General features: G+C 46.3%; 2 protein-coding genes and 1 pseudogene across 5 annotated transcripts; 1 reads left to right on the top strand and 2 right to left on the bottom strand.

Moving 5' to 3' along the window:
- Positions 1-9,467: 9,467 nt before the first annotated feature.
- Positions 9,468-41,825, bottom strand: RBM28 (RNA binding motif protein 28). 2 transcript variants are annotated; one of them, XM_079931883.1, is made up of 20 exons: positions 41,650-41,825; positions 37,953-38,111; positions 37,558-37,652; positions 37,049-37,124; positions 36,526-36,618; positions 35,375-35,446; positions 34,561-34,741; positions 34,246-34,388; positions 30,634-30,703; positions 28,273-28,382; positions 25,569-25,642; positions 24,644-24,779; positions 23,597-23,661; positions 21,629-21,787; positions 19,607-19,756; positions 19,221-19,295; positions 15,790-16,049; positions 15,117-15,216; positions 12,441-12,592; positions 9,468-11,767 (listed from the first exon to the last, which is right to left on the bottom strand). In XM_079931883.1, the coding sequence occupies exons 1-19, from the start codon at positions 41,765-41,767 to the stop codon at positions 12,458-12,460; spliced, it is 2,271 nt and encodes a 756-aa protein (XP_079788009.1). In that variant the 5' UTR covers positions 41,768-41,825; the 3' UTR covers positions 9,468-11,767; positions 12,441-12,457. The 2 variants fall into 2 exon arrangements, with proteins under 2 accessions (XP_079788009.1, XP_079788010.1); XM_079931884.1 differs by having other exon boundaries at positions 41,690-41,814.
- Positions 41,826-42,628: 803 nt separating this feature from the next.
- Positions 42,629-43,393, top strand: LOC307191698 (chromobox protein homolog 1-like; annotated as a pseudogene). Its single transcript has one exon. The product of its transcript is annotated as a chromobox protein homolog 1-like (transcript).
- A 6,250-nt stretch (positions 43,394-49,643) lies between these two features.
- Positions 49,644-57,768, bottom strand: PRRT4 (proline rich transmembrane protein 4; the record flags this gene model as incomplete). 2 transcript variants are annotated; one of them, XM_079931781.1, is made up of 5 exons in its annotated part: positions 49,715-50,217; positions 51,252-51,478; positions 56,482-56,601; positions 56,927-57,031; positions 57,117-57,768. In XM_079931781.1, 5 exons carry the CDS (start codon positions 57,766-57,768, stop codon positions 49,819-49,821), a joined length of 1,503 nt encoding a protein of 500 aa, XP_079787907.1. In that variant the 3' UTR covers positions 49,715-49,818. The 2 variants fall into 2 exon arrangements, with proteins under 2 accessions (XP_079787906.1, XP_079787907.1); XM_079931780.1 differs by having other exon boundaries at positions 49,644-51,478.
- Between the last annotated feature and the right edge of the window lie 9,101 nt (positions 57,769-66,869).

Here is a 66,869-nt window from a genome sequence, read left to right on the forward strand (position 1 = left end):
CTAGACATTTTCAGTGTCTTGCTTTATAAAAATTTAAGCTACATTAACCCGTGGAGTAGAAAATTATTTGTATAATTTCATTATGGGGCTTGTGTCAGATTTAGTATTGATTTATTTAAAAAAGTGCGCGTAGATCTAGGGACGAAGCAGTGTAGGGGGGTGGTGAATATTAAAGCACACGATCAGTTTTGTGAGGGGTAAGGGGGGGGTTAAACCCCTATGAGATAGAGTTTTTTGAGCCCGGGGGGAATAATAGAGTACTATGTCCTGTAACCATTAATTAAATAACACCTGTTGGTTGTGCTAGTCCAATCAAAAATACACACAGGTCCAGCTACAATTTATCTGACTGTGACAGGGCCTTTCTAAGGCCATACCTGAGTCGATGCAGGCCCCCCCCCCAAAAATAAAAGATACCAAATGTATGAAACCTCAGTTATGTGTGAGCGTGAGCTGATTAGTCATTAGTCCATCGAGATGTCTTATTTAAGGGGAACGAGTGGGCGATTTTAAGTTAAGATGGTCCTGAAGTAAGAACCAGATGTCTTATAAAGATCACCGTTAGCTACCCCCACGAAGTATGGGCCCGGTGCGAGAAGAGGGATCGCTGCTGAGCGGGTTGCTGGTTTCACACGGCATGGTGATTAAGCTCGTGATCTAATGGAGCGGCCATAGGATATAATGGAAATAAAATTGTTAGGGCACATATAATATGTACAAGTATGCATATTATGTAATATGTAAAATTAATGAAATTTAATACGAGCTTTAACTTACCGTATGGAAAATAAATGAATGCACAATAATACATAGCATGTACATATGAATATTTACAAGGAGAGACTAAAATATTAATATGCATGTGTATATGTGTATGTGATATGTACAATAAAATGTTTTTAAAACAAATTACTTTTAATACTGACATAGTACTATAATGTTATGGTAACTCTACAATAAGCTTTTTCAAGGAATAGTTTATGTAGAATTCCAGCTTTGGGTGTTGGTGGTGAGGTTTAATGTCTCTTCCTTGAGTCTTAGGGAGGAATGGGGTTCTCCTTTTCCGGTTTACAAGACCGGGGTATTTTGTTATACTACAAAGACTCTTCATTTTAAGAGTTTATTTTCAATAAGGCTGATTGTTGGTATTAGCACTAAGATTAGGAGAAAGTATAGGATAGATGCTAATTGGCCTACGATGATGTATGGGTGTTCTACAGGTTGGCCTCCGATTCATGTTAAGGTTAGGAGGTCTGCGATTAGAGTTCAAAATAAGAGTTGGCTAAAGGGTCGGAATATTATGCTTCGTTGTTTGGATGTTTGAAGTATTGGAATAAAGATTAGGATGAGGATGGAAAGTAGTAGTGCTAGTCCTCCTCCTAGTTTATTGGGAATTGATCATAAGATTGCATATGCAAATAGGAAATATCATTCTGGTTTGATGTGTGCAGGGGTGCTTAGTGGATTTGCTGGAGTATAGTTATCGGGGTCTCCTAGTAGGTCAGGTGTGAATAGAGTTAGTGCTAGCAGGGTTAGGATCAATAGTAAAGCACCTAGGATATCTTTGATTGTGTAGTAGGGGTGGAATGGGATTATATCTATGTTGGATGGGATTCCTGTGGGGTTATTGGATCCTGTTTCGTGTAGGAATAGCAGGTGAACAGCTACTAATGCTGTGATGATGAATGGGAGGATAAAGTGGAAAGCGAAGAAACGTGTTAGTGTTGCTTTATCTACGGAAAACCCACCTCAGATTCATTCTACCAAGGTAGTGCCAATATAAGGGATTGCTGATAGGAGATTAGTGATAACGGTTGCGCCTCAGAATGATATTTGTCCTCAGGGTAGGACATAGCCTACGAATGCAGTGGCTATAACTATTAATAGTAGGAGTACGCCAATGTTTCATGTTTCTTGGAATATATGAGAGCCATCGTATAGGCCGCGTCCGATGTGGGCGTAAAGGCAGATGAAGAATATAGAGGCTCCATTTGCATGTAAATAGCGAATGAGTCAACCGTAGTTAACGTCTCGACAGATGTGTGCGACTGATGAAAAGGCAATTGAGGTGTCTGGCGTGTAGTGTATTGCTAGGAATAAACCTGTTAGGATTTGTATGATTAGGCAGAGGCCTAGTAGGGAGCCAAAGTTTCATCATGAGGAGATGTTAGATGGAGTGGGAAGATCAATGAATGCGTCATTGAGAATTTTTATTAGTGGGTGTGTTTTTCGGATGTTGGTCGTTAAGGTTCTTGTAGTTGAATTACAACAATGATTTTTCATGTCATTGGTCGTGGTTGGAGTCCATGTGAGAATAATGGCAATATATATTGTTTTTATTATGAGCACTATTTTTGTAATCAGTCTTATGGGGGTTTCTTCAAAGCCTTCACCAATTTATGGTGGTTTAGGGTTGATTGTGGGTGGCGCTATGGGATGTGGAATTGTTTTTAGTTTTGGGGGTTCGTTTTTAGGTCTAATAGTATTTTTGATTTATTTAGGAGGAATGTTAGTTGTGTTTGGTTATACAACGGCTATAGCTACTGAGCAGTATCCTGAGGTTTGGGTTTCTAATAAAGTTGTACTAGGGGGATTTCTTTTAGGTTTGGTGGTAGAACTTTTAGTGGTGGTGTATGTTTTAGAGGGTGGAAAAGTGAATGTTGTGTTTGAGTTTAATGGGCTAGGGGATTGAGTCATTTATGATACAGGGGATTCTGGATTTTTTAGTGAGGAAGCTATAGGGATTGCTGCGTTGTATAGTTACGGCACTTGGTTGGTTGTTGTTACTGGATGGTCTTTGTTTATTGGTGTAGTGGTTATTATGGAGATTACTCGGGGTAATTAAATAGTAGCATACAAAGGGTTATAGTGATGAGGAAAGATAGGAAGTAGAGTTTGATAAGCCCTTTTTGGTTTGAAGTTAGTGTGGAGGCCTTTAGTTGAATGAGAGCTATAGTTTTTGGTAGAATGGTTTCTGTTCAGGCCAGGTCTAGCAAGGAGGTTGCGAATTTCTGGCTTATTGTTAGGACTAGGTGAGGGGGTAAGCGGTGTATAATTGTAGGGAAGTAACCTAGCAGGGTAGAGAATTTAGTAGAGTCTGATGAATAGGGATATTTTAGGTTTTTTGAGTAGGTGTTAATTTCGAATGCGAGAATAAAGCCTAGAGTTGTTACTATAAGGGATGTTAGTTTTAGGTATAAAGGTATAGTTATTAGAGGGGTAGTTATTGGGGGTATGCTGTTGGAGAGGATGAATCCGGCGAAGATGCTTCCGATTAATAGGCGTGTCACTCTTCCAGTGGCCCGTTAGCCCGCAGCTGGGCCAGGGCTTAGAAGGAGGTCGGGGATTGGGACATTGGCGAGCCCAGTGGCCTTCTTTTCCGCATTTGAAGCAGGCCCCCGGCGGGGTTGCCTTTTGCGGACCCCGTGGATGCTGTGATCCATGGGAGATGGCCGGCCTTAGGGCGGCTACAAGAGCTTGGGTTTGGAGGGCCACCGTCTGGTGCATCCGAGCCTGTCGGCTGGATTCTGCCAAATCCTCACGACCATTATAGACTTTAAAGGCCATTTTTACCAGATCTCGAATAGGGGTTTGAGGGCCGTCTTCTGCCCGTTTTAATTTCTTTCGGATGTCCGGGGCTGATGGGTGATAAAATGGGTGGCTAGGACCGCTGCCCCTGCCGGGGTGTCGGGATCCAGCCGGGTGTAGAGAGTTAAGGCCTCTGTAAGGCGATTGAGAAAGATAGCTGGATTTTCGTTAGGCTCTTGGGTTATCTCTTTTAGTTTTTCAAAATTGACCACCTTATGAGCGGCAGCCTGCATGCCAGCCAGGAGGCATTGGATCGTGAGGTCGCGTTTACGACGGCCATCTTGATAAGTCCAGCCTGGATCGGTGCCAGGTACGGCAGTCGCTCCGACAGGCATGGAGTTGTCGGTAAGGTGAACCTGATCTGCATGGTTTCGGGCAGCAGTTTGAATTCTTTCCCTTTCGTCAGGGGTTAAGGTAGAGGACAGAACCACAAAGATATCGTGCCTGGTTAGATCGTAAGCTTGAGATAGGTAGCGAAATTCTTTGATGTAGTGGGAGGAGTCGGCAGAGAAGGAGCCTAATCGTTTTTTCAATTTGAGAGAGGTCCTGGAGAGAGAGAAAGGGACATGGACTCTGACCAGTCCTTCCGCTCCTGCTACCTCCCTCAGAGGGCAGAGGAGATTTGAATCTTGGGAGTCGTGAGAGCGTGTATGTGCACTAATTGGCGAAGCAAGGGGCGTGGGAGGAGAAACCGTCGAGGGAGGAGGTGGGGGAACGGTTGGAGGGGCCGGAGCGGGTTCGGGAGGAGGAGGGACCGCTTCAGGGTAGCGGGGAGAGGCGAGAGATTTGGGAGGGTCGGTTAGTGGGGAGGAATCCAAGGGGATTGAGGTTTTGGATGGAGGATTTGAGAGGTAAAACAATTGACGCAAACGGAGGGGCGGGAGCGCAAATACCAGAAGGCCTGAACATAGGGGACCTCAGACCATTTGCCCGTCCTGCAGCAGTAATTATCTAGATCACGGAGGATGTTAAAATCGAAAGTCCCTTCAGGATTGATTCTCTAGAGGATATTGTGGCCAGGCCACAGTGGAATAGAAAATAAGCCGTCGGCAATGGAGATCTTGGGAGAAACCAAGGGCTGTAAATTTGGCTAGGAGGCACCCCAGGGGCGTCTTGGGATCTGGTTTCGATTGTGAAATCGAAACCAGATCCCAAGTCTGGTTGGGACATGACCCCCAGTCTGTCCCTGAGTGAATGGAGAGGGAGAGAGGCGTCCCTGGTCTCAGTCTCCAATTCACGACAGGTCGGAGGGCGGTCAGGCTATTGGGACGTCTCCACAGTTGCCCGAGGCCCGGAGAGAGGACGGAGGAGTCCCTGACTCGGCCGCGATTAGGGACAGGGAGTCCGGTGGGCAGGGACTCTGGGGGTCGGAGGGAACAAGGGAGGGGGACTTACCCCGTTTTCTGCCGGATCGGGTGGATGAGTAGAGGTTCCCTGGTTGTCTCCTGGGGGAGGGGAGGAGCGGCCCGCGCCGTAACCCGAGGGGCTTGGTACCCCTCCCGGGTTTCGGCACCAAATGTAAGGTCGGATCTTAATAAACGGCACCGCGAAACAGAGGAAAGCTTCAAGTGAGCTTTATTAGGTTCCCTGGTCCGAGAGAAAGGGGCCAGAGAAGTCGCACCCGGGCGAGGGTTGGGCAAGATTTTATAGGGGAAGAAGGGAAAGGGGTGTGGTGAATCTGGGAGGGCGCAGGGTATTCCTTATTTGGTGGTCTTTTCGGGTATCCTGGGGGACCGATAGTCCCGCCCCTCGAAAGGCGGGAAGGCTGGGCCGGGTGCAAAGTCCCCAGGTCAGTTCCTGGAACTGGGTGGTCCGGAATGTCTCCAGGGTAGTTTCTGGAACTGGGTGGTCCGGAGAATTTCAGTCTGATGCAACCTGTGAATCTGATTGTGTTTCCCTGCCTCGGGCCAGTTGGCCTTACAATAAGGTGGGTCTGGGGTCTGATCTGACGAGGGAGGTTGCTTTCGGACTGCCAGCAGACCCCGCTGGCTTGGAAGGAGCCGGAACACTCTGCCTCTAAGTTGCTGTTCCTTTCATTTGTGGCGTTACCCACCTCTGAAGTAACACAGGCCTACTTTGCTCCCTAGGGCCCTGAGGCGGAGCTGGTGGCAGCGCCATGAGGGCTGGACAAACTCACATAGTCTGGCAACTGATGACCACCACACTACTGGAGGAAGGATGTTTGTTGGGGCGCTTTTAAAAGAATATTATCTATAATTCTGACACCAATTACAATTTTGCATCCAACCCCAATGTGTGTGTTTTTCCCCACGCTACACAATTCTCCAACTGGGTGTCCTATGTTCCAACTCAATGCTGACACTATCTACCTGGATATAGTGTCAGATTCCACAGGTTAAGGGCTGGGTCCCCCATGACTGACCCCCACCCCCCAAATTCAGAAGCCAACCACAAGTTCAGGTTGTTACCTGTGCTCCTGACCAATCAGAGGTTCCAGTGACCCCCTTCTAATTTGCTAGAGCAGCTCACAGAACCCAGAGGAACATTTTACTTACTAGATTACCCGTTAACTATAACTCAGGACCAGCCAGATGGAAGAGGTGCACAGGGAAAAGTATGGAGAAAGGGCAGGAAGCTTCCATGTTCTCTCCAAGTGAGCTACTCCCCCGGGTCTCCTTCCACATGCTCACCAACCCAGAAGCTCTTGGAACCCTGTTCTTTCTGGGGTTTGTGGAGGTTTCCTCAAATAGGTGATTGATTAAATCATTGCCCACTGATGACTGAACTCAATCTCTAGCCCCTTTCCCTGCATGGGAGATGGGGTGGGGGGCTGGGAGGGCCATAAATTCCAACCGTCTAATCGCTGGGTTGGCTCCAATGGCATCCTTAGGGGCTCTCCAAAAGTCACCTTATTTAACATAACAAAAGAGACCCCTATTACTCTGCACAGGAAATTCCAAGCGCTTTAGGAGCTCTGTTCTAGGAACAGGGACAAAGGCCATATATATATTTCTTATTGTAAATCACGATATTACATTATCTTATAAGAAGGATGCATCTAAATCCCGTCCTTTCATTGCAAGTGGTATAGGAACAATGTTCTGGACTTCTTCCTCCATCTGAGGTGCCAACTGCCATGATAGGGTCTTTCCCAGTGTGGGCTAGAATACAAAGCATCTTTCCTGCAGTAGCTTCCAAAGGGAAAACCCCATCAAAAGCCCAGTATTTGAGTATCTTTTTGTTGAAAAGTGCATGCAGACAATGGAGTGTCAGACCCAGGAGAGAGGAGAGGGAAAAATGGAGAGAAGTTGAGAGTGAGAAGGCAACACTTGAGAAGGAGCTGCTTTTACTAGGGTTTTTGCACATACAGCCTTTAACGTCCAGCCCTGTGCATAAGGGCTGGGAGTCCCTCGGGCAGAGGGGGACAGGAATGCGATGGGTTCTGGCCACAAGGCAGATTAAGCAATATATGAGGGGAGCTGCTGGTAGCCTGAGGCCCAGACAGTAGTGATGGGAAGATGAAAAGAAAAGGAGTGACAGGAACTGACATTAACTGAGCACCTACTATGAGGAACGAGGCTGAACTAGACAGAAAAAAGAAAATACATTAAATGATAGGCTGTGTAAGGTCGGATCTTAACAAACGGCACCGCGAAACAGAGAAAAGCTTCAAGTGAGCTTTATTAGGGAGCGCTCCCAGGCGAGGTTCACTGGTCCGAGAGAAAGGGGCCAGAGAAGTCGCACCCGGGCGAGGGTTGGGCAAGATTTTATAGGGGAAGAAGGGAAAGGGGTGTGGTGAATCTGGGAGGGCGCAGGGTATTCCTTATTTGGTGGTCTTTTCGGGTATCCTGGGGGACCGTTTGTCCCGCCCCTCGAAAGGCAGGAAGGCTGGGCCGGGTGCAAAGTCCCCAGGTCAGTTCCTGGAACTGGGTGGTCCGGAATGTCTCCAGGGTAGTTTCTGGAACTGGGTGGTCCGGAGAATTTCAGTCTGATGCAACCTGTGAATCTGATTGTGTTCCCCTGCCTCGGGCCAGTTGGCCTTACAGGCTGGGGAGAATTCACTGCAGCAGGTGACTGTCTGCTACACCCCTCATCTTCATCATCCTCAACAGCCAATCACTAAGGACACCATCGGCCACACCCTGGGGCTGGGATTGCCATCACGGGGCTCCATCTACTTGCGGAAGTAAGATCTAAAGAAATGACAAGTAAGCCACAGTCGCATATGCTGTCAAGTGAGTAGACGTCAACCAGAAAGGGTCAGGGACCAAGGGAGGGACCACAATGCCCTGGGTTGGATGAGGTTCCCAGGGAGAAATGCTGGATAGCACGTGAGTGGAGAAGGACAAATTGGTGTGGACAAGGCACAGCAAAAAGAACACAGGTGGTGTGCTCAAGGGATTGTGACCAGCAGTTTATTATTCTTTTTCTATCACTTTGTATTTTGGGACCCTTTCACATACATCACCTCAGGAAATGACTCTGTTGTCCTTCACAAACGCAGCTCCCTGGACCAGATGGCCTTCTGTTCCAGTGAGTTCAGTGGAATTAAACGAACTCCTACTATGTGTAAATCATTGTTCAGTATTGCAGGGTACATAGAAAAGTGTAAAATATAGTCCCTGCCCTCAAGGACAGAAAGGATTTTCCTTCCATCAAACGGCCAGGGAAGGAGATTCCGGGGTGACTCTGCAGCAGTGAAGTATTCGTCTGACAAAAGGCAGCAGGCTCTGGACAGCATGGACGAGCCTAAGGAAAACTGGATTTGCCATCTATCAAGATGCTCCATTTGGGGGTTGTCCAAAAGGTATTCTGGTGACTCTGCAGTTTCCTTCTCAGAATTGGTTACCAGGCTCAATCAGTCTGTGCCCTTCACATTCTTCCCACTATATTACTTCATAAGCACAGAAGCCTGTCTGCAGCCAAACACCAGCTCAGAATCAAAAGCTAAAGTAACTGCAGATGTACCTATAACTCACCCATGTCTAGACCACTGAGTAACACCCCAATCAATGAGCAGTCTCAGACTCCGCAATTAATCCTGGAAAGGACGAGACATCGGGACAAGAAAGAAAGAACCGAAATAAGACAATGCATGCATGCAACTTCTAAATCAGTCAACCTTGGGCAAAGGGAGGTCTGGAAATTTTCACTCTGCCTGAGAGAAACAAAGCAACCTCATCCTGGCCCTTTAAGCGCCAGTTAGGACTGAGTGAGAGAAAGCACAGTTGAGCACCATCTGAGACAAACTGAACTACAAACTTATCTTGGGCATCCTCAGTCTGATGATGTGGCTACTACCATGATGGAGCAGTCCATGGAGAAGTTTCAGGAACTTTCCAAGTTGAGTGGGCAGAGTTGCCACTTATATGACAGAATTGGCAGATGCCTGTCAGTCACTTCTCAAAAAGTGAGTGGGAGGAATATTAAGCAAAGAACTAGCTACGTGGATCAGCCAGAGGGCCTATGACTGATGATTCTGGGTGACCAGCACTCACAGAGGCATATTTGACCTCCTGCTTCCTCAGATGACTGAAGATTAAATACATGGTGAGAAGGGGATCTCTGGAACCTTGAGGTTCTGCACTCTGAATTTTTAGCTGGAAAACCTCTTTTCAAGGCAAAAACATAGCAAAGGACATTTGGAAGTATTTCGAAGAACGAATTCACATGCACTAACTTTGTAACAGGAAGCTGCAGATGTCACTTCAAGACAGCTGAAGCAGAATCCTCGCTGCAGGCGAAGTCTAGAGCAAGGGACTGTACACCCTGGATCAAAGCAGTCTTCAAAACCACCAAGTCTCCCATCTACCCCCCTCCACACACCTCCCCCACCCCCGCACCTAAAAAGCAAAGAAACAGCCAGCACACAATCTTAAGACTCTTTATTTAAAATAAGTATCTCTGGGCTTCCCTGGTGGCGCAGTGGTTGAGAGTCCGCCTGCCGATGCAGGGGAGGTTCGTGCCCCGGTCCGGGAAGATCCCTCATGCTGCGTGAGCGGCTGGGCCCATGAGCCATGCCTGCTGAGCCTGCGCGTCTGGAGCCTGTGCTCCGCAACGGCAGAGGCCACAACAGTGAGAGGTCCGCGTACCGCAAAAAAAAAAAAAAAAAGTATCTCTGAGTCAGGCTGCTGTATAACCAAGCAGGAAAATCTACTGAAACTTGACAGTTTTGATCAATGGCCTTCAGTCTTGGATGTTAATGAAATGTTTGTTATTGTTGTTGCTTTTTAACCAAGCAGTCTGTAACTCCACTTTCATGTCTAATTCAGAAAACTCCATTTCATGAAACATCAGGCTCTGAAGTGAAGAAATGAGCATGATTCTCCTTGCATGAATACTCGCGAGGCAAGCGTTAAGAAGCTGCCCAGATAACCCATGGTGAGGTGTCCCAGCAGAGGACACCGTACAAGCAATCTGGTTGTTGAGTAAGTGGATGATTCATCTTATTACTTTTTTAAAGAACTGTGCAGTGTGTGTACTTTTAAACTGTATTGTAAATCATACATTAATTTGTTCCACATAGGAACGCCTACACTGAGAATCATTACACTTTTTCAGGTCAACATTCTTTAAACATTATTTTAGCTTGTTTTATGTTATTAACTAGTTAATTATTATTATTGCAAATGACCTTATATTCTCTTTCTTAAAGGTATGAAGTGAGTGGATACTGGCCAAATAATTTATACACATAGGTATTTGGCTATGTTTGTATCAATTAATATAAAAACCATAAAATATACCCATTTTAAAATCGTATCTTGTAAACCTTTAGAAATAAATGTTACATAAAAAATAATTTACTCCTGTGCCTACCTTCTTTATAGGTAAGCAGACCAAATTTACATTTTCTTTGCCCTTTTTCTTTAAAAGTATATATTTATTTATTACATTGCCTGCAGAATTACATTTTCTCTTGTCTCTTTTCACTGACAAAACTGATAGGGGTTCTGGCACACTATCCAGCTCAGAAATATTCTTGAGTAATAAAGTGAAGACAATATTGAATACGAATTCACCAAAACTGCCTCTGTGATTTAGTTCAATGCAAATCCTTTATGTATGCAGATTATATAATCCAATTTGCTGTTTTTCTTTTGCATCTTTAAGCTTTCTAAATAGTTTCAAAAGTAAACTATCAGACATAATTTTTTGCAAAATTATATTCACGAATAACCATATGCTGAAAGTTATATATTAAGGAGCGACTTTTTAAATGAAAATGATACTAGTATGTGGATTTTTAAATATGCATAAAAAACGGAGTTTTAATGGGCAGAAATTAGCAGCTTAAATAGTAATGGGATGAACAATAATTTTGAGGTTTAAGTTTTGTTTTCCTTGGGATTCTTATCATATAGTTGTATCTTAAATACAGATTTAAGAAATTTAGAAAACATGACATCATTATATGATAAAGTATACGGAGAAATGCAAAATTGTCATTGTAAACGTTCAGCAATATTTTTTTTTAATTTAGTGATTCAAACATCATTTAATAAAATAAAGGTTAAAAAAAAGAACAGAACTGTGCAGTAACGTTTCAAGCAGCTGAATGATGTTTTAAACACACTGGGCTGCTACACCTGCCAGAAGAAAAAGCTGGAGCTAAGAAAATCTGGCAAAGCTATCTATCTGAAATGAACCCAATTTTTATCTATCCTAAATGTTCAGATTATTTTTAAATGTTAATTTATAGATATTTGTACACTACAGGAAAAAGTGTCTGGTGAGCAGACAGCTGGCCAAGGGAAAGCAGATCAGAGGCCAGGCAGGCTGTGGATCTTCTATTTACACCTTTAATAAAGTGTCTGACTCCCCCACAGAATACAGGCCATCCTAGGGCTGATGGGTTGCCGAGCTGCTGCCGGAACACTTCGAACTCCCCAAGTCGCACTGTCTCAAGGTAACTCTGGAGATACAGCCTCTGTCCTTTAGTTCTCTCCAAAAGGTTTCAGTATTTTCATGGTCTCTCTTTTACCCATCTTTAAACCAATTAAGGGCATTTCTGAGCATTCATTGGTTTCCCAAGATACTGCAATGAAATAGCCATATCCCTAGGTCAGCAATGGTTCTGAAGAAAGCATCACTTATTATGGCACCAGACTGGACTGGGGAATTAAGAGCTTTGTGCTGTATTTCCAACTCTTTCTCTGGCCATGCTCACTGCTCTCTCCACCACCGACCACCTCTCTTGAGTCCTCAGGAGGAGGTGCTGGAAGACAGGAAATGCAGGTTAGCACCACCCAGGCTAGTGTCTGTGGGCCACTGCCAACTGATTTCTAGTTAACTACCAACAGTTACCCACTCATTTGGCAAACAATTATCAGGTGTTGCTCCTGGCCAGGCCCCACGCCCTCAATTACTTTCCAAGTTTCTCCCACCCTCAAAGACTAGGTTGGAAATCATGTTTCTCTGCTCTTTCTTAATCGATTCCTGCAGTATGTAGGACTACATACCTGAATTAGAGTTAGGAATATCAAAAATGTTTATAAATAATAAAGGATTCCCATATATTAGAAAGGAGAGTCTGTTATTCAAAAAGCCACAAAATATCTCATTTAGAGAAGACACTTAACAAAATATACATCTTAAAAATTCAGCAGTCAAGAATGCTTTTTATAATTGTTTCCATTTGAGCAACAGAGAATTAACATGGATAAGAATTATAAACACAACTTCACACAAAATATGCAAGAAGCATCACGTTTTTCTGAGATTCCTCTTTGTGGTTATCTAACCACACACGAGGGAGGGACCAAAGTTCAGATGTGCCCCAGTCGCAGTGCCCCAAAGTGGCAGTGCACTCAAGGAGTTTCCTTCCCTCAGTAAATGACATGGGGGAGGCGGGGAGGCTTTACCAAGAAGCACACAATCCAGCTTCTTACCCAGTCTGCTACCATCATCAACTGTCAAACCATTTGCTCCTCTTTGCAAGAGGAGCTCCTTTAGAAGGTCCCAATAACTTCTGCTTATATTGTTCGACCAGCTGGTTGAAGCGAATTTCTGTCTTATTTCCCTTAGCTTTCTTCCTAGGTACCTACAAATGAAAGGCAAGGAAACGTAAGATAATCAGTTTCAAGCATTAAGTATTACCTTACCCTTAGGCCAGCCAAGGGAGAAAGTAGGTTCAGAGATCTTGTCCACCACAAGAGGGACTTCCAGGCAATGACCTCACAAGAATCATCCATTGGTAAGAAATCAGATCAGGAGTGCCTAAGAGAAGGGCCCCACTAAAGTACCATGTTTCAAAGGCCTCTCCCCCTTCAATTCCCAAATGTTCACACGAATCTCCTCCAAGATGAGTCACAGCCCCAAGTCTGGATGGTCTTGCTTGTTGCCCTTTCCCTCACCAAGAATTACAGGGTTTCAAAGAGAGCTCTATAAGCTCTATAGTCTGATGGGTCAGAGGCTTTCCAGAGACACAGATTTCTTGAGTAGGATGAGAAGCTAATGCTCTTGTACCCTTTAAAGAAAGGAACTAGGCAAGGAAAAAAAGAAAATTTGACTTCAAATGATCAAGAATGTAGGACCACCACTTTCTATTAAGAACTAGGGCTCCAGGCTTCCCTGGTGGCGCAGTGGTTGAGAGTCCGCCTGCCGATGCAGGGGACACGGGTTCGTGCCCCGGTCCGGGAGGATCCCACATGCCGTGGAGCGGCTGGGCCCGTGGGCCATGGCCACTAAGCCTGCGTGTCCGGAGCCTGTGCTCCGCAGCGGGAGAGGCCACAACAGTGAGAGGCCCGCATAGCGCAAAAAAAAAAAAAAAAAAAAAAGAACTAGGGCTCCTTGGAAGCTAATGCCAGGGTTGACGAAGAAATAGATAAGTTGGGACATCCAGTTGTACTAGGAAGTAAGGACACTATCAAAGACAGGATCATGTCAGAAGGACTCAGGCAGGAGTCAACCTGAAGGGGCTTCTGCTGGCCTCAGATGGGACAAGAATAATGACTGCATCTGACTGAAACACATCAAGTACATAAAAACTCAGGAATTCACAATACTAAAAAAAATTGTACTTGTCATCTGAGGAGGTTGGTAGGGCAACAACTCATTACTCTGGAATCTGATAAAAGGAAAAGAACAAAATCAAGCATTTACCCTGCCTTTCCTACACAAATGATATTTCATGGGAACCAAACAGTTGACGAGGGAAGATTCTTTTTTTCTAGAATTCTTCTTAAAAAACACAAAAGCGTTGACAAAATTAGAAAATTACCATTCTGCAACTCGTATTGAAATACGGATCTAGATAGCAATCATCAGTGGGTGCTAAGACCCTTAGGTGGGAAGCTGATGGGGGACTTTACAAATGGAGGGATAAGGTAGACAATTCCTAAACTTACTGATGAATCACAGCATCACTAAAAAATGGGGCAACCAGACACTATGCACCTTACAGTGCAATGCAACAGAAAGCACACAGCACCACCTATGAAATACTCTCGCCAAGAAAACTGAACTTGAATCTAATCTAGCCTCTAGATCTAACAACCAGTTTGTAGGCAACATGGGGTGTTAGAGGAACAAGTTAAATGACAGCACAAGGAAGAAAGCAACTAAATTCAAAATGTTATACATTCTAAGGCTAAGGACCTGGCTTATCCAACAAATTAACTGCATGGAAAAAAGCAGGGTGGATGTAAGGAAGACTGCATATTATAGGGGGAAAAAAAAGATTTAAGAGATTTAAAAATGAAGTATAAGGAATTCCCTGGCGGTCCAGTGGTTAGGACTCTGCGCTTTCACTGCCGTGGCCCAGGTTCAATACCTGGTCAGGGAACTAAGATCCCACAAGCTGCAGGGCATGGCCAAAAAAAATTACGAGTATAACATGGAACCTGATTCATACTAACCAACTTAAAAAATGTATTTTTGAGGTAACTGGGAACGTTTTAATATGGATTACATATTAGCTATTAAGAGCTTCTTATTAATATCATTAGATGTGATGATGGCATAATATGTGTTTGGGTATATGTGTGTTTAAGGCCTGATCAGCTCGAGATGAATTCTGAGATATTTTTCTGAGCAATATACCTCATTTCCACATGAGGCACATTTACAAGTGAAGTAGAATTCACTTTAGTATATTCACAGGGTGGGGTGGGGTGGGGGGGTAGGTAAAACAAGATAATTGTTGAAGCAGAGTAACCAATACATGGGGTTCGTTTTATTATTCTCCCCACTTTTAGGACCGTGTACCTCCACATCCTCTAAAAAGCTGCAATCTTGTACCTAAGTGCAATCTAGAAGCCCTTTCCTTTTTTTTTTGCAGTACATGGGCCCCTCACTGTTGTGGCCTCTCCCGTTGCGGAGCACAGGCTCCGGATGCGCAGGCTCAGCGGCCATGGATCACGGGCCCAGCCGCTCCGCGGCACGTGGGATCTTCCCGGACCAGGGCACGAACCCGTGTCCCCTGCATTGGCAGGTGGACTCTCAACCACTGCGCCACCAGGGAAGTCCTGAAGCCCCTTCCCTTTGCACAACTAATCACGGCACAAGCGGCTGCCGACCCCAGCAGAGCTGTGCCATGCCAAAGCCTCGTGGCCTCCAGAACTTACCTGCTTGGAAGATAATTTCTGCTTCTCTTGCTTCCAGTGGTTTATCTGGGGGGTTGGCTTCTTGGGAGGGAGAGGCTTCATTTTGCCTTTGTCCCGTAACCTGAAACAATACGGTCAAGTGTCACCCTGAGTTCCTCCTCTAATTGGGACCCCTGAGATTTTTCTCAGCCCAAAAGATAAAATGGCTTTTCTTACTCTGGCTCTTTCTAAGCCCATGAGAAATCATGCTAAAAAGGGATACTGCAACAGAATGTCCTATGGCTCAACATCTGTATACTTCTCTTTTTGTTTTAGCTTAAAACCTCAAGGAAATCTCAAAAACCTTCATATACTTAACAAAAATTGTGTCAAGATCGACTTCTGTTGACAGCACTAATCTGTTGTCCCAAACAGAAACCTCAGGTAGACGGGCCTCAGCTGACAGAGAAGAGACCGCCCTCAGGACAGGAGGAAGCTCTTCAGAAGAGAAAAATCATGAAAGCCCGCACTGGAAGGCTCCTCCGAGGTCCCCTCTGCCAGTCCTGTTCCGGCCTCCATTTGGTCCAAGAGTGACTCTGCTGGTGTAGAGATACTTCACGCAGGACTGGAGCACACTAAGCATCCCTTTCATCCAAACAAAGAGGAAAAAGGGCGAAGCGAGACAAACCCCCTGAGCCGCCATCCTACCTCTCACCTAATTTTGGGGCCTCGGTGTGAGGGGAGCACCAGGACCTTTCTTCGCTTCTTCCCATCAGACAGCTCCACGTGCTCCACTTCGGCCTTGGTCTGGAACCCTGTCCACGAGACAGATCCTGCCTTCTCCTTCTGCTCCACGGGTGCCTTGCTTTGTTGAGGCATGTGGCTCTGAGCTGTTTTCTGTTGCTGTTTTTTCCCAAGCTCTGGTGGTTCTTGCTGGGGCTGCTCACCAGTTGCCGACATGGATTTCACTTTTTGCTGTATAAGACAAGGGAATGGCATTTAGTTACTGGGTGAGGTTTATTTGCTGGAAATATTCAGAAGAGGAATGAGCTGGTGAGAGAAGGGGAATTCTTCCCCCAAATAGTTCGAGACTATAGGAAAGTGAATGCAAGTAGTTCACAGGCCCTGAAATAGTAACAGATGGTTACTGGGTGGGGGACACAAAACAACCATTTCCCTTTCCACATGCAGAAATAGGGGAAAAGTACAGGTATGTCCAAAACGCAAAAGCCAGTAGAAAATAGGCCAGTAGCATGGGACAATTACCAAAGGTGTAACAAATGTATAATGGGAATGAGAAGAAAGAAGAGAAATATTTGAAGTAATAAGAGCTAAGGATTTCCAAACTTAAGGACAGACACTAAACCACAGATCCAGGCCAAAAACCAAACAGGATATTAAAAAAAAAAGAAAAAAGTACACCTAGGCATATCATATCAAACAGCAGAAAATCAAAGAGAAAACCTTGAAAGAAGCTAGAGGTAGGGAAAATACATTACCTACAGAGGAACAAAGTTAAGATTACAATGGATTAAAAAAAAAAAAGATTACATTGGATTTCCCTTCAGAAATCATATAAGCAAGAAGAGAATAGAAGGAAATATTTAAAGTTTGGGGGAAAAAAATCACCAACTTAGAATGCTTTACCCGTGTAATTATCCTTCAAAAGTGAAGGAAAAACAGAAACTTTCTCAGACAAACAAAAATTAAAGAAATCTGGGAATTCCCTGGCAGTCCACGGTTAGGACTCAGTGCTCTCACTGCCGGGGGGCCCGGGTTCGAGCCCTCACTGGGGAACTAGGATCCCACAATACGCACAGTGAGGCCAAAAAAAAAAAAACTTTAAAGAAATTTATCACTGGTAGACATGCCTTGCAAGAAATACTACATGAATGTATTAAGGGAAAAGAAATGACACGTCAGAAACTTGAATCCATATAGAGAAAGGAAAAACATTAGAGAAAAGATAACTGAAATGAAGATAAGGAAAAGATGCCATGAGAAGGAAGACAAAGTATGTTACAGATTGATTTTGCACTGAAGTGGGGGAAGAAAAAGAAGATTCATGTGAAATTAATGTAGTAATAACAATGTTATTTTGTCCTTTTCACCTCAGAAATCTAGACAGGCACACTGACACAACAAAGATCTATTATATGCCTCTTATGTGCCAGTCTCTAAGTGGTAAGGGTACAGATGGACAGAATGAAGTGTCTACCTTTTAGCACTCACAGTCCAGTGGAGAAAAGAGACATTCACAAAGTAAAAAACTAAAAAAAAGTTTAAGGAACTTCATGAAGTACAAGTAATAAAGTCTTATCTCTTGAGAGAGGTGGGGAAATGCTACTTGTGGAATATGAGTATGGAAACTGAGTAGAAGCATCCTTGAGTCAGGGGAGAGGAACACTTTTACACAGAGAGATCAGTATGTACATTAAGTGTAGGCAACAAATAAGGCCACCTGAATTTTTTTTAAGCCAGTAGCTACAGAATCACCTCTGACTTAGGCAGTAAATAATTCTATAACTACAATAATAAAGCTGCCTTGAATAATAACCAGAACTCAGGTTTTTCCAACCCAGGGCCATTGAATTAACCACTGATACTGCTCCTCTAAAAGTCATGCTCAGGGCTTCCCTGGCAGAGCAGTGGTTAAGAATCCACCTGCCAATGCAGGGGACACGGGTTCGAGCCCTGGTCTGGGAAGATCCCACATGCTGCGGACGAACTAAGCCCGTGCGCCACAATTACTGAGCCTGCACTCTAGAGCCCGCGAGCCACAACCACTGAGACCACATGCCACAACTACTGAAGCCCGCGCACCTAGAGCCTGTGCTCCACAACATAAGAAGCCACCACGATGAGAAGACCGCGCACTGCAAGAAAGAGTAGCCCCTGCCCGGCGCAACTAGAGAAAGCCCGTGTGCAGCAACGAAGACCCAACGCAGCAAAAATAAATAAATAAAAGTCATGCTCGTGATATACACCATAAAGACATCAAAGCTTGCAAATGTTTGGTATATACGCAAGTTAAGGTATAATATCAATGAGATCTGTAAGAGTTATGGTGTCAAGAATAACCTGGCCTTCTATGTCCTGCGGCAGGATGGGTAAGAGAGTAAGCAATGACTGTGTGCTGACTGTGTAGTATGCGAGACAACTTACACGCACTACCTCATTTAATCCTCATCAACCATGTAACATAGATGATGTTAATCCTATTTTTACAAACTAGAAACTGAAGCTGAGAGAGGTAATAACTTGCCAAGGAACTCAGAAAGGGGCAGAGCCTGAGTTTGAACATGAATATTCTTGTTCCCAAAGTCCCTGTTCTTTCCTCTATACTACACTAGATTAAAAACAGTACTAAAACTATCAGGCATCACACTTCTGGAGCCATCTAAGAAGAAAACAGAATTATGGAAGAAAGAGCTGAAATCTACAGGTAATGTAAAACTTAACCTTGGCTATTAATTTTGACACGTACCATCACCAAACACTGCAGTACAAGCACTGCTGATTGGTAATAACATCAGTCTGATTCTCCTCTCTCCTTCCTCCCCGTTCTGTGGAGCTAACACAAGCCAGGCCAGCAGAGGAGAGATGACCTGCAGAGTTCTAGGAAACTAAGAGTAAAGGGTAACAAAGAACCTAATGAGGAAGAGACCTACTTTAAGGGAGCAGAACCACAAACTGCACAAAACAGTTTAAATATGGCCCTAAAAAAAATATTGTTTTAACTGAACTGTATACTTAAAAATAGTAAAGTTTATGTGTATACTACTACAATTTAAAAAACAAAGACAGGGGCTTCCCTGGTGGCGCAGTTGGTTGAGAATCTGCCTGCCAATGAAGGGGACACGGGTTCGAGCCCTGGTCTGGGAAGATCCCACATGCCGCAGAGCAACTAGGCCTGTGAGCCACAACTACTGAGCCTGCGCGTCTGGAGCTTGTGCTCCGCAACAAGAGAGGCCGCAACAGTGAGAGGCCCGCGCACCGCGATGAAGAGTGGCCCCCACTCGCCACAACTAGAGAAAGCCCCAGCACAGAAACGAAGACCCAACACAGCCAAAAATAAATAAATAAAAATTAAAAACAAACAAACAAAAAAAAAACAAAGACAGAAAAAACATTTCAGTTCTGTACCAGGCTGCGCTGGATCCTCAGTTCCTTTATTTTAAGTTTCCTTCGATCTTCCAAAGAGAACTCCACTATTGGTCTCTGTGGCAGAAGGGGACAGAAAGTCATTCATTAGATTTCTTAATCTCTGCTGCAATGAGCTGAGATATCGTCCCACCACTACCCTCTTTCTTGCAAGTCAGAGGATGCTACTCACTTCACTCTACTTAAATGCAAGGGGCCAGTTCTGCAAGCAGTCTATCCAGTTTAGTGTTCCTTCTAATCATCTTATCACCTGAATCACTGATCACTCCTCCAAGGCCTTGCCACTCTTACCCACCATACAAACGTCAGAGGGTTTTCCGCAAATGGCCCTCAGAGGAACATGTTCCCCCCCAAAGGATGAGGCTCACCTTCTGAGGCCCAAAGATTTCTGGATTGTTGTTGATGTGGCGTAGGGCTGCCAGGGCATGCTCGTGCTCCTGGAACTCTGCAAAGGCATAGCCCAAGGACTGACCGTTAATTTTCCCATGAGCTCCTTTAAGGCCTCGCATTACCCGACACTACGAGTAGAACAAGAAAAAGAATCAGTAATTAGAGGATAAAGATCCTTAACAGCTTCAACAAGAAACCAGGTTATTGGAACAGTTTTCATATATATCACCATCACAAGAGTTTTACTGGAATAGCACTTACGAATGTCTGTTTTATTAGAATACACCTACAGAGAGCACAAAATGAGTTAAACAGATATTCGCTTGCTTTCTAAGAGCTTACAGACATCAACACAGACCTACAAATAAGCATGTAAATAAAATAAACTTCCCAAGGAAAAATTATAATAGCTAACTGTTGACACGACAATACACACAAGCTGAGAGGTACGTGGTACTTGAGGTTGTATAAGTTAGCACTGAGGCTAAAAAGCCATCTGTGGATCTCCTCACTGAAGAAACCACTCAGAAAGGAAATTACTGAAGAAGGGAAGGATAAGGGCCTGATGGCTTTAGATAAGAAAGACAATTCAGGTATGGGGAAGATCCTGCCCAACATATAGCCTCAGAAATACAGGAAGGAGCTTCAGCTGTCTTGGCTCAGAGCTCAGATCCTCTCTGGCACGATTTTTCCCTAAATCCTTAAGCTGTAATAGGCATCCTGGGGCACCGAGGAACAGTAGGATATTTGGGGAAAACTGACAGTTTACGTGCTTTTACTGCTGGAAGCTGTAGTTATCATGTAACAGAGAAGTCTAGGCATTGGGTACACATGGATGCTGCATTTGGTGTATGTCCGGTATCTACTCTGTGCCTAGAACTGTGCCATGTACTGTAGGATAATCAAGAAAAGCATAAAATGAGGCTCCTATCCTCAAGAGGCTTACTATCTTACTGAGACACGATGTTTACACATACGAAAGAATTAAAAATTCAATATAATGCAAATATTGTAAAACACACATACATTTCTCTGAATGATGGCAGGTGTTAAATGTGCAGACTCTTACTAAGCATTGTGGATGTTAATGAGAAATTACACAACTCACCCTTATGCCAGTAACAGTTGAACAGTTACCAAGTTTTACCAAGAGTGGTGTCGGCTACGTGCTGACATGTTCACATCCTCTCCTGGAATTCCCTGAATACCAATACCTTACATTTTGAAGAGGATTTCCAGGAGTAGGAAAATAGTTTACGGTGATGAATCAGAGCAAAGCAGATTCATAATATTGGCTAGGTTACTTATTCAATAAACACTAATCAAGAGATGGCTATGTGCCAGGTATTATGCCAAGAACTGGGAACAATGAGATAACGCCCGCTCTCTAAGGGCTCAGCCTGGTGGGGAGGAATGACTGGCAGACCATCACAGGACATGTAGTAGTCAGTACTATGACACAGGTACACAGGGGTGTTGTGGGAGCAGAGGAGAGGTCTCTATGCACACAGAGCCTAACCAAGTCTTGGTGTGAATCCAGAGTCTGTCTAACACAACTGCTGAAGACCCGGGTGGCTCTCTATGCTCACCACAGGGCACTGAGGACTCTTACTACAGGGTAAGAGCCTACATGGTAGTGAAATGCCCTTCTAAAGAGCAAAGCACACAGATTATTTTCTCAGCAAGAAAATTAACCTTACAGCACCTGGTATAATGCAGAGAACACAGCAGGTATTCAATAAATGCTTGCTAAATTAATTCATCAGGGCAGAGACTTCCTCACATTCTGCTGCAATTTGGTCAGATGTGAAAGGTAGTTCTTAGAAGAGGTAAAAAAAAAAAATTTCAACCCCATAAAACCACAAAAATCACCAAACCCAGCCTTGTCTGCTGTGTCCAAAAGAAAATCTGTCAATCTGCCAGCACCACAGCCTGAACGAAATACTCGATCTGACCCAGGATGAGTACCTGAGTTCTGAGTGGGCAGGGCCAACTCTCACCTCCTTGATGCGCACCCCCTTCTCCCCTCTAGTGGCATTCAGCAGCAGCTTTCTGAGCTGTTTGTCATCCACGGCCTTTGGGAGATTGTGCAGGCACAGCCTGGTCCGGGAGACAAAGATATTCTGGTCCTTGAGTTTCTGATGCTTCAGCAGCTCAAACTGAAAGAACAATAAATTGTTAACAATACAATCCACCCTTTAAAAATACAGGCTCATAATTCTCCAACAGGAAAGAATCATGATGCCTATCCAATAACCACACATCTAGAAAAAAGGAGGGAAACCACCCACCCTGCAGCCTTATGATACTCAGCACAGGGAAAGAAAGGGTCAGGGAAGCAAGATGATGGTGGAGAGGTGATAAGATCATGGGCTCTGGAGTCAGACTGAATTAGAAATCCATCTCTAACTGGAGAAGCTACATAAAATTGTTTAAGCCTCAATAATTTCACCTACAGAGTAGAACTGTAGATCAAAATATAAGACCAATCTTTCAGTACTGATGTGAGGCTGCAATGAGGTAATACACATAAAATCCCAAGCTCAAACCCGGCCCAGAGCAAATAAAAAATAATACTGTAGTTAACATCTATGCCAAGCCCTTATCTATCTACCCATCAACTCAAACTAATTACTTAGTCCTTCCAAAAGGAAATGGAATTTATTTAAGAATTCTTGATAGAATATTGTCTCATCTCAACTCTGCCACCTTGAGGCAAAGAAACGTCTCAACTCTGCCACCTTGAGGCAAAGAAACGTCAATGGCCATAGAAACAAACTGCCTCTAGAGCCCCAACTATGCTACACAAAGCACTGGTCCCAGGGCAACCTGTCTCTAAAGTGAAAGGATGACATTCTTCCCCTGATTTGTTTGTTAAAATTAGCTCAGTAGAAGAAAGTTTGAAATTAAATTTTTTCTTTTATCAAGTCTCATTCCTGCTGCTTCTTGTTTGGTAAAGGTACTAACAAATCACAAAATAAACAAATACCCTGGAAATGAATATTAAAAGGGCTATTTGAAGGGGTTATCATGCTTAAATTGAACAGTCTAATTTTTCTCCTAGGAAAAACTGTGCCTGCTGTGACTTACAATGTGTATAATCTAGTGAGCTTTTTGCTAGAAAAATTCACTCTAAGGGAGAATTAAATGTGTCACTATCACATTGTGATCAGAAAAGGGCATACAATGCCCCCCAAATAACCATGATTTCCAGATGTTCACTACCAAAAAAAGTTGAGAACACTAGTCTAGAAACTGTACAGAGAAAAGACATGCTGCCTCTTGCTGTCACTATATTCTCATCTCTGTCCGTCATCTTCTGCACTTTCAGGTTCCATAGTTAATTCTGTTAATGATCATGCGTCTTTATCATTCTAGGCTGGCTTAGCTTTTTGAAAGTAAGCTATACGGGCAAAAGTAAAAATTACCGAACAAATATTACTGAGCAGCAAAGGAACTCAATAGCATCAGTTATCAGTGGAAATCCCATAACATAGAGTCTTCCTACTGGAGACACCACCCTCCCCCCATCAAAACAGACATCTTAACTCTCCCTTCCAAGACCCATATCTACACCTCCTTCCCTACTAACTCTAGCCACCCTGACCTTCCTTTCTTATGTTATTCTGCATTTATACTGACACCTAATTATATACAGCCCGAGCCTCTAGGGATCTACTCCATGATCCAGAAGCAAACTATGTGGCAAACGTTTACTGCTGAGCATTAGGAAAATAAAGAATAAGACCCAGTTCTTATAATGGCATATAATGCTGACATGATATTATGTATAATGCTGGCTTAGTTGCTGTTTCACCTGTGTGCTTGTTTTCTAACAACAGTGTAAGCAGCACCTGTGACCGATACTTGCTTGGCTCTTTGATGAGCATCTCTAGCATTCAATTATTATTATTTATGGATTTTATTAAGTCATGCAGAACATGAAGACTGGTGCCTAATCTACTCACTCGTTCTCTTTTGGCCATATCAGCAGCACTCACACCCTCTGCAGCCTTCGTCCCAGCACGAATCACTGCAGAAAGAGGGAAAAAGGCCAAGACATCAGCAAGGGAATTTTCACTGAGCAATAAGAGGAATGTGATTTGAATGATGCAAGCTCTCTGTACAGGGCCCAGAGGACTATGCTGGCCAGGACATAGTGGCATCTGGGTAGGTCCAGAAATAGGCTACAGGGCTAAGTTCTTGTCTATGAGCTGCTCTCAAGGACTAAAACTCTGAACATTTTGTGATTTTGTTCCTCTCCTTCCTTTCCCTCAAAGAGTTTCATGTACATGCCCAAAGTCAGATGGAAAGGCCTAGAGGAAATTCTGGAAATAAGTACATTTTAGGCATCTAGAATGCAAAAATGCTCTACCTATAACCTGTCCTTGGAACTTCAATGCGCATGTATTTGGGAGCCATTACTAAGCAGTGAGATAAGCCAACCTAGAAAACAGCTACATCGTAACACAGGGCCTAGTCTCAAAGGCTAATGGTCTCCCATTTGCTAGTCCAGGCTGTGCAGCTGTGCAGCAGGTGGCAATATTGTGTGACCTAGAGGAAAGGATTCTCTTTTGTCTTAATTAAAGCTAATTCCTGATTATCTTTCTCACATTAAGGGAAAGGTACTCAGTGCATATTGAAAACCCATGAGTAATCCAAAAGAGTAATTTTCGTCATAATTTTCAACTTCTTCAGAAAACCTATCAGGAATGATGACAAAAGGCAAAGGTAATTTGAGTTTTTCCTCCCTCTTTGCCCTGCTAATCCTCTGACGAAAAGGTCTAAAGGCAAGCAGGCAGAAAGGAGAACGGGACTCCTTAATCCATGAACTGGGTGAAGCCTTCCTAACAGAAAGCCACATCTACTAAAGTGGATTAACAATATATCACTGTTAAAGAGGACATAGGGTTTTTAATTTGAAACATGCCCCAAACATACTATTGCCAGGTCACTGTCACAGCAGGGGGCCAGCTACTCAGAAGCCTGGTTCCCATCTCCCTGCCACCACTCACAGCCTTCTCGGGCCAGATAGAGGTTCCGGGTCCCAGTCGGCTTCTTCACCTTCTTTGTCCGGAGCTTTGCAGCCTCATCACGGGTCACTGCCAAGTCAACCTTAAGCTGCCGGCCATCCAGTTTAAGCCCACCACTCTGTAACAGATTGCAACCTCTCTTAAAATTCATGACGAGTAGAAACTAAGCACCTGACAAGGAACACCAAGGAAAGGGAAACAGCAAACTCCAGTTATACTGTGGAACCCAACCCCCAGGATGTTTTAGCCCAGCTGGTTGCAAGTAGATCACTGAGCCTAACAGTATCTAGCACAGCTGTGCAAAGGCCACATGTTCGTTTGTTTTAAGGGAGCTGATTAGTCCCAAAGTAGGCCCAAATTGAGGAAAATGATCTGTAAACTGGCAAATTTTTAGTATTCTAAAGAAAGCTAATGAAATGGTAGTATTAACTCTACTCAGGAGAATTTAAGAGACAATGGCAATACAGAGTAACTTATCTCAAAACAATTTATACTTGGTTATAGAAATCACAGAAAAATTCTCAATCACCCACACTTTCTCTCTCAAACATTTACTCCACTTCACAGATGGCCTTAATCCCTTCTTGTCCCAGTGTTTCATGTCATCAGCCTAGGATAGAGACTGACATACAGAGAGTGAACCGTAAATAGATTATTATACCTGTTTCCTCACCTGTAAAGTAAGAATGATTGTACTTACCTTATACACACCTACAGGGCTGATGTGACGATTAAGTGATGCATGTAAAGCTCAGTGCCTAACACACACTACGTGCTCAACAAGTGTTCGCTTTATTATTATTATACCACTGACAATAATAATAATAAGGCTTTGTGCCAACAACAGGTGTTGCCCCTGGGAGCCACTACTGCCTAAGTTACAGAGTAAAGGAAATGTCTTCCTTACCTCGGTCTCTGGAGAAGCAGCTTCAAGGCATTTCTGAGCCGCTTCTTGAGTCATGAACTGGGCAAATGCACAACCTGCACAGAGAGAAAAAACTAAGTAGATCCCAAACACCCATGGCCCACCAGGAATCCAAAGACAACAATACAAATGGTGGCAGCCTGACACAAAGTGGGGGGGTAGCAGCATCCTTTTGTTTCGTACTATGAGACTTAACTAAGAAGCACTGTGTCAGGCACTGGAGGTTCAAAGACAGGTAAGATAGCACACTTGCTCACAATGAACTTTTATTATTACTCCCTTCATCTTTTCTAAGGCTTCTTAGAAACTTTAGTCTCACCATTCCACTCCTTAATAAGAAATATCCACAAGAAATCTAGAGAAATTCCAGCCTAACATTTAATTCAGTATCACTCTCTGTGTGCCTATCAGAGGACTAAAAAAATGAGGCAGCAACCACTTAACCCTGAAATTAAATTACAGATCTCACTGTCATCACAGTCACTGGGAGGCATTATATAAGGACAGATCTAGCTCTTAGAGTAAAAGTCCCTGGCCTCTACCCCATGAATACAGTTGTGAACCAGAAAGCCGTGAGCTCAACTCTTTTTTGTTTTGTTTTGTTTTCATGGATTCAACTCGACTCATGCTGTAGAATTTCCACACCTTTCACTGGTTAGAGGCAGGGCCAATCAACCCATCCTAATTTTCTGCTCTTGATAAAAAGCAGCTTATGTAAGAAAAAAATGTTCACCTTACAGTGAACACACACAAAAAAATTAAGTTCCATAATATTTTGTTAGTATTCCTTTAAACTTTAATTATTCCCTCATATATGAAAATAATGCCATATTTCCTGGAGCTACTGGAGCACTGATCTTTTGCCCCTCTAAGAATGAATGGCAGCAGACTAACTGAAAGGACACCTGTGGCAGGCCAACCCAAGGGTCACCATCTAGTGAGGTCTTCCCTGCTTCCTCCAGGCAGAGCCAAGTGCCCCCCACCAACCCCCGCCGGTCCTCCACTCTCATCTCTATTACAGCACTGGTCAGGTGGCATCTTCCCCAAAAGACCTGAAGGTCTCTGGAAGAGGGGCCATGTTTCTTGGCTATTTCTACATTTGTAGCACCTACCATAATGTTCAGCATTAGTAGATACTCAATAGGAAGAAACAAGTAATAAAGAAAGAAATATGGGGGGGAAAATGTTTCTAACAGGCTGATTAGCCTGTTTGTCCAATATGAAGAAAATAGGATGATTTTTCTCTCTGAATGGGTAAGAATTTTACCATTGGAATTTCCAGGGTAACTACTGGGTTAAATCCTACCACCTTCCTAAAAGTCTTCAGACAATACTTAGCCCTTCCAGGCAGTGAAACAGCATGCTGACAGGAATGAGGTATAGGAGGAGGTTGTGTGAGGAGGCAGAAAAAGTGCCAGAAAATTTTAATATGAGCTCAGGAAAGACAATGCATTATGAAAAAAAAATAATGGAAACTATGCTTATTAAGACCATTAACTCTCAGCTAACATTAACAGACCAAGAAAGAGACTGAGCAAGTCAACTACAGACTCCGTTCTGAAAATGTCAACCCAATACACTACTGCACCCAGAAAGAGACAAAAGAGATCATCAAAGTCAAGCAATATCCTACAGTACTCGTAACATTTTATGCAATCCTAGTTGCCCATTTTCAGAAAAATATACTAGAAATGGAGAAGGTCCAAGAAGCACAATTGAATATCAGAGCTGAACGCACGTTAACTGATTAGTTGAACCCACTCGTGTTACAGATAAGAAACTGAAGCCCACAGTGGTTAAATGATTGCCAAAAATCACCCAGCCAGTCTATGGTTTAGCTAGGATTAGATCCCTCATCTCCAGGAAGCAGTTCAGTTTTCTTTCCATTATACTACCTCATTTACATCTTTCATAGCTGAGTAAAAACCAAAAATGATCAAGTTTCATCAAACTGGAAAATAAGAAGGTTCAGAATGGAGGCAATTAATCCATAGGTAGGCTCCAGAGAGCCCCAAAACACTCAGAAATGGCATTTTTCTGAGGACAGGGTTCAGAGATTTTGCTAGATCTCAAAGGAATCAAGAACCAGAATGAATTAAGAATTCACTGCTTTAGTAGAACGACTGCAGTTGATAAAATCAAAGATTATGAACGGGTTGAAAAGGTGCTTACCTAACAACAGTATATTAGAATGAGGAGCGGTCAACCTTTAAGCTCAAAAGAAATAGCTTTAGGGGGGGAAAAAAAAAAAACTAAGGCAGCACTCCTGCTACATAGTTTTCCTTCTGACTGTTGCCACTGCAACAAAGTTTCTGTCAGCTTCCATCTCTAACAAAAGCAACTGAAAAATATCCCAGCAATTTCAAGCAATGTGGAATGATTAATACCCATGAGATGCTATCACATCTGAAATTCAAAGAACAACAAATGAAATTCATTACCCTAAAGTAAATAAGCAAGAGCTTAAAAAGCTGAGACAAAATTATGGCCGGCAGCACCATTACAGATGCTGAGCTTGACAACATGGAAGACAACCTCAGAATGTCCTTGGTGCTTCTATGGATCACAGAAACCTGGATAATGGTGGACCCCTCAGGGTGGCACAGGCTATGCTCTCATGTAACCTAGTCAGTGCCCATGGCAGTGGTCTCAACCCTTTTGGGCCTGACCAGCTGACAGCAAATACCTTTAGAATGCTCTGTGTCTGGATGCAAGACAATGCGGACGTATTTAAGATCTCCAAACTGCTGGAGGAGCTCTCCAAGGTCTTCTTCCTCTGAGTCGAAGGACAGGTTTCTATGGAGGACAATCAGGTCACAAGAAAGGTCAATTACAAAAGTGAGATCCTACGTTCCAGTACAAGGTGAGTAAGTTAGACATCAACTGGAGTGGTTCTCTTGCTCATAACCACCCTTCCCAGGGACAGCACCAGGGGGTGGCTCCCACTAGCCAGGCCTCCAGTGTATGACTCTGCCTATAGGCTGTAACCGACTGACCTTCCTGTTAATCAAATTCTCCTTCCCAGGAATATAAAACATGAACAGACATATACAAAGACCAGAAGTTTTGGATACAGATTCACTTCAAAACAGCAGTGTCCCACTTGAGGGAAGCTTATGGGGAGCTGAAAATGTTCTGTATCTTGATCAGAGTGATGGTTACACGGATATACATATATCCATGTATAAAGGTATATGTATATAGATGGTTATATACATGAAAAATGTCACTGATTGTACACTTACATTAAACACACTTTACAGAATACATGTTATACCTTAACGAGGGATAGAAAAAAGGATGGGCGTCTTCAGAAAAAAGACCACATAGCCTTCTGCAGCCAGGGTCCCAGAACCACCCAGATTTTCATCCCCTTCTTGAGGTCTGCTCTTTGACAACTTTTATTCCGTGAGCCACCCTAATGTTCATCCAACATAGCAGCCTTTTCACTTAAACTGGCCAAACTTAGTTTCCCTTACTACAACCAAAAGACTCGCAGACAGCTAATGAAAAGTCAAATGTCTCTCAATGTCTCCTCTGTACTCCTATGAAATCCAGGTTTCAGTTAAAATTTTACAGAAGTCAGAAAATCCTTCAAAATAATAACTCAAAACCAAACATGGTAAAGTTTACTAGCTAAGCGCAAAAAAAAAAAAACCTACTATTTCTCTCGATGGGATTAGAAAATGTTGGAAGGAGATTTTGTTCTACTAAATTTCAACACAGTGTAAAGATTCCTCTTTTCCCAGCTATGCACAGCCTTTCAGGGGTAAGAAAAACAGTCCCAAATAAATATCTACAATTTTACTTCTCTTATGCTAGTTAACAACCCCATAAACAGCTCTATCTTATGGAATAACCAAGATAAAAGAGATGTTCTGGAATAAGACATATCCTAGCTACATTATTTCTTCTAATTTGCCTCATCATGGACATAGTTTTCTCTCTTCTATCCTTTACTTTCCTAAGTTCTTTTTTAATTAAAAGATGTATAAGGAATGGTATCCTTGGTATTGAGGTCACAGGCTTCTAAGTGTGACATTCCTTCTTTCCTGTTACACAGAATCCTCTACAAATACAAAATTATATGGAAATTACAAATAACACATTAAAAAAAAACATGGAAAGACATGCTATAAAGAAAGAAAATGGGACATATATACACTAATATGTATAAAATGGATAACTAATAAGAACCTGCTATATAAAAAAAAATTAAAAAATTAAAAAAAAAGAAAGAAAGAAAGAAAATGGGCTACAGCACAGCATGTATAGGCTAAAATCATCTTTGTAAATATTTATGATGTTATGAACATGTGTGTGGGTGTTCCCCAAGCAGTGATAAGGTTAACTTTTTGCTTATTCATTTCCTATATTTCCCACAATAAACATAAATTACTTGTATAATGAAAACAATCTTAAAAGACTATACAAGAGAATAAAATAGACATCTTTAAAATAAGACCCAAATGGCCCTAGCACAATGGTACTTAAGAAAGGATGAGAAGGCATGCTTGAGGTATGCCGAAGATATCCCAACCTCCTGAAAACACCAACCTACTGCAGTCAGTAGGACTAAAGCAGGAAACAGATGGGATGCCTCACTATACTCTGGACATGACTGTAGAAGATTAAGTTAAGCATGAAGAGAGAATTCGTTTGGGATAAGTGGTATCACCCCTCCCCAGCACTCACCCTAAAACAAAGGCCAGAAGCGAGATGGTTCTAATAGTTGAAAAACTGATTTGTTCCAAATGATCCCACCCCAATTACAAAGAATGAAATCTAAATGAGGACAAGATATAAAGACCCCTGCTATTTATCTTCTGTGTATAGTTCTGATTCTCCTACACATTTCTCATTGTGTGCTATGTTCCTAGGCAGATGTGCTAATGGTCTTCGATACATCTAACTTTTTGGCCTAGCTAACAGAATTAGTGCAAAAAGAAGACGAACGAAGAAAGGAAAGAAGGGAAGGAGGAAGAAGGGAAGAAAAGAAACCTATGAAGGCAACACAAACAGCAGTTCTCAAGATAGAAAGTCATACCTGATAAAGACAGTTTTCCCTTCATTCACATCAGAGGGTAATTTCCTCTTCTTCTTCTTCTTTTTCGAGACTTGTATATCCAAAGTAAAAAGAAAAACAACAAACTGAAAAAGACTAGTATAAGCCTTACAACAAAGGCTTTTAAATACATAAAGATCTTACATAAATTAAGAACTCCAATTAAAAATGAACAAAGGATATGCAACTAAAATATATGAAGATGCTCAAATGCACTCATAATTAAAGAAAAACACGGCACAAGAAATGAGATACTATTTATCACCAACAGATTGGCAAACAACAAAAACGACAGATGAAATCCATTGTGGTAAGGGTGTGGGGAAAAAGAGAGGTTCCCATATACTGTTGTGACAGTGTAAGCTTTCTGGAAATACAAAATGTAAACATTTGAGGAGAAAAAATATATATCTACATTCGCATACACAAATATACATTATATTCTACGTAAGTGCATATACATTCATGTTTTTGCTTATAAAAGCATTAACTATCCTTAGATACACAAGAAACACTGGTTGTCTCTGGGGAGGGGCCCTAAGTGGCTGCGGATTTGGGTTTAAGGGAGACTCATTGATTTTAAGAATAGACATAGGGGCTTCCCTGGTGGCGCAGTGGTTGCGAGTCCGCCTGCCGATGCAGGGGACATGGGTTCGTGCCCCCGTCCGGGAAGATCCCACATGCCGCGGAGCGGCTGGGCCCGTGAGCCATGGCCGCTGAGCCTGCGCGTCCGGAGCCTGTGCTCCGCAACAAGAGAGGCCACAACAGCGAGAGGCCCGCGTACCACAAAAAAAAAAAAAGAATAGACATATATGCTTATATATACACGGAAAATTTCTGGAAGGATACAAAAGAAATAACAGAGATTACTTTGGGGGACTATTGGGAGGACTGGTGAGGAACTTTTGAAGATCTTACATAAATTAAGATCTTACATAAATTTCTATATTATACCCTTCTGCACTATTTATATTTTTTGTACTGTATTCTTAATTAATTTTCTCTCATTATTATCCATCAGTCTTATAATTTTTTCAAGTGAAAGAATGGTAAGAGATAGCTGAATCTGGTTGTAGAATGCAAGGTCTCTCAGTTCCTTCAGAATAAAAGCTTCTTTGCTTCTAAGGTGTCTACTATTCTCTCCTCACAGAAAAGGCTTATTTCCTCAGATTTCTCATATGGTCAAATCAACATGCCAGACTTACAGAAAAGGGAGAAGGGAGACCTGATAAGTGAATAAAAACCTCCACCCAGACAAACTAAAGGACCACTTACTGACTGCTCCTCATTCTGTAATGACCTGCCTCCCTCAATAAACTAGTTGAGTTTAAACCCAACCTTCTTGATAAAAGTAGCAATATGGTTTGGTTACAGTTTTACAAAATGCCCCAGGAGGTCCTTTATCCCCATTTCAGTTCAAAATTGTTGTTTATACTCCACCACTGCCACAGAACAGTAACAATGATAATACTAGTAGTACAAGGCATTAGTCACACAAATAATTTAATCTTCACAAAAACCCTATGTGGTTATTATCTCCATTTTATAGATGAAGAAACTGAGGTATAAAGAGGTTAAGTAACTTGCCCCAAAGTCATACCTTAAGAAAGGAGCAGAGACAGGATTTGAAACCCTCTGCCAAACAAGCTATTATTGTGATCTCTAGGAAATGTGGCGTTTTATTTTCTTTTAACTCCTGTTCACCCAGTGTCTAGCACTGCAGGCACTCTGAATATTTGTTGTCTGAATAAACAAAGGTGTAGTAATAGTAAAAAAAAAAAAAGTACATTTTTCTCTCATGACAGGTTTAAATATCACTGTCACACGAAGCATCTATTCCAACCTTTCCAAAGAGCAAACACATGGGCATTTACATACACCATGGGAAGGGTGTGCACAGAAGTGTTCATCCATCAGGTCCAAATTGGTTCATCTACATTTTTAAAAAACTCTGATGAAAGTGCAGAAGTGTTTTTGTTGGTCTTTGCTTGTTTTCTTGCCAATCCTTTGTGACTGAAAGTAGTGGAACCAGATCAAAAGCTCCTAGAGAACAAGGATTTATTTTTTCTGTTCAGCCCAAAGTTTAACATTAGTAGGTGTTCAATAAATGTTTCTTTTTAAGTGAATGATGAGGAAAGGAGACTTGATTTCCTCAACTGAATGGAGTAGTGGAATGCTCAGACTGCCTCCGCCTCCCTCCCAGTGACCACTAAAGGCAGAAGATTTTATCAGCAGCCAAGTTACATCTAACTTAATGAGACTCACACATTTTTTAGAAGATTGTTGGTGGAGGGGGTGGGGGGAGGGGGGCACATAAAAATAAGATTAGTAGCAACAAAGGCAACTAATACTGTTGGGAAGGTACTCTCCGCAATGTCAGGAGATGGGGACCTCTAACATCCAATCACAGATGAAGTAATATGGAAACTAGAGGCAAGGACTTCACCAGAACCAGACAATTAAAAATGAAAAAGCCAGGACCCACATGATTTGACTCCTAAGCCCATGATAAAAGGCAGAAAAGACTGCTTAAAAGAACTGAGCTTTTCCAGATAAGAAATTCTGAGTTCAGTAGTTTGTTACTATCATAATGGATTATTTTATTGTTATTGTCAGTCTTCATCCTGGAAGGTGCCAGTGATTCAAGTACCTCTGATTCTGAGTAGAATATACTAAGCTGATGTTCTAGGGTTTGCTAACACTGCAGACACGCTTAAAATAATACCTCTAATCAATGAGGGGAAAAAAACACCATCTTTGGGCTTTCAAATCTACTCCGTATTATCTGTTGTTTACAGACAACAGCATGGATGGAAAAATACAAGTGTTTCCCTTCCTGAGTTTGTTACATTTAATAAAATGTAATTTTAGTACAAAAGTAAATAAATTAAATTAAATTAATTAAATAGAACCCATTTTGGTGGTAGGATGCAATATCCTGTTTATCCAGTTATTCATTCAATTTGGGTAATTGAGAGAGACAGAGGCAGTGCCTCAGCATTAAGCTAGGTTTTAAATTCCCAAAGAATCTTAATCCTCAAACACTATTCCAAACTCATTAAAAAAAAAACAAAAAACCTTTATAAGAAAGGAATATAGGGGCTTCCCTGGTGGAGTAGTGGTTAAGAATTCGCCTGCCAATGCAGGGGTCCCGGGTTCGAGCCCTGACCCGGGAAGATCCCACCTGCCGCGAAGCAACTAAGCCCGTGCGCCACAACTACTGAGCCTGAGCTCTAGAGCCCGCGAGCCACAACTCCTGAGCCCACGTGCCACAACTACTGAAGCCTGTGCGCCTAGAGCCCGTGCTCCACAACAAGAGAAGCCACCGCAATGAGAAGCTTGCGCACCGCAACGAAGAGTAGCCCCCGCTCACGGTAACTAGAGAAAACCCACCTGCAGCAACGAAGACCCAACGCAGCCAAAAATAAATAAATAAATAAATAAATTTATTAAAGAAAAAAAAAGGAATATAAAGGTTTCATTTTCAGCATTTAAACATAAATTTGACAGGACACCTTAGGGTCCTATTTAAAAAGAGGACTGAGCTGAACTGATGCACATTTCTCGGTGACTTATTTTAAATTTAAGGCAAACCTTCCTCCTCTTGCTCTTCAGTGTTGGTATCACTCTGACCCAGGTCCTCTCCACCATCGATCCTGTCTCTTTCCTCCAGGTCGCTGTTGTCATCAGAATGCTCCTCTTCACTGCTTTCTGCAGGTGCTGCCCTCTTGACTGCTCTGCAATGGCACAGATCAGAACTAAGGTTCTGGGATGAGAGAGGGGCCTGCCTCTCCAACTTCACTGCACATGTCAATTCTGCAATGACGGGGGCAGGGAAAGATATCATTTTCCTCTCACGGACAACCCTGAATCTTCCTCTGTTGTCTCAGAACACACTGAGTCACTTACCTCTTCTGAATTTGCACAGGCTTGGTCAGCTTCGACTCTCTATTCTCCTCGTCCTCCTCCTCTTCATCATCTTCCTCATCATCATAACCACCATCATTCTCCTCCTCCTCCATATCCTCTTCTTCCCTGCCATTCTCTTGACCTAATTCCTGACATTTAGGTTCAGGCCTCTTCTTCTCACCTACATACATAGTTGGTAAAGAAAGTTAGGAATTCATTTAGTATCCAAAACAAGGTTATTTAAACAAGAGTAACTAATACCCCAAATTCCCGGTTCCTTTGGTTTTACAGAAGCTCATATATTTTTCTTACTGTACATAATAGGAAAAAGTATGGGAAAAAAAAAAGCAAAAAAACAAACAACAAAAACCCCTCATCACTGAGATTCCCTCGGAGGCTGTCCCATTCATCAGAAGCCTTAAGGTTAACTTGGCTCAGCAACTGAGCCTCTGCAAACAGCCTATCATTGTGCACCATGGCCAGCACAATGCATGCTCTGGAGCCCAGCCATGAAATTTAATCTCTGTGAGTTCTGTTCTCTGAGCTCCTGGTGGCTTAAAAGCCAATTGTTTTCTAAATAAAAATCAAGTTTTAAGTTTCCCTATTTTTAATGTTCCATCACTCCCTATTATGAAAGCTGGGAAAGTACAGCAAGTAGTAGGGACAATGAACTTGGGCCCCACTCTTCACATCCACATCAAGGAGTGGGCTTATATTCAAAAGATCCTGTTTTGGGACCAGATCACCAGATGGTACAATACAGACTGACAAACAGGACATAAAACCCCTCCTACCCAACACCACTGCATCTTACCTGCGACAGAGGCAGACTGTGTATTTTTATATTTATCCTTTGCCACAGCCCAATCCACAGCCACTGTCCGCCCTGTCAGACAGAAAAGTAGCATCAGAAAGGCCTTCTCTTTAACATTCCTATTTCCTATAAATGACTTCCTATTCGTCAAAGACAGTAATGGAATCAAAGGAGACGAAGAAACTGCGGATTCAGAGACTGTTGGTCCTAAAATAAAACTCCTGGTAGGTGTCTATTCTTTTAACCCTTAACCTTTTTATCAATGAACAGAAGTGTTGCCTTTCTACACAGCCACTACACCTAGAACAAGACAGAGTAAGAATCAGAACAGTGTTTCCAGTTAAACCAAGTTTCCAGTTATACTAACAAGAGGGAAAATAGACATTCTGGAATAACTGCGCGTCACTCAGAAGTTAGGAAGTCTCCAAGCCAGTCCCTCCTTTAGGCACTGTACCTGGTAAATCAATACCTAGAGTAACGTCAAGGTCAGTTTAAAAGCCCACAGGTGGACTTCCCTGGTGGCGCAGTGGTTAAGAATCCACCTGCTAATGCAGGGGACACAGGTTCGATCCCTGGTCCGGGAATATCCCACATGCCATGGAGCAACTAAGCCCGTGCACCACAAGCACTGAGCCTATGCTCTAGAGCCCGTGAGCCACAACTACTGAGCCTGTGTGCCACAACTACTGAAGCTTGTGCACCTAGAGCCCATGCACCACAACAAAGAGTAGCCCCCGCTCGCCGCAAGGAAAACCCAATGCAGCCAAATAAATAAATAATAAATAAATTTATAATTAAAAAAAAAAAAGCCCACAGATGCTGAATAAGTGATCATAACCAAGAGGGAGGAACCTGCTAATCCCACATCCTCTAGACAGCAACCTGCCTCTATCAGTCAGGGACAGTTTTTCATTAGGGATTTAAAAGGACACTCATCACCAAAAAAAGAAAAGAGAAGGACAGCATGGGTCCTTTCAAGTTTAACCCTAAGATCAGGTACTAGGAATATTTCACCAAAACAAGCTTCAATATTAGCAATGAGACTCTCAACGAGGCAAACGCCTTTTGAAAATGTAGAAAGTGGGTTACTGTGCTAATTTGCCTAAACACCAGAAATATCTGAGTCAATGGTATGGGCATAGAAAACTCACCTTTTATCTCTTTCATGTTCACGCTTTTGAGAGCCTTTCCTGCTTCTAGGAGGTTTTTGAACTGAACAAAAGCAAAACCACGCATCTTTCCATCTGTGTGCAAACACAACAAAGAAGTTAGAGGTAGCAGGTAGGGAACCAACAGACACTAAGAAGGATGTTACAGCAACCTGGACTGGCAAGAAGACCCAAATCCTATCAACCGGTCAGCCCCTTGCCCAAAGCACAAGCCTATATCCTGCTGAGGTTACCCTGACACAGGCTTGGGGAGAGCAATGCATTTTCTCAAACTGTAACTTGTCTTCTAAAAGTAGTTCTGATCTAACTAGCAATACCATAAGGGGACTAAACACTGTTATTTGTCAAGCACTGTGCCTGATACTTTACACATATCATATCATCTGGGGCTCACAGAGTGTGACCCGAACCTTGTGTTTCTGCTTAGTTCAAAGGTGATACAGAAAAAGACCATTATGTAAAATAACCTTAATCTAATCCACACAAAATAAAGGTTTGCCAGTACCTGGTTTCCTAGGGATGTTTACTTCCAGGACAGCTCCAAACTGAGCAAATACTGTCTTCAAGTCATCTTCTGAACACTGAAGCCAAAAGTGAAGAAAGAAAAAGAGATATTATCACGGCAAATGAACACAAAACATCAACTATTCAATTAGTTCACTAGAAAGAGCTTGAATATTTGCACTCCTTTTTAAATTTTGAGACTAGGACACCAAACATTTCAAAATAGACGACATCTTGCTTTGTACCTATACAGGCAAAAAGGACAGATATCAGAGAGCTTTTCCTTCCCTCCCTTTCTCAGCAGTAGTTTCCCCAAGGCATCTTCACAGTCTCTGTCCTTAATAAGTTTTTGTTTATACAGGCCCATTTTCTGAATTCAACAAGGCTAAAGTTCGTTCCCAGAAGGAATTAAGCCCAATTATACCATCCTGGTGAGAAGTTTGACCAATGAGCATGCCTTGGCTCCAACAGCTTTCAGAACACTCACTGTTAGTTTTCTCTGTCTCTTACCTTAAAGCTCAGGTTCCGAATAATTAATCTGGCTTTCTTATCTGCCACTTTGGCTTTTTTAGGCTGCAGCTCCTTCTTTGGGGACTTTGAATTTTCTAAAAAATAAATGGCAATGAAGTAAATCTGTGATCTCCTCGGCCCAGAACATCACAGGAAAGAAGCTACTAGCAACAGATGGCATTTAACACAGGGTTAAGTATGGCAATGCCCAGGGACACCAGGTTTTCCAGACTCAGAAGTAAACAAAAGACTAAAACTAGTAACAAAATACACTGGATGATTTTGGACATCAAGAGGAAATTCAGGAAGCTTTTAGGCCTAGACACTACTCCCAGAGCCAATCCACTGCCCCCTCAATCCTGGGGGAAAACTCCCTTCAGCTACTAGAAACTCACCAGTTTTCCCCTTTTCCTTGGACTTATTTCTCAGTTTTTTCTTGGCAACAGTCATGGTGATCTTGCAGCCTTCGAAGGTGGTAATCTCCTTGAGGGCCCTCTGAACATCTTCCAGCATAGAAAAAGTGACATAGCCGAAGCCTCGACATGCCTTACTCCCTGGAACAGTATGGGGATGGGGGGAGGGGGGATTAACAGTAAGCCAAGATCCCTAAACCGGTAAATTCTCACAGCCCTAAACTAGCAAATATACAGCCAGGCCAGCCAGTCTGCCAAAATTCTCAAAAGAGAAAGAGACAAGGTTAGCATGAGTGGCCCCTGTCCCCTCTTTGTTCAGAAATTGTTAGGCTTCCTCTTCTAATGTGGTGTCTTTGCTGTTAGCTCCCTCTCTTCCTTCTTTCCTGATAATTTCAAGAATATGGAGGACCCATGATATGCATTACACCCCCGAAGAAGAACTCAACGTCAAACAGAGCAAAACATCACCAGAGAAGGTAGGAAAGGTAAGTATGGTAGCTTCAAAAATTACAAAGAAATAATTCAGCCACCGCTCCACAGAACAGATCAGCAGTGAACGCCAGGGGCCCTGAAAAAAGAACCTCAAACAATAAACATTGCTTCAGAAGCCTGCAGACACTATTACAATTATTACCAAGCCCTAGAAATCAATATCAAATTAAACCTTTCTAAAGCAGCTGTAAACCTCTTATCTCATTTTGTCAGAACACACCAAGAAGGGAAAAGCCAATATCATCATCGCTTTTTTCCAAACGAATCATTTAAGACAAACAGTTGCAATTATCAACTGTAACCCACCTTTGCCCTTTTTGGTATTTTTTTTTCAGTTTAATATTTTTGTGTAGTAAAATTTTAAGTAATTTACTGCATCAAAAAAGAAAAGGACAGACCAAGTAGTCTGCTTACTACCCAAAGAAGAAACAGAGCTCACACGCTCTCCTTTTACAACTACACCCCAATCTGCTTCTGGGTACAAGCCCTCTAACACAGGACGCTGATCCACGTAAACTGGTTAAAGCTGACACTTGGCACTAGGAAAGCATACTATGATCTGGTGATCTCTTTTTCTCTTGAAACTCCTTCTCACAAAAGCCTGCCCACTCACCTTTCAGAAAACAAGAACAAGAAAAATCAGGGCCCTTCCTGATCAGTACAACCAAAAACGAAGCAGCTGAAAGGTGAAGGAGTTCCGTGACAAAACAGAAGCGTGTTGCTCACAAACACACCATGCGTTGTTTATGTCTGCACAAAGCACTCTCACACATTTACTTGAATCTTTACGACAATCCTGTGAAATTATTCCCATCTTAAAGAGGTTAAGTGGCATGTCCAGGTCACCACTACTGGTAAGACCTCACCCCACACCCCCTCCCTCCTATCCCACTAAGTACAGCATTCAGTACATCTGGCTGCCTGGACAGAAAAGCACGTTTTTTCTTAAAAAGGGAATAGCAGCTTCTGTTAAAGATGTAGACTACATACACAAGCTACAGGTAAGGTTACATATAGCCTATATTTTGAGGACCCAAAAGGAGAATTCCCATTCAAAGGCCTGTTCCTCCCCGGAACACAACCAACCACCGTTGAGCAGCGTTTCTCAATTGTTTTGATAACCCACAGTAACAAACGTAACTTATAGTGGATCCAGGATGCAGTTTTTTACAAAACTGAAAAAAAAAGTTTTATGAAAACTTCTCCTTTACCATGTATAGATATACTCCTATTTCATTAAAAAAATATCTCTAATCATGACCCACTCAAGACCCACTAATGGACGATGATCTGCAGTTTAAGAAACACTGCTATACAGCACTCATTCTCATTCTCTCATTCGCCCATATCTATACTTAAAATGACAAAGAACCAGGCAGCTGCTATGGTTTGTATAGCAATCAGAGCCATGTCGACAATCCTAATTCTAATTTGTTACTAACAGAATAGAAGATAAGGACAGAGCGATTATTAGCACACTATTAGCCTGCCTACTCATCACATACTTGGACACCATGGGGGGAAAGAGAGGTACACAGGATGTTACTTCCCTCCAGTTGCTCTCCTGAAAGACAAGGAGGTAGCCACCTACAGAGACACACTGATGACTTGGAAGGAAGCTAAATTTATGTTCTGGGCAACAGCAGGTGCCCCTTGACACAGTCCAGGTAAGAGTAAGAAATGCTTCTACAATTAAAACCCTTACAATTCTTCCTCAGTCTAATACATGCTAACCCTCCTTCATAGCGATGCCATAATCATCAGACAGAATGCAAAGCGTACGGCAGTATTCCACAAGTCAGTAAACATCTCCTGCGGCTCAAGCCAAAACCCTTGGAGTCAGACTTGACTCCTCGACACTCTTTTTTTTCTCATACCCCACATCTGATCCATCAGCAAATTCTTTCAGCTCTACTCTCAAAAATATCCATATTGCAATCACTTTTTACCACCTTCACAGCTACAACAGCTGGTCCAACACCATGACCTCTCTCTCACCTGGATTACCACAAGAGCCTAATAACTGGTCTCCCCGCTTCTGCCCTATTCTTAGCAGCCTATTCTCAACACGGCAGCCTGAGAGAATCTTCCAAAATGCAAGCCATATCATATCTACTGCTCCCTGCTCAAAACCAGTGGCTTCATATCTCAGAGTAAAAGCCAAAGTCCTTGCAACCGCCTGTAAGGTCCTACATGATCTGGTAGCACCAGATCGCATCTGCTAATTCTCTTCCCTTCACTCACGGCATTCCAGTCACCCTGGTTTCGTCACTATTCCTCCAATATACTACACACACTCCTCTTCAGTATCCTTTAGCTTCCTCTGCCTAGGCTGCTCCTCCCACTGAGAAACACATGTTCACTCTCTCACATCAGAAAGGCTTTCCCTGGCTACCTCTCACCCCTCTACAGCTTCCCCACTACCACACACACACACATCTACAGAAACTCCCTATCCTTTTCCTCTGCCTTATGTTTCTTCTCAACATCTATCACCATTATCACTACATATTTTGCTTATGTGCTTATTGGCTGTCTTCCCCATCTGGAACACAAGAGCAAGGTTTTTGGTTTGGTTCTGTGCACTGCTGTATCCCCAGGACCTACAATAGTTGCCTGGCACAAAATACACATTCAATTAATATTTACGGAATAAATAACTGGGTGAATGAATAACACACTGGTTAAGAGCTCCCGGTCTGGTGATCAAATTCTGAATCCACTACTTACTAGCTGTATGAACTTAACCTGAAATTACTAAATTTCCCTAAGCCCTAGATTCCTCGTCTGTAAAATGGAGTTAAGTCTCCACCCAACAAGACCGATGGGGAAATTAAATGAGATAACACGTGGAACTCAAGCACCGCACGTGGCAATCAGTTGATTCTCAATAAGCCTTACTGGTGTTTTATTAAAAGTTAGTTATTTACTACCAAATAAGATCTTATATGTGAGCGCGCATAATAAACGGAAAGCGCTACATAAACTTAAGGGACTGATTTGACTTTCAGAAACGGCCCGTATGGATTCATCTAAAGCAGAATCCGTTTAGAAAAGAAATTCAACTTCTAAGTCCTTTCACTATGGGGCAGGTAAAGGATTATACGGGTCGCTTAAATTTGGGTGTCCTCGCCCCCATCCGGCTCCCAGGAACCCCAATTTTGTCCTCGACCGCCCCGCCCCCTACCTTTCTCAGTCACCACGAAGCACTGCTTCACCGGCCCCACCTGACTGAACAGCTCCTCCAGCTGCTCGCTGCGGGCCGAGGGCGGGAGGCGGCCCACAAACAGGGTCAGCCCGGCCATAAGGCCGAGAAACAGAAGCGCGCGGCTTCGCGCACGCGAGTCAAGTGACAGGTTTTAGTCAGAGGACCACGCCAAGTTGCCGGGAGACTCCGGAAGTGCTCTTCACTCAAAAGAGTCCGGAGGAAAACGTGGTAGAAGGGGGAAAAACATCCCGGAAGGAAAAAATCGTGACGCCAGGGGGCGGAGCTTCTTGAGCAGGGTTCCACCCCTACTCCAAGTACCGCCCCCGCCGGTGTAAAGAAATTTGGCTTCGCTATTTCCTACACTGCTTACAATCTAACCTCCTGGAGATCGATACCAAACTCAGCAGGGCAGGCCGGAGAAGTTGGTTTTACTCTGGCCCTAACCCAGGATCTAACATATAATGGATGTTTAATAAATATTTTCTGAAGTGCCACCACAGACTCCCAGATTACGTGCATAAAACACAGCCAGAATACACATCAACACAAGTACGTCACGTACATCATTCGGACAATTCTCATGTTCTCAGAGAATATGAGATATCTGTCACACTATAACAGATAACTACAACTCTGCCTTTAACACTTCGCAGACAAATTATAGCTACTAAAGTACAAATAGGCACATATCATACACATTCTTTCAAAAAAATATTTACTGAGCTCCTACTATGTGCCAGGCACTAAGGATAAAATTGGTGAGCTAAAAAAAGATGAGACCCCTACCCTCATGGGGTATACAGTCTCGTGGGGGTAGACAGACATTAATCAAAAAAAAAAAAAAAAAGAAAGGAGGGCCGTTGGCCGGGGCCTGCAGTACGCGCTTCAGTGAGGGGCTCAACCACAGTCAACCGTCTTGTTGCTTTACTGGTCGCCACTCCCACGACCGGCCCGACAAGACGCGCCTGGAGCGCAGAACAGATTTCCCTTGGGCTCGTGGGCGCTGCTCTGAGCAGCGTCACCCTTTATACCAGAAAGCTGGCGGGCACTATGGGGAAAAAACAAAACAAGAAGAAAGTGGAGGAGGTGCTAGAAGAAGAGGAAGAAGAATATGTGGTGGGAAAAGTTCTCGACCATCGAGAGGGAAAGGGCAAAGTGGAGTACCTCCTAAAGTGGAAGGGGTTCTCAGATGAGGACGACACATGGGAGCCAGAAGAAAACCTGGATCGCCCCGACCTCATTGCCGAGTTCCTGCATCACAGAAAACAGCACACGAGACAGATAAATCAGAGGGAGGCAAGCGCAGAGCTGATTCTGATTCGGAAGATAAGGGGGAGGAGAGCGAACGAAAGAAGAAAAGAAGAGTCAGAAAAGGCATGAGGCTTTGCCCAGGGTTTGGAACCGCAGTGGATTATTGGAGCTACAGACTCCAGTGGAGAACTCATGTTTCTGATGAAATGGAAAAACTCTGAGGAGGTTGACCTGGTCCCTGCCAAGGAAGCCAATGTCAAGTGCCCACAGGTTGTCATATCCTTCTATGAGGGAAGGCTGATGTGGCATTCCTACCCCTCGGAGGATGATGACAAAAAAGATGACAAGAATTAACTCTCTTGAGTACCAGCCCCTGTCACATCTGACTGTGGGTTTCAAGTGGGGAAAGGAGTTCTACTTGTCTTGACACCATAGAGGTGGCTTGAGAAGATGCCCTTTGAAGAGCCAGTATAGTTTCTGTGCCCTACAGCAGCCCAAGTGCTTTAAAGTCACTCCATGCTGGTTTGCACACCCATCCCAGTGGAGGGGAAGGAGGGTCAGTGTTTCAAGGCAACCCATTCTGAACTTTGCTGAGAAAAGCAAAGGGCCTTCTATGAAGGACAAAACTTGCAGAATGGGATGTGGGAGAGCAAAAGATACTGTAGATCTTCAAAAGAGCATCTCCACAACCCACAGCCTTCTTCCCAATAGTGTTAACTCTGCATTTTTACAGCATAGCATATATGTAGTTTTTGGCTATTACTGGTGTATTATTTGGGGTGGGAGGGATGGGGTGGGAAAGAAGGGAGATGGGTTAGGATAATTTTTGTTAAAATTTGGAACCTGATGGGGGAAATGGTGAAACAAAGGAAAGAGCAACTAATAATGATTTGGTTCTGTGTCCAGAATATTTCATCCTTTCAAAAAATGTCATTGGCAACCTAAACGAGGACTGCGAGAGACTGTTTAAAAGCTGTGAATGCTAATCATTAGAGAAATGCAAATCAAAACTACAATGACATATCACCTCACACCAGTCAGAATGGCCATCATCAAAAAATCTACAAACAATAAATCCTGGAGAGGGTGTGGAGAAAAGGGAACCCTCTTGCACTGTTGGTGGGAATGTAAACTGATACAGCTACTATGGAGAACAGTATGGAGGTTCCTTGAAAAACTAAAAATGGGACTACCATACGACCCAGCAATCCCACTACTGGGCATATACCCTGAGAAAACCATAATTCAAAAAGAGTGATGTACCACAATGTTCATTGCAGCTCTATTTACAATAGCCAGGACATGGAAGCAACCTAAGTGTCCGTCAACAGATGAATGGATAAAGAAGATATGGCACATATATACAATGGAATATTATTCAGCCATAAAAAGAAATGAAATTGAGTTATTTGTAGTGAGGTGGATGGACCTAGAGTCTGTCATACAGAGTTAAGTAAGCCAGAAAGAGAAAAACAAATACCGTATGCTAACACATATATATGGAATCTAAAAAAAAAAAAAAAGGTTCTGAAGAACCTAGGGGCAGGACAGGAATAAAGACACAGACATAGAGAATGCACTTGAGGATACGGGGAAGGGGAAGGGTGAGCTGAGACGAAGTGAGAGAGTAGCATTGACATATATACACTACCAAATGTAAAATAGATAGCTAGTGGGAAGCAGCCGCAGAGCACAAGGAGGTCAGCTCGGTGCTTTGTGACCACCTAGAGGGGTGGGATAGGGAGAGTGGGAGGGAGACGCAAGAGGGAGGAGATAGGGGGATATATGTATATGTATAGCTGACTCACTTTGTTATAAAGCAGCAATTAACAGATCATTGTAAAGCAATTATACTCCAATAAGGATGTTAAAAAAAAATAGAAAAAGAAAGCTGTGAATACCTGAAACTTAGAAGCCAAGATGTTCCCTGCCTGAGCTTAATGCTATTCCCAACAAAGGACTAAGCCTGTTAAGAAGTTACCAAAGCTGCCATTTGAGGGATGGAAACTGGTTGAGGAGGAAAAGTCTTATGGGAGTGTATACACAGACAGATCATTCTGTCTTTGAGGTGCTAATTCTTGAAATTGACAAGAAGACCCTTTTTTTCCAATTATGAAGTTATAAATATCAGCTTCTCCATCCAAGTCACTGGCTGAAGTATCTGGGGAAGGGCAGAGGGTGGTATAGGAGGTGGGAGAGGAGGCAAAGACAAGGTCTGGTGCTCTTAGGTGGAAAACTCTTGGAGCCTCTGTTTTTTGAACTTTGAAACCATTGGTGGCAGGGTTCAGTCACTGACAGCACAAATTCACTGAATCACTTCAAGAATTGAATGATTTCAGAAGCCCTGGTCTCAGGAGAAGATTAAATTTTCATACTGGGGCAGTGGTTCACTTTAAAACAAAACAAATTTTTTTAATCCTAAGAATTAACTAAAACCCAAAATGCTGTCTTGAATCATGAGATCCATCAGTTCTTGACATCGTCTAGACCTGCATCTAGAACTCCCTTGTAAAATCTTTTTAGGCAGGGGTTAGGTTTCTGTGAAAACTTTTGTTTAAATGTTAACTTCATACCAACATTGTCAGTTCTTGTCTTAATAAAACTATATAGATTTATTTTAAAAATTACAAATAAATCATAGCCTGCACCATGCAAGATCATGTGAGAACACACCCAGAACAAACATGACATCCAGCTTGCACACACAGACCTAGTACCCAGGTCCTCCCAGAGACAGGAGATCTTTCCTCAGGTCAGCTTATCAGACAGAGCCAAGGCTGAGGAATCTCACTGGCCAGGAGATCTGGGCGCTCCTGGATCCTGGAACACAGACAGTGTTTGCCATCCCATTGGGCCCAGGAACTGACCTGTGTGCAGGACTGCAGCACCTGAAGAACATTTGTACAGAACAGAAGTGCCCAATGCCTTTTTTAATAATTACTTTTAAATGGCATAACCTGAACACAGGGTAGGTAGACAATTCAAAAAGTACAAAAGGTACAATGAAAAGTGTTTCCCTTTCTCCTCAAACCCCATCTACTTTCAGCACATTTTGGTTGGATGGATGTCTGGTTGATAGTGACAGGGGGAAAGGGAGAACGTTTAACATCAGATTTATGAAACCCTAGCTTTTAAGCATTTATTCTACACTTAAAAGAAAATGGCACAGTTAGTTTTAAACACACAACTCAGCAGAGGAAGTAGGGAAATAAAAAACAGATTTTTAAGGCCATGGGTTAATTCCATCCAGGAGAAAGAGAGACAAATAGACAAAGGAAATGGGATGGATCATTTGAATACAGTTGGTTTGGAATTCCACATTCCTCTCTTTTTCTTCTCCTCCTCTCTTGCCCCCTCATCACCTTAGAAATCAAAATTTCATACCCAAAGTCTAAATTGGAAGCTTCAGGGCCCTAGCTATATGGAGGCTTGTCCAGTCCTGGCTGCAGTGTGCACTGGGGAAAGAATCCTGAGAAGGCTGCTCCGACATCCCTTTGGGACACACCCTACAATGCTCAGTTGGAAATACTTTGGACCAAAACCTTCCCTATAGAACAAAAGGAAACTGTGTCCCTGTGCCCATCAGAGGGCAGCAGCCACCCACAGTACGGAGGAGTTCTTTGCCCCTAGGGGAGTGTAGCGATGCAGCTGGCCCTTTGTACTCTTCCCTACTTTCAGACCTGGCTCCCCATCTCAGTCTCCCAGCCTCAGCCTCAGCCCCATCCCCTCCCATCCATTTGTAACAGGGAAGCCATGTGGTTCTTCAATCAGGAACATTTGCTCATCCATCTAACCAGGACACATGCAGCGTTCTTTATTAAACAGCAGGAGTTGTGGTACCCTGCACCACATCGGCAACGTGGCTTCCAGGGGAAATAAACTGCTGGCCTCTTCTCATCCATCACTTGCAGGAGCCTGGAAAGGAAGTAAGAGAGGCGTGGGCTGTGCTCAGCCAGCCTCTCCCAAGCCCCATCCCCCTGGCTCCATTCCCGCTTTCAAGCCAAACCTTCTTATAATACCGCATACTTCTTGTTCTTAGCACTTCTCGCAAATGTAATTAATTACTTGTGTGACTGTAATTATTTATCTGATTAACTTTTTAATGTCTGCCTTCCCCCAAAGACCTTCAACTTCATAAGTTCAGGGCTGTTGTCCACCTAGTTCACCTGTCTACCCCCATCACCTAGCACATTGTAAGCATCCAATAAAATGCTTTAAAGAGATTGAATGAATGAAGGTGAGTTTGTTTCTCAGTCTCCTACAGTACTAAGAATTGGAACTGAGGGCGTATATATTACACCCTGGTCTACCCGGGCTCTTCTGGGAAACTGCTTTGGGTAAGGAAGGGCTGAGGCATGAGACAAAAGGGGAGGGTTGTCTCACGAAAGTCTCAGCCTCTTGATCAAGTCAAAGGGCTTAGGCGATTCTTGCTGAGGAAAATCAAAGAAGTGCTGGAGCTGGTGAGTAACAAGCTGTATTCCCCTGCCCGCTCCCCATCTCACCAGCCCCATTCAGAGCTTCCAAACAGAAAAGGAGTGTGTGTGTGTGTGTGTGTGTGTGTGTGTATGTATGCGCGCCAGTGCCTGCTTCTGTGAGAGAGAGGCGGACAGACAAACATACAGAGAGACTGACTGGGGGTACGTGGGGCTTGGACTGCTTTGCTAAGAGCTGTGTGCCTGAACCCAAGGACCCTTGATGGGGACAGTGAGTGAGTGAGAGGAGCTGGCAAGGTTTAGGACGAGGAAGAGATGGCAGAGAGGACTTGAGTGTGAGCAGAGGCAGATGGAAGGGTAAGTGGGCAAGAAAGGAAACAATTTCTCGGAGCAGCTCTGGTGCTGGGGCCGCTACAGCCACTACGACACCAGTGAGAAATGCCTGTAATTAGGAGGATGGCAGTTCTCTGGGCCTCAGCCCAGAGTGACGATGCTGCAAGAATTTCTGAGCCAAGCTGAGCCAGGTGATGGAGGAGACACGGTCAGAACCACTCCAGTCCCACTCCTCAGCTGTGCCTGCCCCAGGCTCCTCTCATTTTCTCCCCTACGATGACCCTCACTTGCCCCAAGCATCATTGGCTTCCCTCCTCCTTCTGAGATTCCAGGCTCTGGGTGCTCCTTTCAGCCAAGACAGAGCTTCATGGGTGAGGAGAGCAGTGCTATAATTCTCCCACTAGCGCATTGGACCTGGTCTGGTGAGGCCCCTCCCCTCCTGGCCTCCCTGCTTCCCTCTTGCCTCCCTTGCTTCCCTTCTCAAATCCGCACACGCTGATGGGCAGAGTTGGAAGAAAAACCATTCCTATTCCTGTTTTTCCACTTCAAGCCTAGTAGGTGTGCCCCTGTAGGCTTCCCTGTGATGTGCAGGACATCTGCCAAAACACTGCCAGAATTCAGTTTTCAAATCTACGACTCTGTTTTAGTGCCACTCTGAACTTACCGCGTTTTAGCCAAATGACAAATGCACACTACAGCCAAATGCTCTGGACAAGGGAGGGATTACAGAGTGCCTGGTGGCCGGATGTATTCATGGGTCTCTGCACTGTGAGTTCTGCTTTGGTGGGTAGGATGGGGCTGGGGTTTGGGGAAGACAGGCTTTCTCCAGGGAGGATCTGCACCTGTGGGAGATGAATGTTCTCCAGGGGAAGGGGGTTGTTAGTCCAAACTTGAAGAGATCCTGCTGGTAGGTGGAGCAAGTCGTTTCCTCTGTGAATTCCTCTGGGTACGTGGCAGGGAGATTGCTGCGAAACCCAGCTCAAAGTGATCAAGCCCTTGAGATGTGTATCAACATTTCCATGAAGGACTTTGACACTAGCTAGTCCCTAACCACTTGTCCATCAGGACCTGAAGCCAGTTTCTTAGGAATGCAGACATTTCCACCAACGACTGTAGAGTTTCCAACCTCATTTCTCAGGGCAGTGATCCAACTCTGAAAAGCCACTTCCCAGGGAGTCAGAAGGGTCTTCAAGGGGCCACTCCCAGGACCCTCACTCAGCCCAGATGGGCCATGGACCCGTCCATGGGGAAAGGTCATGCGGAGGACAAGACCCCTTGCAGTCAGGAGTGAAGGTCACTGGGGTCTGGGAGGGACCCACCCGGGGAGGGACCCACCCCACCCAAACACTGCTTCTCTTCCAGCTCTGGCAGAACCATTGCTGCTATTGCCTCATCTAAGCTTTTCCAAGAAGGTGAGACCTTTCTCCTCTGAAAATATTTTATTGATAAATTAACTCTGAAAGCGCTTACCTCCCACCCTACTGCTGTAGAGTCTCCTAGATGGGCCGTGGACCCTTCTATGAGGAAGGATCGTGTGGAGCACAGGGAGTCTCACGCAGGGGTGGGATTTCCGGGCGTGGCAGAGGTGGGTGTGGGGACTGAGGCCAGCCCTGAGGTCGGCTGAGGACAGCCCCTCTCACTCAGCACCAGAGTGGGAAGTGGTGGTCTGGAGTGGAGCACCTTGGAGCTTTATTGCTGGTGAATGCCAAGGAAAAGTGGGACCCCTGCCAGCCTAGAATTGCAGCTGAGGGCATCAGTGCCCAGGGCTCCAGAGAAGGTGGCACTAGTTCCCAATCAACAGAACCTGGCTGCTGACTCACCCATCCAGGAGTCCGTGGATGGGAAAGGAAGCGGGGAGAGGTATCTGAGCCAGGCGGGATTGGGGAAGGGTTACAGTGTGCAGGTCTCGGGCAAAACAGGCGCCAGAAGGGGGCGTATTATCGGGGCGGCGAGGCGCCCACATCTTCACAGGTCTATGGTGTCGCTGCCCATGCTCAGCTCGTCAATCTGTCGGCAGGCGTCCAGGAATTGCTCCTGCAGCAAGGCCTCTTCGGCCTGCAGCTCAGGAGGCGGCTCTGGGGAGTCGCGGGAGGGTGGGGACAGGGCCTGGTAGGATCCTGAGGCCGGGAGGTTAGGGCTGCTTCCTGAGGGCCGCGGGGGACTGAGGACGCAGACCAGCGGACAGCGAGGGGGCCTGTCCGGGCTGGAGCACAGTAGCATGGACGAGCTGTCCCGCGACAGTCCGCACAGCGAGCCGGATGAGGCGCTGCTGCCCGCGGGCCAGGCCCCGGAAGAGGGGAGCTCGGGGGGCGCGGGGGAACCAGGGGCCTCCCCAGGCCTCCCAATGGGCCCGGCCCCGGTCTGCGCCCCCAGCGAGGCGGTGCGGTAGAGGCCGAGCCCCTGCAGGGCTTCCCCGAAGGCCGGGCCCTGGAAGAGGCCGGGCTTCAGCAGGGCTTCGCTGCAGAGGGCCTCCTCGATGCTGCGCCGCAGGTTGATGGGGGAGGGCGGGCGGAAGTCCACGGTGTAATCGCTGCAGGGGGAGGAAGCCGGGGAAGGGGCCGGGTTGGCGGCCGCGCCTTCGAAGCCACGGCAGCCTCCTCCCTGGAGAAGGAGGTCGGGACCCGGCCCTGCCAGGGCGCATAGCTGCAGCAGCTCCGCGTCGCCACGCGCGATAGCGCTCCCCAGGGGCTTCTTGTCGGGGGGCCCGGCGACCCAGCCTCCGGGCAGCAGAGGGGCGGCGTGGCCGGGGGACAAGCGGAAGAGCTTGGCCCAGCAGCGCGGCGGCACGCGGGGGCTGCAGAGCGCCGGGTAGAGGCCCAGCAACGCCAACGGAAGCGCGACGCCCACCTCGCCCAGGCGCAGGCCGAGCTGGAAGGCCCACCAGGGCCAGGGCCCCTCCAGGCCAGGTTGGCCGCCGTAGCCCAGCGCGTGCAGCACCTCGTAGCCCTGCAGGGCTCCGCTCAGCAGCCCGAAGGTGCCCGCCACTGGGGCCGTGCGCGCCGCGCGCCGCCAGGACTCGAGCGGGCCGAAGGGGCTGCGCGCCTGCGGGAAAGGAGTGGCGCCCTTGAAGCCGGACACTCCCAGGGGCGCTCCGGCCCGCCGACGACGACCCCCCAAGCAGGACAGCGCCAGCAGGAGCCCGGAAAGGAGGGCGGCGAGGAAGGCGTGCAGCCCGCGGGAGGCGAGCCGCAGGGCCCGCAGCGGGCGATGGGCGGCGCTCCCGAGGGCGGCGGCGGCAGCCAGCCCCAGCCCCAGGAGCAGCAGCGCGGCCAGGGCGGCTGGACAGCGCGGCGGGCGCGGCCGGGCCAGAAGCAGGCAGGCCAGGCCCAGGCCGGCGGCCAGGCAGGGCAGCGGGAGGTCCTGCAGCAGCAGCCAGGCCAGCGCCGGCAACCGGTCGCGGTGCCCGTAGGCGTCGTAGAAGAGCGGGAAGGCCCGGGTGGTCCCGGCGGAGAGCAGGAGCAGGTCCAGCAGCGCCAGGCAGGGGGCGCCGGGCGGACAGCGCCAGGGCAAGAGGGCTAGAGCCAGCAGCGCCAGCAGGGCCACGAGGCCGAAGAGCGCGCCTACCCCGTACACATGGGCCTCCCAGGCCAAACCCCAGCGAGCCTTGGCCTCTGTCCAGTCGGCCTCCAGGGTCAGGAAGAAGAGGGGCAGTGGGGCCGCAGGAGGCTGCGCTTCGCGTTCAGGCAGTTCTCTGATACTGCAGGACCCTGGCCCACATTCTGGCTGCACCGAAAGGTTCCCAAGGCTGGCGGGAGAGGGGTCATCCAGGCCAGAGGTGGAGGTGGTGGAGTCTGTGGGCAAAGAACGTTTGAGTGAGGCATTCCGTGCAGTCCTCCCCTTGCCCACCCTACAGCCAGTAGCCTGTATGCCAATCAGAGAGTCCTCATAGCTTCCAGGAGGGACTTGTCTTAAATTTGAGACTCAGTGACCTCGCAGCCCCTCACCCTCCCCTCCCACATCAAACTCCTCCGGCTGCAGTTTCAGCCCTCATGCCCTCCCCCCACCCCATCTACCCCCAGCTCCCTGCTTTGTTCATTACCCTGTGATTCCACTGAAAAGGGTTTTTCTTAAGAAGTCACAGAATTTTACAAGTGGAAGGAGCTGTAGAAGCCCCCTCTAGTTCAATCCTCCAGCCAGGAAGGAGGCTGCGTGAGAACAAGGATCGCTTTGCTCACATCTGAATACCCATGCCTAAAACAGTGCCTGGCACAGAGTGGGCACTGAGCAGATATTCGCTGAAGAAATGAATCCTCTTCTTTGCCAGATGAAGATATTGAGGCTCTGCTGAGAGGCCAAGTAACTTGTCCAAGGTTACACATTGGCAGAGCTGCAGCTAGAATCCAGATCTGAGCACCAGTTTGAGCCCCTCTCCTTGATTTCAGAGGCGCTTCGTAATACTAGTTTGCTTATCTCTTGTTCTGCACCCCTGACTCCCAACTCCCACCTTGGTGCTAGAAGAAGCTTGCCCTGCCTTTTTTCAGCTGCTCCCCTTTCTCCCTGTCTCGTCAGGAAAAGCCACCCCGCACTGCCCCCCCACACACACACACAGCAGGGGGAGTGATATGACTCTCCCATCCCCAGCACCCTGAGAAAACACAGCCTTCCCTATTCACTGGCCTTCCTGCCTGCTACACCTCCAACCTCGGCCTACCCATGGCTATGGTCCCCATCCTAACTCAACTACAAAGCCATTGGTCTGAGGTTCTTACAATGCCCCTTTGGTTCTCACCCCCTTTTACAGAAGGTGACATTGAGATGGACTCCCCTGGGTCTCAAGACTACCCTTGAACTCTGAGGAAGGAACATTTGGGGGGATCATAGCTTAGCGAGTGAGCCCCTCAGGTGCTCTGGGGTTTGCTAACTTAGGCTCCCAGCCCCATCCTGTGCTCTAACATCTTCCCCACATCCCTTGAGGAAAGGAAAGTCAAGTAAGAGAGTGTGAGGACTAAGATCCCTAATTCTACTCTCCTGGAGCTAGAGAGGGGTGAAAAAGAGTTAGACCCAAGGATTTTCCATGGCCAGGCAGCAAGGGAAGATGCTTCACGCTGGACCTCCCTCCCCCACCTAGCAGGCTTAGCAGAACTGCAGCTGCAGGGAAGGATGGAGGGAGAAAGATGGTGGAGAAGGATGGGAGGAGCCATATGGCGATGGGGAAATGCACGGGAGACAGATGTAGAATGAGGCGGGGAGGATCTCCTGACAAGCAGACTCTTGCCCCAACTGCCTGGCCATACCCAGCCATGCCTCAGCAGGACAAAACAGGAAGACTCGAGGCGCACCCCCATCCCTACCCCAGGCAGTGCCAGCTTGTGCTGGGGACATGGAAAACAGAGCAATCCTAAGAACAAGGAAAACAAGTGAGCGGGCCAGAAAGCAGCCCTGGAAAGAGGGGAGGGGAAGGTAGAATTGGGCAACTGGGAGGGCAGAGAGGGAGCTGCCAAAAAATTACATATATACAGCTGGGTGCCTACTGCCAATGGCAGCATGTTCCCTGGTTCCTGTCCCATCATATGCCTCAAGTCTAAAATGGGGAAGAGCACCTAGTGCACAGGGCTGTTATGAGGATACATGGCCAGTGTGTGCAAAGCTCTTTGGAGAGACTGGTGCATCATAAGCATTTGATATACAACTGTTGTTGGTCTGATCATTATGGGCTACTGTTTATCACCCGTCAGTCATCGGTGTGTGTCTGTGTGAGTGTGACCATTTCTGGCCTCAAACTAAGTCTCGATTTAACTAACAAAAGGCTGTCTTCCCTTAGAAAGTCAACAATTAGTCAAATGAGTGAACATCAACGCATTGTCTCTCTGTGAACCCGGTTTAAAGAACACCATTTGGATGGACTGACCATCCCCAAACACCTACTGAAGACACAGCCGTGAGTTAAATGAGGAATCATTCAGCTGGGAACTGACGGCTTGCTGATTCGGTGGGGGGACAGGGTCAGTCTAACACCAGTGGGATCAAATAAACAAACATTCTCCCTCACCCCTCATTTATTGGTCCCCTCAGATACCCTTGCCCAAACCACTTCTGCAAAGTGGACGAGTCTCCTTGGTCTTTCCGGTCTTGGTGGGCTCTGCAGAGAGGCAAGGAGACCCCAGCCAGGAGCCCACAGCCTGCGCCAACCTGTTGCCCTTCATGCCTCCTCCTCGCTCACTGTACAGACAAGTGCAGCTCTCAGAGAGCTGCCCCACCTCACCCTCTTCCAGCTCCACTTCTCACTCGATGGCCACAGAAGACCCCATCTTTCACCTCTGGCCCGACGCATTATGGCAACTAGAGCAACTTGCAACATTCCTAAGAAGCCAGAAAAAGAAGGAAAACCAGGAAATAGAGTACAGGCCCAGCTCAAGTGTCAGAGGAGAGAGCTCTGACCTAGGAGCACTGCTCCCAGGGGGCAGGGCAGGCCAGGTATGGGTGGGGACAGGTGAAGAAGGCCCAGCCTCTGTCTTTGACGGGTCCGCTTGACCTCATCCTCTGTCTCCCCATTTGAGGCTTCCACAGAAGGGGCCCTCGGTTTCCCCCAGAAGGTAGTGACTTCCTAGGATCCCTCTCCTGCGCAGGCCTCCCTTACAAGGTGGTCCCACTCTGGCCCTGTGACTCCTCTTGACCTCAGGGGCAAGAGAGGAGATGCGATGTCAATGTGAGTAACTGGTGCAGCCAGAGCAGACTGGGGAGGAGTTGCGAAGAGGGCCCGGCTCAATTTATGGAAAAGTCCACTAGCGCCCCGATCAAAGGGCTGGGGAATCACTCTCTACTCTGGATGCCTGAAGCTGCAGCCCGATCAGTGGCCTGGCCCCATCCCTCCCCCCAGCCCCACCTCCAGGATCACAGAGGATTGGTACTCCTTGTAAGGGTGACATTCGAAATATTTAACCACTGTTTCAGGGAATCAGAACAGCTGCCAGCCAGGTGGTCAGGGAGGGGAGTGGCGCTCAGGAGGCTAAGGAGAGTGGGTAGTTATCAACTGGTATGGAGGTCTTTTACTATGTTAACGACCTGCACAACTGTTCAGCCCTTACTGGCTGAATGCAAGCTCTGTCCGAGGTGAAGCAGACCTAATGCAAGAGAAGAGAAGCCCTAGGCCCAAAGGTTAACTGTACCGAGGTTAGAAAGTTCCCAGAGAAGACACAGAGAGACTCCCTTTATCCCCTAACTGCTTGCCACTAGTCCCCGCAGAAGGTGCTGGCAGGAACAAGGCTCTTTGGCCTTCTCTCCAGGAGGCCTGCAGCCCTCCGGGGTTTATCCAAGAGGAACAGCCAGGAAGAGGCTGGGTTCCTGCAGCCGTAGAGAGGAGGGGGAAGGAGGGCGGGGCCCCCAGCCGCTGGGCTGCCTCTGATATTGTCCAGACTCATTAAACCTGCCTGGCCAGCGCTGTCACCAAGGCTGGCAGACCGCCACCCAGCATCCTTCCCCTGAGGCCACAGAGCCTGCCCCCAACTCCACAGCAGATCCTGCCACTGCTGCACACTGGGCTTGATGGGGAGGAGACGGCAGGCTCCCCACCCACACGCCCAGGAGTGCTGAGTCGGCTCGGGAGGAAACGACAGGCAGGTGCTTCGTTAAGTCTGGAGCTGGAAGAAGCTCGGGCGGGGACCAGCGATTTCCACTGCTGCACCAGTTCCTAGTGTGGAGTGGCTGAGAGGATTCCCAGCCACAGTTAACCCTTTGCATGTCCCCCTTGGCCTCACCTACCAGAACCTCTCCCCAGGCAGCATGCCCTCTGCCTTTTGTGGTATGTGTTGTCCCACCACATTTAGGGGCCACGGTTGCCGTGTCTGAGAGGTAGATCTGGAATGTACTTGGGATACACCGGGGAAAGAAGCAAGGTTAACAGACACTATTTAATGAGCTAATACTTTGTGCCCGTTACATTATGTGGAAGCTTTACAATAACAAAATAGGCACTATTATTAAACTCCAGATATAAGAGAAAATTTAGGCTCAGAGAAATTAAATAGCCTGTCCAAGGTCACCAGCCAGTTAGGAAGGGGATTGGGATTCAAGTCTCAAAGCCAAGTCTCAGGATTCCAGAGCCCCTGGTCTTTCCTCTGCACCACCAGCTTGTCTATGTGCGTGTTCTGAAAGGCTCCCTTGAACAAGGATGGCATCTGTCTGTGTAAGGTCTTCTCTTTAATGTCTTCCCAATGAGGGGCCCAACTCTGCCTATATCTGACAGCATGTCACGTCAGATCAGACGGCAAAGGAGAGAGCCCCAAGGTCGGAGTGGGAGGGTAGGGAGGCAGGCCAGGCAGACTGGAGTAGAGGGTGGGGTTAGTGCTGAGGCTGTGGAAATCATGAAGGAGTTCCTGTGTCCGTTTGCCCCTGATACATTTGTCTACATCCTGCTCTGCCTGTGATTGTAAAACTCCCAGAGGACCATTACTTAACTCTGTGTGGGACCATCCTCAGCAACACTTGTTCTCAGACCATTAATATATATCTCCACAGTGGTGATGAAGAGAATGGTGATGACAGTGAAATACAAGGATCCCAGACTGCCGATGAGTGGCTAGCATGTAGTAAGTGCTCAATAAATAATTGTCAGGCTTCCCGGGTGGCACAGTGGTTGAGAGTCCGCCTGCCGATGCAGGGGACACAGGTTCGTGCCCCGGTCCAGGAGGATCCCACATGCCACAGAGCGGCTGCGCCCGTGAGCCATGGCTGCTGGGCCTGAACGTCCGGAGCCTGTGCTCTGTGACGGGAGGGACCACAGCAGTGAGAGGCCCGCGTACCGCAAAAAAAAAAAAAAAAAAAAAAATTGTCAAGTTTCAATGAATTGGATACTTACCTAGTGATGCTGTTGCAATCAAGGCAGAGCTTAGGGAAGCAGCTGGGTCCAGTGGCCTTGGACTTGGGAGCTTTGTCTCCTGGGGGGATGGGGGCGGGGACAGAGTGGTGCCAAAGAGCCCTGCAAAGGGAGCACATAGGGCTAGACTGCCATCCTACCAGCCAGCGTTGGCCTCTGGAGCTTTGGAGAAAATCCTGTCCTTTCTCAGAGCCTGACCTATGGGAGCCACTGTCCCAGGGATTGTAGCCACATGTGTACCAGAAGCTAAGCTACAAGGACCAAACCAGACTTAGCATGGCAAAGAGGGCATTTCCCCATAGAGCAGTGGCTGGTATCCCAGGCCCTGGGAGAAGGAATGCGAGCTGCCCTTGAGTCAAGGGAAAAAGGAGGTGCTGGCATTTAGGGGTGTTCCATAAATGCTTGTTGCAGTAAAGTAGACACTCACCTGGAGAACCCGAAATTCCAGAGGCAGAGCTTGGGGATGGAACTGGGTCCGGGGGGCTCAGGCCTGATAAGTTCCGGAGTGGGGACACAGTAGTGCCAAAGAACCCTGCAAAAGGAGCCCAGGCTGAAGCTTCCTCCTACCTGCCAGATTGCCCAGCAGGGGCACTCCTTGGGTTGGGGTGGGTACTCACCAAAGGGTCCCAGGCGCCCAGCAATCTCTGCCAGGCTGGCCCGCAGGCTGGGCAGCAGGGGCAGTGTTCGATGTCCAAGCGTTGGGGCTACGCCTGCTCTCAGCGCCATGTCAAACTTCAGCTCCAGCTCACTCTGGTGGAGTCTGGGAGCACTGGATGGAGGTGCCGTAGCTGTCAGAGCAGTATCCCAGGTCATGGTGCCCATCCTGGGCTGGTAGGGAGCAGTGGGCCGGTCAGTGGGCCCAGCGAGGAGGGATGTGGACTCCAGAGGCCAGGAGGAGGCCCAGGGAGTAGAGCTGCCTTCAGCAGAGCCCCGCTCTGGGGGGGAGTTCCCGAGAGAGCCCACCAGGAGTTCCCAAAGGGGGCCAGTCCTCAGCCCACCGGCCACCTCTTCCTCTGGCTCCCGGCTCGGCCCAGGAGAAAGTGCCCGGGTCTCCGTGACAGAGCTCCCCCAAGCAGCAGCAGGTCTCCGAAGGTGGAATTTGAAGTTAAGCCCCAGGTTGAGAGACAGCACGGAGGCCTCACTCTGAGGTGGCGGGGCCAAAGTGGTGACATGGGCACCTGGGACAGAGGAGGCAGCCTGGGCGCCCACAGGGACAGCAAGCAGGACCCAGTAGAACAGCCCCAGCCCCAGACAGCCATACCCCGCCATGGCCCCTCCCGGCCTCAGGCGGCCTGGGTAGGCAGGGGGCTCAGATCTTCAGCACCTCTGAGCACGAAGGTCCTGGAGAGAGGAGAGGTGCTATGAGCTCTGGCTGCCTGGGATCTGATGCCCCAGAGAGACTTCTGATCCCAGAGAAGCAGGTGGTGGGGATAGGACACAAAGGCTTCTGCCCAAGGAGAGTTGCCAGCTTCTTCCTGAACATTCAGGCCCCAGCATGAATCTCTTCCCTGCAGTTTCCCTTCTCTCCCAGCCAAGGTTCCTTCTCCCTAAGCCCCTGCCTCCCCCACCTGCTCAGTCTGGGGACGGGTCTGACTGCATCCAGCTGCCCTCATCCTTGACTGACAGCAGAGCGAGTGAGTGGACGTGGCTCCCAGACTCAGATCCCTTCTGAGTCTTCTCTTCTCTCTTTCCTCCCTCAAATATCTGTTGAGGCCTACTATGTGCTGAGCACCCTTCTGGTAATACAACTGTGAACAAGCTAGCCCTCACAGGTGAGCCTCAGCACATTCCCACCCCAGCTCCGGCCCCCTCTACGATGTGTGTCCGCTCGCTCAGACCCTGGGAGCACTGGTCCCCGGAGGGATGCAGCACAGGGTGAGTGAGCTGGCAGAGATGGAGAAGGCAGCTCTGGCCAGGGAAGCAGGGTGCCCTGGTCTGGCAGAAGCTCTGTCCCTTCAGCCTTTTCCCTCTTTCCTGCGGCTTGGCCGGCTCCCTATCCCTTAACCCTAGAAGTACTGGGGGGAGGGTCAGCTTGGCCATCTCTGGCTTCCGGCGGGGGGGGGGGGGGGAAGATGGCTAGGCAGGCAAACTGGACAAGGGGCTGCTGCAGTAGACTCCTAACTCCCCGGCCCCTAGGCGCCTACATCTGGTAGGGGAAGGGGAGGGTGAGCCAGGGACGGAGGTGCACCCAGCACCCTTACATCACACACACGGCCACACCTAGCACCCATGACACACTCACCTACTCACCCTTCACACACCCCTGCACGTAAGTGCGCACACACGCGCGCACACACACACACACACACTTGGTCCTGCCGAGCCCCCTCCCTCCTACACGGGTTCAGACCCAAGCTCAGTGAGCTCGCAGCCTGCTCTGTGTCACAGGCACACACACACACCCCTACCTCACAGACACACACAGTATATACCGACACAGAGGCATACACACCCCTACACACACATTCGCACGCTCCTTACAGACACACAGCACACACCGTCATCCCCCGACATGCACATTCCTACACACCCACCCACCCGCCCCTACAGGCAGGCGCGCGCGCGCACGCGCACACACCTCCCTCTCCCGCTGTCCTGACGGCAGACGTGCTCCTCTTGCTCTCTCCCGCAGGCGGGTCTCCTCCGACAAGTACCCCGAGAAGGGGCGGTCGCGGCGGCCCAGGCGCCCCGCTGGGCGATGCCCCACCGACTCTGGTCGGTTCTCTCTGCGCCCGACGCCCCCTTGGCTCGTCCCGGCCACCGCGGCTTCGCCGACGCGCTGCCCCGGGTCTGGCGCGGCCCGTCCCCGGCCCGCAGCGCTGGCCCCAGGCAGGCGGCCCGGCCCGGCTCAGGCTCCGCGCTCCCTCCCACTGCGCCGCCTCCAGGCTGCGAGCGTCGCTCCCCGGCAGAGCCGCGCGCCGGGCTCCGCGGCAGCCGCGTTCTGACCGCCCGCCTTCCCCGCCTCCTGCGCTCCCGCCCCTCGCGCCCGCCCTCTCCCCTCCTCCTCCCCCGGACCGCGGCCCGCGGTCCGCCCCCAACCTGACCGGCAGGCAGGCGGGCGCGCACCGCAGCGCTGAGCCGCCGCCGCCTCTGTGCCCGCGTCCCCACGCGCGCTCATTCACCCGGCGCTGCCGCCCAGCCGCGGCAGGCGCGGGCACCGCGTTCTCAGCCCGGCGCCGCAGCCGCACTCTCCCAGGGCGGCCCATCACACACATCCACTCGTACGCCGTCCCCAGGAAACACCGCGGGCCAGAGCACCACGCGCGCGCTCGTGTGCACACGCGCGCGCGCGCACACACACGGCAGCCTGCCCAGGATGGCACCCCCGACAAGAAGAACCACTATGTTTATTAAGCCGTGAGTGGAAGGTGTAATAAGCACGTCTGCACCCCTTATTTCATTAGTCCTCAGCACAACCCTGTGGGTGTCCCCATTTCACAGACAGGTAAATTAAGGCCCGGGGTGGGTGGGGAAACTCACGAACTTGCCCAAGATTACAAAGCTGGGCAACCTGAACCCAGTCCCTCTGCAGTTTTCTCCATCACCTGGTGGCTTTCAACATTTGGAAGTGCCTCCAACACTTCACAGGTGAACCACCAAGTGTCAATCCGTGTGTAACATTTCTTTTTGCTAAAACTGATCTCTCAAAAATACTGAAGAGTTTCAGAAATGTCTCTCACCTTGTGAGAGGTGGCTTACAACTTGTTTCCAATAAGGGGTAAGAGGAGAACAATGAAGTCAAAGAGTGTGCGGTCCAGGAATATAAGAGCACGCAGGCCAGTGTTGAAGATAACTAAAGAGCAGGGCTGTCACTGTGGATATTTCATGGACCCTATCATGCTGTCACAGTGACTGATTTAAGTAGTACTGGCTCGTTTGTGCTGACTTGAATCTCTAAATCCCTCCCAAGGGCTTCCCTGGTGGCACAGTGGTTAAGAATCCGCCTGCCAATGCAGGGGACACGGGTTCGAGCCCGGGAAGATCTCACATGCTGCGGAGCAACTAAGCCCGTGAGCCACAACTACTGAGCCTGCGCTCTGGAGCCTGCGAGCCACAACTACTGAGCCCACGTGCCACAACTACTGAAGCCCACGCGCCTAGAGCCCGTGCTCCGCAACAAGGGAAGCCACCACAATGAGAAGCCTGCACACCGCAAGGAAGAGTAGTCCCTGGTCATGGCAACTAGAGAAAGCCTGTGCACAGCAACAAAGACCCAATGCAGCCAAAAATAAATAACTAAATTTCTAATAAATAAATCCCTCCCAAAATGTTAGTATTTGAAAGTATCAGGCGAACATAAAACACAGGCGGTTCCTTGCACCACACAAAGCTGTCCCCAAAATCCCAGACGTTCTACTGTGTGCCGAGCACCATGCTGGATGCTTAGGTGTCTCCTCACTTAGTCCTCATCATAGGCCACACAGAGAGAAAAATGAGTGTCACCAGGTAACAGCCTTGGATGTTACCCTGATCCCCCTACCTTGCTGTTCTGCAAGGTTGGGGAGAGGGTGCTTAAAGAGTTACCCAGGGGCTTCCCTGGCGGCGCAGTGGCTAAGAATCCACCTGCCAATGCAGGGGACACGAGTTCGAGCCCTGGTCGGGGAAGATTCCACATGCGCGGAGCAACTCAGCCTGAGCGCCACAACTACTGAGCCTATGCTCCAGAGCCCGCGTTAAAAAAAAAAAAGTTACCTAGGGCAGATCTGTCTCAAGAATGGCTAGCACAGCACTTGGCCCAGGCACATGCTCAATGAATATTAGCAGAGTGAAGAACGAATGAATGAATGATTCTAGGGCCCAAATGGGCGATGGGTTGCATTTCAGAAAGGCATCCAGAACTCACTTTCTTATCACAGAATTCCCCCAATTGATGTAAGATAAACTCAGGCCACTAACTGAGCCCCTCTCCAGGAAACATCAACGATGAAGTCTGGGATTTATTCTGGGTCTCTAAACAAAATATTGCCAGGGGCTTTCCCTGGATGCACCCTCAGGGATCACTATAGGGCCCCTCCTCTAGTAGGAAATCGCCCTAGTCATTTAGGGGCTGCCTGGAGGCTGCATACTGGGATCCAGCCTCTGGGTTTCTCTCATATACTTAATAAAAGATATCCCACTAAATAAAAGTTATCCCACTAGAGACGCTTTCCTTGAATCCTCCTCATAGAAAGGCTCATTTCCTGCTAATCATGTTCAGTTAAAGACTTCTAAATGAAAAGACAGACAGAAATAAACATGCCCCAGTACATTAAAATAACAATCCTCCATGACCAATAACAATCCTCCCAGTAATTATATATGTATGTATATATATCTTTTGTTTGTTTGTTTGTTTTGTTTTTTTACGGTATGCAGGCCTCTCACTGTTGTGGCCTCTCCCATTGCAGAGCACAGGCTCCGGACGCGCAGGCTCAGCGGCCATGGCTCACGGGCCCAGCCGCTCCGTGGCATGTGGGATCTTCCCGGACTGGGGCACGAACCTGTGTCCCCTGCATCGGCAGGCGGACTCTCAACCACTGCGCCACCAGGGAAGCCCTAATTATATTTTTTAAAAGGGAAGTTAGGGTTCTGGGTTAAGATGGTAATTGAATGTGTACATCTAATTTCACTCCCTCCTAAAACCCCACTAAAACTTCCATAAAGAGATTTTTAAATCAAGAGATAAACCTACAAGGATAGACAGAACAGGGAAAAAGACAACAGTCACAAAATTTTTGAAGCAGAATGCCAGACCAGCCATCTGGTTATTTACTGACTTACCAGCGCCAAGGAAAAAGACATCTCAGCTGGCAGTGGCGAAAATTGAGAGCCAACTTGATCTACATGGCAAGGTTCTCAGAGGCACAGAAATTGGGAGTCCAAGGTACCTCTGGATTCCCAGAGGTGAAAGGTGGAAGAGGTTGCTAAGATAAGGACCAGGATGAGAAGTTAGATCCCTCCATCTCTCCCCCAGCTCCAAGCCCCTGGGCAACAGTTCCTCCCCTATGCCAGCCAGAGTCTGGGGGATTTTCCTCTGAAGAGTGTAAGATACAAGGTGTCTGGGTTGGAGCACAGTTGTGCATGGAGATACCATACTGAAAAATACTGAAAACAAAGGGATTAAGTGACCGCGCCATATGGAATGCGGAATGCTGAGCTTTCTGACACCATCAGGGTCCCCAAGTGCTGGAAGCAGGACCTAGGCAGGAAACTGGAAGACACTACTCTGGGGTATTTCACCAGTGCACGAGGAAAGACCTAAAGATACTGACATAAGAAACAGCCCAGCCAGCCCACCCTACGGTGGCAAACCCAACCTCTGAGCTCAGAGTTTCTGACTAGCCTCCCTCCCACCTACACGACCTTAATCACGGCCAAGTGTTACCAGACATCCAGGAAATTTTCTAATGCAGAAGACAGCCACAAAACAATCAGAAAAAAAGTAACTTGGAGGAAACAGGTTACACAGGGAGAAGAAAGTGTCAAAAAGACTACAGTTAATATCCTTAGAGAGATAAAAGATACTGCATCCATGAAACAGGAACAAGATGATCTACAAAGGAACATCCAAAGATGTTTGTAGCAAAAGCAACAATTATGTCTAAAATCATGACAGCAGAAACAAAAACATTCAACACAGAGATAGGCAGATAAAGTTGATACAATCTCCCTGGAAAGTAAAGCAAATATACAAAGAGATAGAAAATATAGGCGGGGAGGGGCTTCCCTGGTGGCGCAGTGGTTAAGAATTCACCTGCCAATGAGGGCGACACGGGTTCAAAGCCCTGGTCCGTGAAGATCCCACATGCCCGCGAAGATCCCACATGCCACAGAGCAACTAAGCCCGAGCACCACAACTACTGAGCCTGGGCTCTAGAGCCTGTGAGCCACAACTACTGAGCCTGTGTGCTGCAACTACTGAAGCCCGCGAGCCCGTGCTCCACGACAAGAGAAGCCACCGCAGTGAGAAGCCCGCGCATTGCAACGAAGAGTAGCCCCTGCTTGCCGCAACCAGAGAAAGCCTGTGCGCAGCAACGAAGACCCAACGCAGCCTTAAATAAATAAATAAATAAATAAATAAATAAATAAATGTATTTAAAAAAAAGAGTAAAGGAGAAGCCAAAATATCATTATATTGTGAAACATTTGGAAAGCCATTAGAAAAAAAAATGTGATTAGGTTAAAGCTAAATATCCCCATCAATAGTTTTTCTATACAAGAATGGGGAGAAATATCCCATTCGATATAGGCAAAATGCATTAAAGAAAGAAAGAAACTTATTAAAAAATGAAAGGAACCTATGTGATGCAAACTACAGAACTTCACTGAGAGATATAAGAGACTTTGATAAATCCTTCCACAATGTATACATGTGTCAAATCATCACATTGCACACATTACATATCTTACAGTTTTGTCAATTTGTACCTTAATAAAGCTGAGAAAATAAAAGAAGCCTTGATCAATGGAGAAACCAACCTTGTTTCCGGATAGAACCTCTCAATATTTTATAAAATCATTAATTCTTTCCAACTTGATTCGTATGTTGAGCACTATTCCAATGAAAATATCAATGAGATTTTTTAAAATTTGAAATAATTATTCCATAGCCCGTCTGTAAGAATAACAGGCACAGGAAGAGAAAGAGTGGCAAACGGGATGTATGGCAAAAACTTGCTCCTTGGGTAGTGTGTATTGATTTACATAAATACTAAAATATAGTACAAAGCTATACTACAAAGTATAGCTATATAGTACAAAGCTATATAGTACAAAAATATACAAAAGCTATTTTTATAAATTTATTTATTTATTTTTGGCTGCGTTGGGTCCTCGTCGCTGCACGTGGGCTACTCTTTGTTGCAGTTGCACGGGCTCTAGGCGCGCGGGCTTCAGTAGTTGTGGCACACAGGCTTAGTTGCTCCGCAGCATGTGAGATCTTCCTGGAGCAGGGATCGAACCCGTGCCCCCTGTATTGGCAGGCAGATTCCTAAGCACTGTGCCACAAGGGAGGTCCCTATTGTTATGCAATTTTTAAAGGTTACTTTCCATTTACAGTTACTACAAAACATTGGCTGTATTCCCCGTGTTGTACAATACATCCTTGAGCCTATGTTACACCCAACAGTTTGTATCTCCCACTTCCCACCACTGGTAACCACTATTTTGTTCTCTATATCTGAGAGTCTGCTTCTTTTACGTTATATTCCCTATTGTGTTGTACTTTTTAGATTCCACATATAAGTGATACACAATGATTTTTTTAAACTGTGATTCTGGCACAAGAATCAATGGGGAGGGGAAAGCAGTGGGAAGAAGCACTAGCTAAGCAACTGGCCCATTTCTTTACTCCTCACGGCAGAACTCCAGTTGTCTGCACCATCGTCTCCACTTCTTTACCTCCTACTCCAGCCCGGCTTTCCATCCCCTTGCTCTACTGAAACAGCTCCTGTCAAGCCGTGTGTCAAGTCACGATGACTTTAGGTTGCCAACTGCAGTAGACGTGAATCTTCTTCCTTGACTTTCCTGAAGCAGTAGATGCCCTCCATCACTTACCCCTCCTCTATCACTCACTCCTCTTGGCTCTGGAGACACTGCACCTGCCTTGCTCCCCTCCTTTGCCACTTGGCCTTCTCCACTTATAGTCTTGTCTAGGCAATTTCACCTGGTAATATGGTTTTAAACACCAACTCTGACCTCTAAGCTTCAGTCTCATATTATCTAACCACCTACCTGACTTCTCTGCTTAGCTAAGAGATGCTTCAAACTTGTCATGTCCAAAAAAGAACTCTTTCCCCCAATCATTTCCCACGAAAAACCAGTCAACCTCTCCACCAAAAGAACTTTTCCTCCGGTCTCCCTCATTCTTTCCTATTTTATGTAATACTACTACTTTTCCCTATTCAGTTGACTAACCAAATATCTAGCTGTGGTTTCTGATTCCTCTCTTGCTCTCACCCTTGCATCGAATTCATCAGCAAATCTAGGCAGCTTTATCTCCAAAAGACTTCTCACATCCATGCTCTTCACTGCTCTCTGCCGCCATCACTGTCTCACCTAGATTACTGCTTTCTGTTCCCAACCCCTGGCAGCAACTGATCCTTTCACTGTCTCCACAGTTTTGCCTTTTCCAGAGTGTCAATTGGTTGACAGCGTACAGTTTGTAGCCTTTTCAAATTGGCTTCTTTCATTTAGTAATATGTGTCTAGGCTTCTTCCATGTCTTTTCACAGCTTGATAGCTCATTTCTTTTTAGTGCTGAATGATATTCCATTGTCTGGATGAACCACAGTTCATTTATCCATTCACTTACTAAAGAACATCTTGGTTGCTTCCCAAGTTTTGGCAATTCTGATAGAGCTGCTATAAACATTCACATGCAGGGACTTCCCTGGCAGTCCAGTGGTTAGGACTCTGCACTTTTGATGCAGAAGGCGCGGGTTCCATCCCTGGTCGGGGAACTAGGATCCTGCATGCTGCCTGGTGTGGTCAAAACAAACCAACCAACCAATGGACAAAAAGAAAATTCATGTGCAGGTTATTGTATGGACATACGTTTTCAACTCTTTTGGGTAAAAACCAAGGAACACAATTGCTAGGTCATATGGTAAGAGTATGTTTAGTTTTATAAGAAACCACCGAACTATCTTTCCATTTTGCGTTCCCACCAGCAATGAATGAGAGTTCTACTGCTCCACATCAGCACCAGCATTTGGTGGTGTCAGTGTTTCAGATTTTAGCCATTCTGATAAATGCATAATAGTATCTCATTGTTGTTTTAATTTGGAATTCCCTGATAACATATGATGTTGAGCATCTTTTCCTATGCTTATTTACCATCTTCTTTGGTGAGATGTCTTTCAGATCTTTTGCCCATTTTAAAATTGAGTTGTTCATTTTCTTCTTGTTGAGTTTTAAAGGTTCTTTGTATATTTTGGATTACAGTCCTTTATCAGATATGTCTTTTGCAAGTATTTTCTCTCTGTCTGTGGTTTGTCCAAATACTACTGTTTAATCAGAAAAAAAAGAGCTCTTCAGATTCAACACAACACACATCACCCAGGCGAGTGCCTCGACACCTTAAACACCTCCATCACCCAAGAATCCTATGATCTCCCTGAGTCCCACACTACGATCCCCCTCACCTGCTCCCAGTGGCCTGGCTAGCATCTTCCCTCAGCCACTGCCCTGTCTAGCTTTTCTGAGCTCACCTGTTCTCTCTCACTTCCTCTCAACCATGCTCTGAGGCTTCTTGCCCTTCTCCCAGGTCTGAGAATGAGGCCACATTCCACTGATACTCCTAGCAGCCAAGAACCAGCCACCTGAGAGTGGAGTTTGGTTTGGTCCTGAGAGGCAGAGGGAGGGAAATGGCAGCGTGGAAGGGCCATGGCA

The sequence above is a fragment of the Stenella coeruleoalba genome (assembly GCF_951394435.1).
Source record: "Stenella coeruleoalba genome assembly, chromosome: 9".
Lineage (NCBI taxonomy): Eukaryota > Metazoa > Chordata > Mammalia > Artiodactyla > Delphinidae > Stenella > Stenella coeruleoalba.

Coding starts and splice junctions, on each gene's coding strand:
- RBM28 (XM_079931883.1), bottom strand. CDS start 41,767: ATGGCCGGGCTGACCCTGTTTGTGGGCCGCCTCCCGCCCTCGGCCCGC. Junction 25,643..28,272: donor AGACACAGAGCATTCTAAAG/GTATTTGCTGTC, acceptor CTCTCTGTGCAG/GTTGTGCATTTGCCCAGTTC. Junction 24,780..25,568: donor CTGCTTCTCCAGAGACCGAG/GTAAGGAAGACA, acceptor AATCTGTTACAG/AGTGGTGGGCTTAAACTGGA.